Consider the following 68,186-nt stretch of genomic DNA (forward strand, 5'->3'; position numbering starts at 1 on the left):
CCATGAAGAGCAGCAACAGCTTTCAGGGCTGGGCCCTTCCTTGTGGGACAAGGAGCCGAACGTTTGCATTTTAGGCAAGAGGCTCTGCCGCGGCTCTGCGCAATATGATGTTGCTTCTATTGGAAAACATAGATCCCCAGTGCTGTTGTGCCTGTAGATAGGGCGCCAGTGCACCGTGAAGAGCAGCAACAGCTTTGAGGGCTGGGCCCTTCCTTGTGGGAGAAGGAGCCGGACGTTTGCCTTTTCGGCAAGAGGCTCTGCCGCAGTGGAGCGTCATGAGATGTTGCATCTGTGGGAAAGCACAGATCCCCAGTGCTGTTTTGCCTGTAGATAGGGCACCAGGGCACCGTGAAGAGCAGCAACAGCTTTCAGGGCTGGGCCCTTCCTTGTAGGAGAAGGAGCCGGGCGTTTGCCTTTTTGGCAAGAGGCTCTGCCGCGGCCGAGCGCCATGAGATGTTGCGTGTCAGGGAAAGCACATATCCCCAGGGCTGTTGTGCCTGTAGATAGGGCGCCAGGGCACCGTGAAGAGCAGCAACAGCTTTCAGGGCTGGGCCCTTCCTTGTGGGAGAAAGAGTCGGAAGTTTGCCTTTTCGGCAAGAGGCTCATCCGCGGCCGAGCGTCATGAAATATTGCTTCTCTGGGAAAGCACAGATCCCCAGTGATGTTGTGCCTGTAGATAGTGCGCCAGGGCACCGTGAAGAGCAGCAACAGCTTTGAGGGCTGGGCCCTTCCTTGTGGGAGAAGGAGCCGGAAGTTTGCCTTTTTGGCAAGAGGCTCTACTGCGGCCGAGCGCCATGAAATGTTGCGCCTCTGGGAAAGCACAGATCCCCAGTGCTGTTGTGCCTGCATATAGGGTGCCAGGGCACCGTGAAGAGCAACAACAGCTTTCAGGCTGGGCCCTTCCTTGAGGGAGAAGGAGCCGGACGTTTGCCTTTTCGGCAAGAGGCTCTGCCGCGGCCGAGCGTCATGAGATGTTGCGTCTCTGGGAAAGCACAGATCCCCAGTGCTGATGTGCCTGTAGATAGGGTGACAAGGGTAAGTGAAGAGCAGCAAGAGCTTTCAGGGCTGGGTCCTTCCTTGTTGGAGAAGGAGCCGGACGTTTGCCTTTTTGGCAAGAGGCTCTGCCGCAGCCGAGCACCATGAGATGTTGCGTATCAGGGAAAGCACAGATCCCCAGTGCTGTTGTGCCCGTAGATAGGGTGCCAAGGGAAGGTGAAGACCATGAACAGCTTTGAGGGCTGGCCCCATGCTTGTGGGAGAAGGAGCCGGACGTTTGCCTTTTCGGCAAGAGGCTCTGCCGAGCTCGACCGCCACAAGATGATCCGTCTCTGGGAAAGCACAGATGCTCATGCCTGTTCTGCCTGTAGATAGGGTGCCAAGGCACCGTGGAAGACCATCAACAGGTTTCAGGGCTGGCCCTTTCCTTCTGGGAGAAGGAGCCTGACGTTTGCCTTTTCGGCAAGAGGCTCTGCCGAAGTCTAGAGCCGCCAGATATTCCGTGTCTGGGAAAGTATAGATCCGCAGAGCTCTTGTGCTGTAGATAGGGAGGCAAGGGAAGGTGAAGAACATCAATAGCTTTGAGGGCTGGCCCAATGCTTGTTGGAGAACGAGCCGGTCTTTTTCCTTTTAGGCAAGAGTCTCTGCCAAAGTTGAGCTCCACGAGATGTTCCGTCTCAGGGAAAGCACAGATCCGCACAGCTCTTGTGCCTGTAGATAGGGCGCCAAGGGTCGGTGAAGAACAGCAACAGCTTTGAGGGCTGGGCCCTTCCTTGTGGGACAAGTAGCTGGATGTTTGCCTTTTCGGCAAGAGGCTCTGCCGAAGTCTAGAGCCGCCAGATGTTCCGTCTCTGGGAAAGTACAGATCCGCAGAGCTCTTGTGCTGTAGATAGGGAGGCAAGGGAAGGTGAAGAGCAGCAACAGCTTTGAGGGCTGGGCCCTTCCTTGTGGGAGAAGGAGCCGGACGTTTGCCTTTTCGGCAAAAGGCTCTGCCGCGGCCGAGCGCCATGAGATGTTCCGTCACTGGGAAAGCACAGATCGCAAGTGCTCTTGTGCCTGTAGATAGGGCGCCAAGGGTCGGTGAAGAACAGCAACAGCTTTCAGAGCTGGGCCCTTCCTTGTGGGACAAGGAGCTGGAAGTTTGAATTTTCGGCAAGAGGCTGTGCCGCGGCCGAGCGCCATGAGATGTTCCGTCTCTGGGAAAGCACAGATCCCCAGTGCTGTTGTGCCTGTAGATAGGGTGCCAAGGGAAGTTGGAGACCATCAACAGCTTTCAGGGCTGGCCCCATGCTTGTGGGAGAAGGAGCCGGACGTTTGCCTTTTCAGCAAGAGGCTCTGCCGAGCTCGAAGGACACGAGATGCTCCGTCTCTGGGAAAGCACAGATGCTCAGGCCTGTTCTGCCTGTAGATAGGGCGCCAGGGGACCGTGGAAGACCATCAACAGCTTTCAGGGCTGGGCCCTTCCTTGTGGGAGAAGGAGCCGGACGTTTGCCTTTTCGGCAAGAGGCTCTGCTGCGGCCGAGCACCATGAGATGTTGCTTATCTGGGAAAGCACAGATCCCCAGTGCTGTTGTGCCTGTAGATAGGGCGCCAGGGCACTGTGAAGAGCAGCAACAGCTTTCACGGCTGAGCCCTTCCTTGTGGGACAAAGAGCCGGACGTTTAACTTTTCGGCAAGAGGCTCTGCCGCGGCCGAACACCATGAGATGTAGCGTGTCTGGGAAAGCACAGATCCCCAGTGCTGTTGTGCCTGTAGATAGGGCGCCAGGGCACTGTGAAGAGCAGCAACAGCTATAAGGGCTGTGCCCTTCCTTGTGGGAGAAGGAGCCGGACGTTTGCCTTTTTGGTAAGAGGCTCTGTCGCGGCCGAGCGCCATGAGATGTTGCGCCTCTGGGAAAGCACAGATCCCCAGTGCTGTTGAGCCTGTAGATAGGGCGCCAGGGCACCATGAAGAGCAGCAACAGCTGTCAGGGCTGGGCCCTTCCTTGTGGGAGAAGGAGCCGGACGTTTGTCTTTTCGGCAAGAGGCTCTGCCACAGCCGAGCACCATGAGATGTTGCATGTCAGGGAAACCACAGATCCCCAGTGCTGTTGAGCCTGTAGATAGGGTGCCAAGGCACCATGAAGAGCAGCAAATGCTTTCAGGGCTGGGCCCTTCCTTGTGGGAGAAGGAGTCGGATGTTTGCCTTTGTGGGAAGAGGCACTGCCACGGCCGAGCGCCATGAGATGTTGCGCCCCTTGGAAAGCACAGATCCCCAGTGCTGTTGTGCCTGTAGATAGGACACCAGGGCACCATGAAGAGCAGCAACAGCTTTCAGGGCTGGGCCCTTCCCTGTGGGAGAAGGAGCCGGACGTTTGCCTTTTCGGCAAGAGGCTCTGCCGCGACTGAGCGCCAAAAAATATCGCTTCCCTGCGAAAGCACAGATCCCCAGTGCAGTTGTGCCTGAAGATAGGGCACCAGGGCACCGTGAAGAGCAGCAACAGTTTTCAGGGCTGGGCCCTTCCTTGTGGGACAAGGAGCCGGACGTTTGCCTTTTCGGCAAGAGCCTCTGCAACAGCCGAGTGCCATAAGATGTTGCGCCTCTGGGAAAGCACAGATCCCCAGTGCTGTTGTGCCTGTAGATAGGACGCCAGGGCACTGTGAAGAGCAGCAACAGCTTTCAGGGCTGGGCCCTTCCTTGTGGCAGAAGGAGGCGGACGTTTGCCTTTTCGGCAAGAGGCTCTGCCGCGGCCGAGCGCCATGAGATGTTGCGTCTCTGGGAAAGCACAGATCCCCAGTGCTGTTGTGCCTGTAGATAGGGTGACAAGGGTAAGTGAAGAGCAGCAAGAGCTTTCAGGGCTGTGCGCTTCCTTATTGGATAATAAGCAGGACATTTGTCTTTTCGGCAAGAGGCTCTGCCACAGCCGAGCGCCATGAGATGTTGCGTGTCAGGGAAAGCACAGATCCCCAGTGCTGTTATGCCTGAAGATAGGGCGCCAGGGCACCATGAAGAGCAGCAACAGCATTCAGGGCTGGGCCCTTCCTTGTGGGACAAGGAGCCGAACGTTTGCATTTTAGGCAAGAGGCTCTGCCGCGGCTCTGCGCAATATGATGTTGCTTCTATTGGAAAACATAGATCCCCAGTGCTGTTGTGCCTGTAGATAGGGCGCCAGTGCACCGTGAAGAGCAGCAACAGCTTTGAGGGCTGGGCCCTTCCTTGTGGGAGAAGGAGCCGGACGTTTGCCTTTTCGGCAAGAGGCTCTGCCGCAGTGGAGCGTCATGAGATGTTGCATCTGTGGGAAAGCACAGATCCCCAGTGCTGTTTTGCCTGTAGATAGGGCACCAGGGCACCGTGAAGAGCAGCAACAGCTTTCAGGGCTGGGCCCTTCCTTGTAGGAGAAGGAGCCGGGCGTTTGCCTTTTTGGCAAGAGGCTCTGCCGCGGCCGAGCGCCATGAGATGTTGCGTGTCAGGGAAAGCACATATCCCCAGGGCTGTTGTGCCTGTAGATAGGGCGCCAGGGCACCGTGAAGAGCAGCAACAGCTTTCAGGGCTGGGCCCTTCCTTGTGGGAGAAAGAGTCGGAAGTTTGCCTTTTCGGCAAGAGGCTCATCCGCGGCCGAGCGTCATGAAATATTGCTTCTCTGGGAAAGCACAGATCCCCAGTGATGTTGTGCCTGTAGATAGTGCGCCAGGGCACCGTGAAGAGCAGCAACAGCTTTGAGGGCTGGGCCCTTCCTTGTGGGAGAAGGAGCCGGAAGTTTGCCTTTTTGGCAAGAGGCTCTACTGCGGCCGAGCGCCATGAAATGTTGCGCCTCTGGGAAAGCACAGATCCCCAGTGCTGTTGTGCCTGCATATAGGGTGCCAGGGCACCGTGAAGAGCAACAACAGCTTTCAGGGCTGGGCCCTTCCTTGAGGGAGAAGGAGCCGGACGTTTGCCTTTTCGGCAAGAGGCTCTGCCGCGGCCGAGCGTCATGAGATGTTGCGTCTCTGGGAAAGCACAGATCCCCAGTGCTGATGTGCCTGTAGATAGGGTGACAAGGGTAAGTGAAGAGCAGCAAGAGCTTTCAGGGCTGGGTCCTTCCTTGTTGGAGAAGGAGCCGGACGTTTGCCTTTTTGGCAAGAGGCTCTGCCGCAGCCGAGCACCATGAGATGTTGCGTATCAGGGAAAGCACAGATCCCCAGTGCTGTTGTGCCCGTAGATAGGGTGCCAAGGGAAGGTGAAGACCATGAACAGCTTTGAGGGCTGGCCCCATGCTTGTGGGAGAAGGAGCCGGACGTTTGCCTTTTCGGCAAGAGGCTCTGCCGAGCTCGACCGCCACAAGATGATCCGTCTCTGGGAAAGCACAGATGCTCATGCCTGTTCTGCCTGTAGATAGGGTGCCAAGGCACCGTGGAAGACCATCAACAGGTTTCAGGGCTGGCCCTTTCCTTCTGGGAGAAGGAGCCTGACGTTTGCCTTTTCGGCAAGAGGCTCTGCCGAAGTCTAGAGCCGCCAGATATTCCGTGTCTGGGAAAGTATAGATCCGCAGAGCTCTTGTGCTGTAGATAGGGAGGCAAGGGAAGGTGAAGAACATCAATAGCTTTGAGGGCTGGCCCAATGCTTGTTGGAGAACGAGCCGGTCTTTTTCCTTTTAGGCAAGAGTCTCTGCCAAAGTTGAGCTCCACGAGATGTTCCGTCTCAGGGAAAGCACAGATCCGCACAGCTCTTGTGCCTGTAGATAGGGCGCCAAGGGTCGGTGAAGAACAGCAACAGCTTTGAGGGCTGGGCCCTTCCTTGTGGGACAAGTAGCTGGATGTTTGCCTTTTCGGCAAGAGGCTCTGCCGAAGTCTAGAGCCGCCAGATGTTCCGTCTCTGGGAAAGTACAGATCCGCAGAGCTCTTGTGCTGTAGATAGGGAGGCAAGGGAAGGTGAAGAGCAGCAACAGCTTTGAGGGCTGGGCCCTTCCTTGTGGGAGAAGGAGCCGGACGTTTGCCTTTTCGGCAAAAGGCTCTGCCGCGGCCGAGCGGCATGAGATGTTCCGTCACTGGGAAAGCACAGATCGCAAGTGCTCTTGTGCCTGTAGATAGGGCGCCAAGGGTCGGTGAAGAACAGCAACAGCTTTCAGAGCTGGGCCCTTCCTTGTGGGACAAGGAGCTGGAAGTTTGAATTTTCGGCAAGAGGCTGTGCCGCGGCCGAGCGCCATGAGATGTTCCGTCTCTGGGAAAGCACAGATCCCCAGTGCTGTTGTGCCTGTAGATAGGGTGCCAAGGGAAGTTGGAGACCATCAACAGCTTTCAGGGCTGGCCCCATGCTTGTGGGAGAAGGAGCCGGACGTTTGCCTTTTCAGCAAGAGGCTCTGCCGAGCTCGAAGGACACGAGATGCTCCGTCTCTGGGAAAGCACAGATGCTCAGGCCTGTTCTGCCTGTAGATAGGGCGCCAGGGGACCGTGGAAGACCATCAACAGCTTTCAGGGCTGGGCCCTTCCTTGTGGGAGAAGGAGCCGGACGTTTGCCTTTTCGGCAAGAGGCTCTGCTGCGGCCGAGCACCATGAGATGTTGCTTATCTGGGAAAGCACAGATCCCCAGTGCTGTTGTGCCTGTAGATAGGGCGCCAGGGCACTGTGAAGAGCAGCAACAGCTTTCACGGCTGAGCCCTTCCTTGTGGGACAAAGAGCCGGACGTTTAACTTTTCGGCAAGAGGCTCTGCCGCGGCCGAACACCATGAGATGTAGCGTGTCTGGGAAAGCACAGATCCCCAGTGCTGTTGTGCCTGTAGATAGGGCGCCAGGGCACTGTGAAGAGCAGCAACAGCTATAAGGGCTGTGCCCTTCCTTGTGGGAGAAGGAGCCGGACGTTTGCCTTTTTGGTAAGAGGCTCTGTCGCGGCCGAGCGCCATGAGATGTTGCGCCTCTGGGAAAGCACAGATCCCCAGTGCTGTTGAGCCTGTAGATAGGGCGCCAGGGCACCATGAAGAGCAGCAACAGCTGTCAGGGCTGGGCCCTTCCTTGTGGGAGAAGGAGCCGGACGTTTGTCTTTTCGGCAAGAGGCTCTGCCACAGCCGAGCACCATGAGATGTTGCATGTCAGGGAAACCACAGATCCCCAGTGCTGTTGAGCCTGTAGATAGGGTGCCAAGGCACCATGAAGAGCAGCAAATGCTTTCAGGGCTGGGCCCTTCCTTGTGGGAGAAGGAGTCGGATGTTTGCCTTTGTGGGAAGAGGCACTGCCACGGCCGAGCGCCATGAGATGTTGCGCCCCTTGGAAAGCACAGATCCCCAGTGCTGTTGTGCCTGTAGATAGGACACCAGGGCACCATGAAGAGCAGCAACAGCTTTCAGGGCTGGGCCCTTCCCTGTGGGAGAAGGAGCCGGACGTTTGCCTTTTCGGCAAGAGGCTCTGCCGCAACTGAGCGCCAAAAAATATCGCTTCCCTGCGAAAGCACAGATCCCCAGTGCAGTTGTGCCTGAAGATAGGGCACCAGGGCACCGTGAAGAGCAGCAACAGTTTTCAGGGCTGGGCCCTTCCTTGTGGGACAAGGAGCCGGACGTTTGCCTTTTCAGCAAGAGCCTCTGCAACAGCCGAGTGCCATAAGATGTTGCGCCTCTGGGAAAGCACAGATCCCCAGTGCTGTTGTGCCTGTAGATAGGACGCCAGGGCACTGTGAAGAGCAGCAACAGCTTTCAGGGCTGGGCCCTTCCTTGTGGCAGAAGGAGGCGGACGTTTGCCTTTTCGGCAAGAGGCTCTGCCGCGGCCGAGCGCCATGAGATGTTGCGTCTCTGGGAAAGCACAGATCCCCAGTGCTGTTGTGCCTGAAGATATGGCACCAGGGCACCGTGAAGAGCAGCAACAGCTTTCAGGGCTGGGCCCTTCCTTGTGGGACAAGGAGCCGAACGTTTGCATTTTAGGCAAGAGGCTCTGCCGCGGCTCTGCGCAATATGATGTTGCTTCTATTGGAAAACATAGATCCCCAGTGCTGTTGTGCCTGTAGATAGGGCGCCAGTGCACCGTGAAGAGCAGCAACAGCTTTGAGGGCTGGGCCCTTCCTTGTGGGAGAAGGAGCCGGACGTTTGCCTTTTCGGCAAGAGGCTCTGCCGCAGTGGAGCGTCATGAGATGTTGCATCTCTGGGAAAGCACAGATCCCCAGTGCTGTTTTGCCTGTAGATAGGGCACCAGGGCACCGTGAAGAGCAGCAACAGCTTTCAGGGCTGGGCCCTTCCTTGTAGGAGAAGGAGCCGGGCGTTTGCCTTTTTGGCAAGAGGCTCTGCCGCGGCCGAGCGCCATGAGATGTTGCGTGTCAGGGAAAGCACATATCCCCAGGGCTGTTGTGCCTGTAGATAGGGCGCCAGGGCACCGTGAAGAGCAGCAACAGCTTTCAGGGCTGGGCCCTTCCTTGTGGGAGAAAGAGTCGGAAGTTTGCCTTTTCGGCAAGAGGCTCATCCGCGGCCGAGCGTCATGAAATATTGCTTCTCTGGGAAAGCACAGATCCCCAGTGATGTTGTGCCTGTAGATAGTGCGCCAGGGCACCGTGAAGAGCAGCAACAGCTTTGAGGGCTGGGCCCTTCCTTGTGGGAGAAGGAGCCGGAAGTTTGCCTTTTTGGCAAGAGGCTCTGCCGCGGCCGAGCGCCATGAAATGTTGCGCCTCTGGGAAAGCACAGATCCCCAGTGCTGTTGTGCCTGCATATAGGGTGCCAGGGCACCGTGAAGAGCAACAACAGCTTTCAGGGCTGGGCCCTTCCTTGAGGGAGAAGGAGCCGGACGTTTGCCTTTTCGGCAAGAGGCTCTGCCGCGGCCGAGCGTCATGAGATGTTGCGTCTCTGGGAAAGCACAGATCCCCAGTGCTGATGTGCCTGTAGATAGGGTGACAAGGGTAAGTGAAGAGCAGCAAGAGCTTTCAGGGCTGGGTCCTTCCTTGTTGGAGAAGGAGCCGGACGTTTGCCTTTTTGGCAAGAGGCTCTGCCGCAGCCGAGCACCATGAGATGTTGCGTATCAGGGAAAGCACAGATCCCCAGTGCTGTTGTGCCTGTAGATAGGGTGCCAAGGGAAGGTGAAGACCATGAACAGCTTTGAGGGCTGGCCCCATGCTTGTGGGAGAAGGAGCCGGACGTTTGCCTTTTCGGCAAGAGGCTCTGCCGAGCTCGACCGCCACAAGATGATCCGTCTCTGGGAAAGCACAGATGCTCATGCCTGTTCTGCCTGTAGATAGGGTGCCAAGGCACCGTGGAAGACCATCAACAGGTTTCAGGGCTGGCCCTTTCCTTCTGGGAGAAGGAGCCTGACGTTTGCCTTTTCGGCAAGAGGCTCTGCCGAAGTCTAGAGCCGCCAGATATTCCGTGTCTGGGAAAGTACAGATCCGCAGAGCTCTTGTGCTGTAGATAGGGAGGCAAGGGAAGGTGAAGAACATCAATAGCTTTGAGGGCTGGCCCAATGCTTGTTGGAGAACGAGCCGGTCTTTTTCCTTTTAGGCAAGAGTCTCTGCCAAAGTTGAGCTCCACGAGATGTTCCGTCTCAGGGAAAGCACAGATCCGCACAGCTCTTGTGCCTGTAGATAGGGCGCCAAGGGTCGGTGAAGAACAGCAACAGCTTTGAGGGCTGGGCCCTTCCTTGTGGGACAAGTAGCTGGATGTTTGCCTTTTCGGCAAGAGGCTCTGCCGAAGTCTAGAGCCGCCAGATGTTCCGTCTCTGGGAAAGTACAGATCCGCAGAGCTCTTGTGCTGTAGATAGGGAGGCAAGGGAAGGTGAAGAGCAGCAACAGCTTTGAGGGCTGGGCCCTTCCTTGTGGGAGAACGAGCCGGACGTTTGCCTTTTCGGCAAAAGGCTCTGCCGCGGCCGAGCGCCATGAGATGTTCCGTCACTGGGAAAGCACAGATCGCAAGTGCTCTTGTGCCTGTAGATAGGGCGCCAAGGGTCGGTGAAGAACAGCAACAGCTTTCAGAGCTGGGCCCTTCCTTGTGGGACAAGGAGCTGGAAGTTTGAATTTTCGGCAAGAGGCTGTGCCGCGGCCGAGCGCCATGAGATGTTCCGTCTCTGGGAAAGCACAGATCCCCAGTGCTGTTGTGCCTGTAGATAGGGTGCCAAGGGAAGTTGGAGACCATCAACAGCTTTCAGGGCTGGCCCCATGCTTGTGGGAGAAGGAGCCGGACGTTTGCCTTTTCAGCAAGAGGCTCTGCCGAGCTCGAAGGACACGAGATGCTCCGTCTCTGGGAAAGCACAGATGCTCAGGCCTGTTCTGCCTGTAGATAGGGCGCCAGGGGACCGTGGAAGACCATCAACAGCTTTCAGGGCTGGGCCCTTCCTTGTGGGAGAAGGAGCCGGACGTTTGCCTTTTCGGCAAGAGGCTCTGCTGCGGCCGAGCACCATGAGATGTTGCTTATCTGGGAAAGCACAGATCCCCAGTGCTGTTGTGCCTGTAGATAGGGCGCCAGGGCACTGTGAAGAGCAGCAACAGCTTTCACGGCTGAGCCCTTCCTTGTGGGACAAAGAGCCGGACGTTTAACTTTTCGGCAAGAGGCTCTGCCGCGGCCGAACACCATGAGATGTAGCGTGTCTGGGAAAGCACAGATCCCCAGTGCTGTTGTGCCTGAAGATAGGGCACCAGGGCACCGTGAAGAGCAGCAACAGTTTTCAGGGCTGGGCCCTTCCTTGTGGGACAAGGAGCCGGACGTTTGCCTTTTCGGCAAGAGCCTCTGCAACTGCCGAGCTCCATGAGATGTTGCGTGTCAGGGAAAGCACATATCCCCAGGGCTGTTGTGCCTGTAGATAGGGCGCCAGGGCACCGTGAAGAGCAGCAACAGCTTTCAGGGCTGGGCCCTTCCTTGTGGGAGAAAGAGTCGGAAGTTTGCCTTTTCGGCAAGAGGCTCATCCGCGGCCGAGCGTCATGAAATATTGCTTCTCTGGGAAAGCACAGATCCCCAGTGATGTTGTGCCTGTAGATAGTGCGCCAGGGCACCGTGAAGAGCAGCAACAGCTTTGAGGGCTGGGCCCTTCCTTGTGGGAGAAGGAGCCGGAAGTTTGCCTTTTTGGCAAGAGGCTCTGCCGTGGCCGAGCGCCATGAAATGTTGCGCCTCTGGGAAAGCACAGATCCCCAGTGCTGTTGTGCCTGCATATAGGGCGCCAGGGCACCGTGAAGAGCAACAACAGCTTTCAGGGCTGGGCCCTTCCTTGAGGGAGAAGGAGCCGGACGTTTGCCTTTTCGGCAAGAGGCTCTGCCGCGGCCGAGCGTCATGAGATGTTGCGTCTCTGGGAAAGCACAGATCCCCAGTGCTGATGTGCCTGTAGATAGGGTGACAAGGGTAAGTGAAGAGCAGCAAGAGCTTTCAGGGCTGGGTCCTTCCTTGTTGGAGAAGGAGCCGGACGTTTGCCTTTTTGGCAAGAGGCTCTGCCGCAGCCGAGCACCATGAGATGTTGCGTATCAGGGAAAGCACAGATCCCCAGTGCTGTTGTGCCTGTAGATAGGGTGCCAAGGGAAGGTGAAGACCATGAACAGCTTTGAGGGCTGGCCCCATGCTTGTGGGAGAAGGAGCCGGACGTTTGCCTTTTCGGCAAGAGGCTCTGCCGAGCTCGACCGCCACAAGATGATCCGTCTCTGGGAAAGCACAGATGCTCATGCCTGTTCTGCCTGTAGATAGGGTGCCAAGGCACCGTGGAAGACCATCAACAGGTTTCAGGGCTGGCCCTTTCCTTCTGGGAGAAGGAGCCTGACGTTTGCCTTTTCGGCAAGAGGCTCTGCCGAAGTCTAGAGCCGCCAGATATTCCGTGTCTGGGAAAGTACAGATCCGCAGAGCTCTTGTGCTGTAGATAGGGAGGCAAGGGAAGGTGAAGAACATCAATAGCTTTGAGGGCTGGCCCAATGCTTGTTGGAGAACGAGCCGGTCTTTTTCCTTTTAGGCAAGAGTCTCTGCCAAAGTTGAGCTCCACGAGATGTTCCGTCTCAGGGAAAGCACAGATCCGCACAGCTCTTGTGCCTGTAGATAGGGCGCCAAGGGTCGGTGAAGAACAGCAACAGCTTTGAGGGCTGGGCCCTTCCTTGTGGGACAAGTAGCTGGATGTTTGCCTTTTCGGCAAGAGGCTCTGCCGAAGTCTAGAGCCGCCAGATGTTCCGTCTCTGGGAAAGTACAGATCCGCAGAGCTCTTGTGCTGTAGATAGGGAGGCAAGGGAAGGTGAAGAGCAGCAACAGCTTTGAGGGCTGGGCCCTTCCTTGTGGGAGAACGAGCCGGACGTTTGCCTTTTCGGCAAAAGGCTCTGCCGCGGCCGAGCGCCATGAGATGTTCCGTCACTGGGAAAGCACAGATCGCAAGTGCTCTTGTGCCTGTAGATAGGGCGCCAAGGGTCGGTGAAGAACAGCAACAGCTTTCAGAGCTGGGCCCTTCCTTGTGGGACAAGGAGCTGGAAGTTTGAATTTTCGGCAAGAGGCTGTGCCGCGGCCGAGCGCCATGAGATGTTCCGTCTCTGGGAAAGCACAGATCCCCAGTGCTGTTGTGCCTGTAGATAGGGTGCCAAGGGAAGTTGGAGACCATCAACAGCTTTCAGGGCTGGCCCCATGCTTGTGGGAGAAGGAGCCGGACGTTTGCCTTTTCAGCAAGAGGCTCTGCCGAGCTCGAAGGACACGAGATGCTCCGTCTCTGGGAAAGCACAGATGCTCAGGCCTGTTCTGCCTGTAGATAGGGCGCCAGGGGACCGTGGAAGACCATCAACAGCTTTCAGGGCTGGGCCCTTCCTTGTGGGAGAAGGAGCCGGACGTTTGCCTTTTCGGCAAGAGGCTCTGCTGCGGCCGAGCACCATGAGATGTTGCTTATCTGGGAAAGCACAGATCCCCAGTGCTGTTGTGCCTGTAGATAGGGCGCCAGGGCACTGTGAAGAGCAGCAACAGCTTTCACGGCTGAGCCCTTCCTTGTGGGACAAAGAGCCGGACGTTTAACTTTTCGGCAAGAGGCTCTGCCGCGGCCGAACACCATGAGATGTAGCGTGTCTGGGAAAGCACAGATCCCCAGTGCTGTTGTGCCTGAAGATAGGGCACCAGGGCACCGTGAAGAGCAGCAACAGTTTTCAGGGCTGGGCCCTTCCTTGTGGGACAAGGAGCCGGACGTTTGCCTTTTCGGCAAGAGCCTCTGCAACTGCCGAGCTCCATGAGATGTTGCGTGTCAGGGAAAGCACAGATTCCCAGTGCTGTTGTGCCTGTAGATAGGGCGCCAGGTACCGTGAAGAGCAGCAACAGCTTTGAGGGCGGGGCCGTTCCTTGTGGGAGAAGGAGCCGGACGTTTGCCTTTTCGACAAAAGGCTCTGCCGGGGCCGAGCGCCATGAGATATTGCGTCTCTGGGAAAGCACAGATCCCCAGTGCTGTTGTGCCTGTAGATAGGTTGCCAAGGCACCGTGAAGAGCAGCAACAGCTTTGAGGGCTGGGCCCTTCCTCGTGGAGAAGGAGCCGGACATTTGCCTTTTCGGCAAGAGCCTCTGCTGGGGCCGAGCGCCATGAGATATTTCGTCTCTGGGAAAGCACAGATCCCCAGTGCTGTTGTGCCTGTAGATAGGGCGCCAGGGCACCGTGAAGAGCAGCAACAGCTTTGAGGGCGGGGCCCTTCCTTCTGGGAGAAGGAGCCTGACGTTTGTCTTTTCGGGAAGAGGCTATGCCGCGGCCGAGCGCCATGAGATGTTGCGTCTCTGGGAAAGCACAGATCCCCACTGCTGTTGTGCCTGTAGATAGGGCGCCAGGGCACCGGGAAGAGCAGCAACAGCTTTCAGGGCTGGGCCTTACCCTGTGGGAGAAGGAGCCGGGCGTTTGCATTTTCGGCAAGAGTCTCTGCCGCAGCAGAGCGCCATGAGATGTTCCGTCTCGAGCAAAGCACAAATCCCAATAGCTCTTGTGCCTGTAGATAGGTTGCCAGGGCGCCGTGAAGAGCAGCAACAGCTTTGAGGGCGGGGCCGTTCCTTCTGGGAGAAGGGAGCCGGACGTTTGCCTTTTCGGCAAAAGGCTCTGCCGCGGACGAGCGCCATGAGATGTTGCGTGTCAGGGAAAGCACAGATCCCCAGTGCAGTTGTGATTGTAGATAGGGCACCAGGGCACCATGAAGAGCAGCAACAGCTTTCAGGGCTGGGCCTTCCTTGTGGGAGAAGGAGCCGGACGTTTGCCTTTTCGGCAAGAGCCTCTGCCGGGACCGAGCGCCATGAGATGTTGCGCCTCTGGGAAAGCACAGATCCCCAGTGCTGTTGTGCCTGTAGATAGGGCGCCAGGGCACCGTGAAGAGCAGCAACAGCTTTGAGGGCGGGGCCCTTCCTTGTGGGAGAAGGAGCCGGACGTTTGCCTTTTCGGCAAAAGGCTCTGCCGCGGCCGAGCGCCATGAGATGTTGCGCCTCTGGAAAGCACAGATCCCCAGTGCTGTTGTGCCTGTAGATAGGGCGCCAGACCACCGTGAAGAACAGCAACAGCTTTCAGGTCTGGGCCCTTCCCTGTGGGAGAAGGAGCCGGACGTTTGCCTTTTCGGCAAGAGCCTCTGCCGCGGACGAGCGCCATGAGATGTTGCGTCTCTGGGAAAGCACAGATCCCCAGTGCTGTTGTGCCTGTAGATAGGGCGCCAGGGCACCGTGAAGAGCAGCAACAGCTTTGAGGGCTGGGCCCTTCCTTGTGGGAGAAGGAGCCGGACGTTTGCCTTATCGGCAAGAGCCTCTGCCGCGCCTGAGCGCCATAACATATTGCTTCTCTGGGAAACCACAGATCCCCAGTGCTGTTGAGCCTGTAGATAGGTTGCCAAGGCACCGTGAAGAGCAGCAACAGCTTTCAGGGCTGTGCGCTTCCTTATTGGATAATAAGCAGGACATTTGTCTTTTCGGCAAGAGGCTCTGCCACAGCCGAGCGCCATGAGATGTTGCGTGTCAGGGAAAGCACAGATCCCCAGTGCTGTTATGCCTGAAGATAGGGCGCCAGGGCACCATGAAGAGCAGCAACAGCTTTCAGGGCTGGGCCCTTCCTTGTGGGACAAGAAGCCGAACGTTTGCATTTTAGGCAAGAGGCTCTGCCGCGGCTCTGCGCAATATGATGTTGCTTCTATTGGAAAACATAGATCCCCAGTGCTGTTGTGCCTGTAGATAGGGCGCCAGTGCACCGTGAAGAGCAGCAACAGCTTTGAGGGCTGGGCCCTTCCTTGTGGGAGAAGGAGCCGGACGTTTGCCTATTCGGCAAAAGGCTCTGCCGCAGTGGAGCGTCATGAGATGTTGCATCTCTGGGAAAGCACAGATCCCCAGTGCTGTTGTGCCTTTAGATAGGGCACCAGGGCACCGTGAAGAGCAGCAACAGCTTTCAGGGCTGGGCCCTTCCTTGTAGGAGAAGGAGCCGGGCGTTTGCCTTTTTGGCAAGAGGCTCTGCCGCGGCCGAGCGCCATGAGATGTTGCGTGTCAGGGAAAGCACATATCCCCAGGGCTGTTGTGCCTGTAGATAGGGCGCCAGGGCACCGTGAAGAGCAGCAACAGCTTTGAGGGCTGGGCCCTTCCTTGTGGGACAAGGAGCCGGATGTTTGCCTTTTCGGCAAGAGGCTCTGCCGCAGCCGAGCGTCATGAGATGTTGCGTCTCTGGGAAAGCACAGATCCCCAGTGCTGTTGTGCCTGAAGATAGGGCGCCAGGGCACCGTGAAGAGCAGCAACAGCTTTGAGGGCTGTGCCCTTCCCTGTGGTAGAAGGAGCTGGATGTTTGCCTTTCCGGCAAGAGGCTCTGCCACGGCCGAGCGCCATGAGATGTTGCATCTCTGGAAAGCACAGATCCCCAGTGCTGTTGTGCCTGTAGATAGGGCGCCAGGTACCGTGAAGAGCAGCACAGCTTTCAGGGCTGGCCCTTCCTTGTGGGAGAGGAGTCGGAAGTTTGCCTTTGGGGGAAGAGGCTCTGCTGCGGCCGAGCGCCATGAGATGTTGCGCCTATGGGAAAGCACAGATCCCCAGTGCTGTTGTGCCTGTAGATAGGGCGCCAGGGCACCGTGAAGAGCAGCAACAGCTTTCAGGGCTGGGCCCTTCCTTGTGGGAGAAGGAGACGGACATTTGCCTTTTCGGCAAAAGCCTCTGCCACGGCCGAGCGCCATGAGATGTTGCGTCTCTGGGAAAGCACAGATCCCCAGTGCTGTTGTGACTGTAGATAGGGCGCCAGGGCACCGTGAAGAGCAGCAACAGCTTTCAGGGCTGGGCCCTTCCTTGTGGGAGAAGGAGCCGGACGTTTGCCTTCTCGGCAAGAGGCTCTGCCGCGGCCGAGCGCCATGAGATGTTTCGTCTCTGGGAGAGCACAGATCCCCAGTGCTGTTGTGCCTGTAGATAGGGCGCCAAGGGCAGGTGAAGAGCAGCAACAGCTTTGAGGGCTGGGCCCTTCCTTGTGGGAGAAGGAGCCGGACGTTTGCCTTCTCGGCAAGAGGCTTTGCCGCGTCCGAGCGCCATGAGATGTTCCGTGTCGAGCAAAGCACAAATCCCAATTGCTCTTTTGCCTGTAGATAGGCTGCCAGGGCACCGTGAAGAGCAGCAACAGCTTTCAGGTCTGGGCCCTTCCTTGTGGGAGAAAGAGTCGGAAGTTTGCCTTTTCGGCAAGAGGCTCTGCCGCGGCCGAGTGTCATGAAATATTGCTTCTCTGGGAAAGCACAGATCCCCAGTGATGTTGTGCCTGTAGATAGTGCGCCAGGGCACCGTGAAGAGCAGCAATAGCTTTGAGGGCTGGGCCCTACCTTGTGGGAGAAGGAGCCGGGCATTTGCCTTTTCACCAAGAGGCTCTGCCGCGGCCGAGCGCCATGAGATGTTGCGTCTCTGGGAAAGCACAGATCCCCAGTGCTGTTGTGCCTGTAGACAGGGCGCCAGGGCACCGTGAAGAGCAGCAACAGCTTTCAGGGCTGGGCCCTTCCTTGTGGGACAAGGAGCCGGACGTTTGCCTTTTCGGCAAGAGGCTCTGTCGCGGCCGAGCGCCATGACATGTTTCGTCTCTGGGAAAGCACAGATCCCCAGTGCTGTTGTGCCTGTAGACAGGGCGCCAGGGCACCGTGAAGAGCAGCAACAGCTTTCAGGGCTGGGCCCTTCCTTGTGGGACAAGGAGCCGGACGTTTGCCTTTTCGGCAAGAGGCTTTGCCGCGTCCGAGCGCCATGAGATGTTCCGTGTCGAGCAAAGCACAAATCCCAATTGCTCTTTTGCCTGTAGATAGGCTGCCAGGGCACCGTGAAGAGCAGCAACAGCTTTCAGGTCTGGGCCCTTCCTTGTGGGAGAAAGAGTCGGAAGTTTGCCTTTTCGGCAAGAGGCTCTGCCGCGGCAGAGCGCCATATGATGTTGCTTCTCTTGGAAAACATAGATCCCCAGTGCTGTTGTGCCTGGAGATATGGCGCCAGGGCACCGTGAAGAGCAGCAACAGCTATGAGGGCTGGGCCCTTCCTTGTGGGAGAAGGAGCCGGAAGTTTGCCTTTTTGGCAAGAGGCTCTACCGCGGCCGAGCACCATGAAATGTTGCGCCTCTGGAAAAGCACAGATCCCCAGTGCTGTTGTGCCTGTAGATAGGGTGCCACGGCACCGTGAAGAGCGGCAACAGCTTTGAGGGCTGGGCCCTTCCTTGTGGGAGAAGGAGCCGGACGTTTGCCTTTTCGGCAAGAGGCTCTGCCACAGCCAAACGCCATGAAATATTGCTTCTCTGGGAAAGCACAGATCCCCAGTGATGTTGCGCCTGTAGATAGTGCGCCAGGGCACCATGAAGTGCAGCAACAGCTTTCAGGGCTGGGCCCTTCCTTGTGGGAGAAGGAGTCGGATGTTTGCCTTTTCGGCAAGAGGCTCTGCCATGGCCGAGCGCCATGAGATGTTGCATCTCTGGGAAAGCACAGATCCCCAGTGCTGTTGTGCCTGTAGATAGGGTGCCAGGGCACCGTGAAGAGCAGCAACAGCTTTCAGGGCTGGGCCCTTCCTTGTGGGAGAAGGAGACGGACATTTGCCTTTTCGGCAATAGCCTCTGCCGCGGCCGAGCGCCATGAGATGTTGCGTCTCTGGGAAAGCACAGATCCCCAGTGCTGTTGTGCCTGTAGATAGCGCACCAGGGCACCATGAAGAGCAGCAACAGTTTTCAGGGCTGGGCCCTTCCTTGTGGGAGAAGGAGCCGGACGTTTGCCTTTTCGGCAAGAGGCTCTGCCACAGCCGAGCGCCATGAGATGTTGCGCCTCTGGGAAAGCACAGATCCCCAGTGCTGTTGTGCCTGTAGATAGGGCGCCAGGGCACCGTGAAGAGCAGCAACAGCTTTCAGGGCTGGGCCCTTCCTTGTGGCAGAAGGAGCCGGACGTTTGCCTTCTCGGCAAGAGGCTCTGCCGCGGCCGAGCGCCATGAGATGTTGCGTCTCTGGGAAAGCACAGATCCCCAGTGCTGTTGAGCCTGTAGATAGGGTGCCAAGGCACTGTGAAGAGCAGCAACAGCTTTCAGGGCTGGGCCCTTCCTTCTGGGAGAAGGAGCCGGACGTTTGCCTTTTCGGGAAGAAGCTCTGCCACAGCCAAACGCCATGAGATGTTGCGTCTCTGGGAAAGCATAGGTCCCCAGTGCTGTTGTTCCTGTAGATAGGGAGCTGAGGCACCGTGAAGAGCAGCAACAGCTTTGAGGGCTGGGCCCTTCCTTGTGGGAGAAGGAGCCGGACGTTTGCCTTTTCGGCAAGTGGCTCTGCCACAGCCGAGCGCCATGAGATGTTGCGCCTCTGGGAAAGCACAGATCCCCAGTGCTGTTGTGCCTGTAGATAGTGCGCCAGGGCACCGTGAAGAGCAGCAACAGCTTTGAGGGCTGGGCCCTTCCCTGTGGGAGAAGGAGCCGTATGTTTGCATTTTAGGCGAGAGGCTCTGCCGCGGCTCTGCGCAATATGATGTTGCTTCTCTTGGAAAACATAGATCCCCAGTGCTGTTGTGCCTGAAGATAGGGCGCCAGGGCACCGTGAAGAGCAGCAACAGCTTTCAGGGCTGGGCCCTTCCCTGTGGGAGAAGGAGCCGGACGTTTGCCTTTTCGGCAAGAGGCTCTGCCGCTGCAGAGCGCCATAAAATATTACCTCTCTGGGAAAGCACAGATCCCCAGTGCTGTTGTGCCTGTACACAGGGCGCCAGGGCACCGTGAAGAGCAGCAAGAGCTTTCAGGGCTGGGCCCTTCCTTCTGGGAGAAGGAGCCGTACTTTTGCCTTTTCGGCAAGAGGCTCTGCCGCGGACGAGCGCCATGAGATGTTCCGTCACTGGGAAAGCACAGATCCCCAGTGCTTTTGTGCCTGTAGATAGGGCGCCAGGGCACCGTGTAGAGCAGCAACAGCTTTCAGGGCCGGGCCCTTCCTTGTGGGAGAAGGAGCCGGATTTTGCCTTTTCGGCAAGAGGCTCTGCCGCGGCTGAGCGCCATGACATATTCCTTCTCTGGGAAAGCACAGATCCCCAGTGCTGTTGAGCCTGTAGATAGGGTGCCAAGGCACCGTGAAGAGCAACAACAGCTTTCAGGACTGGGCGCTTCCTTGTGGGATAATAAGCAGGACGTTTGTCTTTTCGGCAAGAGGCTCTGCCACAGCCGAGCGACATGAGATGTTGCATGTCAGGGAAAGCACAGATCCCCAGTGCTGTTGTGCCTGTAGATTTGGCACCAGGGCACTGTGAAAAGCAGCAACAGCTTTGAGGGCTGGGCCTTTCCTTGTGGGAGAAGGAGCCGGACATTTGCCTTTTCGGCAAGAGGCTCTACCACAGCCGAGCGCCATGAGATGTTGCGTCTCTGGGAAAGCGCAGATCCCCAGTGCTGTTGTGCCTGTAGATAGGGCACCAGGGCACTGTGAAGAGCAGCAACAGCTTTGAGGGCTGGGCCCTTCCTTGTGGGAGAAGGAGCCGGACGTTTGCCTTCTCGGCAAGAGGCTTTGCCGCGTCCGAGCGCCATGAGATGTTCCGTGTCGAGCAAAGCACAAATCCCAATTGCTCTTTTGCCTGTAGATAGGCTGCCAGGGCACCGTGAAGAGCAGCAACAGCTTTCAGGTCTGGGCCCTTCCTTGTGGGAGAAAGAGTCGGAAGTTTGCCTTTTCGGCAAGAGGCTCTGCCGCGGCCGAGTGTCATGAAATATTGCTTCTCTGGGAAAGCACAGATCCCCAGTGCTGTTGTGCCTGTAGACAGGGCGCCAGGGCACCGTGAAGAGCAGCAACAGCTTTCAGGGCTGGGCCCTTCCTTGTGGGACAAGGAGCCGGACGTTTGCCTTTTCGGCAAGAGGCTCTGTCGCGGCCGAGCGCCATGACATGTTTCGTCTCTGGGAAAGCACAGATCCCCAGTGCTGTTGTGCCTGTAGACAGGGCGCCAGGGCACCGTGAAGAGCAGCAACAGCTTTGAGGGCTGGGCCCTTCCTTGTGGGACAAGGAGCCGGACGTTTGCCTTTTCGGCAAGAGGCTTTGCCGCGTCCGAGCGCCATGAGATGTTCCGTGTCGAGCAAAGCACAAATCCCAATTGCTCTTTTGCCTGTAGATAGGCTGCCAGGGCACCGTGAAGAGCAGCAACAGCTTTCAGGTCTGGGCCCTTCCTTGTGGGAGAAAGAGTCGGAAGTTTGCCTTTTCGGCAAGAGGCTCTGCCGCGGCAGAGCGCCATATGATGTTGCTTCTCTTGGAAAACATAGATCCCCAGTGCTGTTGTGCCTGGAGATATGGCGCCAGGGCACCGTGAAGAGCAGCAACAGCTTTGAGGGCTGGGCCCTTCCTTGTGGGAGAAGGAGCCGGAAGTTTGCCTTTTTGGCAAGAGGCTCTACCGCGGCCGAGCACCATGAAATGTTGCGCCTCTGGAAAAGCACAGATCCCCAGTGCTGTTGTGCCTGTAGATAGGGTGCCACGGCACCGTGAAGAGCGGCAACAGCTTTGAGGGCTGGGCCCTTCCTTGTGGGAGAAGGAGCCGGACGTTTGCCTTTTCGGCAAGAGGCTCTGCCACAGCCAAACGCCATGAAATATTGCTTCTCTGGGAAAGCACAGATCCCCAGTGATGTTGTGCCTGTAGATAGTGCGCCAGGGCACCATGAAGTGCAGCAACAGCTTTCAGGGCTGGGCCCTTCCTTGTGGGAGAAGGAGCCGGACGTTTGCCTTTTCGGCAAGAGGCTCTGCCACAGCCGAGCGCCATGAGATGTTGCGCCTCTGGGAAAGCACAGATCCCCAGTGCTGTTGTGCCTGTAGATAGTGCGCCAGGGCACCGTGAAGAGCAGCAACAGCTTTCAGGGCTGGGCCCTTCCCTGTTGGAGAAGGAGCCGGGCGTTTGCCTTGTCAGCAAGAGGCTCTGCCGCGGACGAGCGCCATGAGATGTTGCATCTCTGGGAAAGCACAGATCCCCAGTGCTGTTGTGCCTGTAGATAGGGCGCCAGGGCACCATGAAGAGCAGCAACAGCTTTCAGGGCTGGGCCCTTCCTTGTGGGAGAAGGAGACGTACATTTGCCTTTTCGGCAAGAGCCTCTGCCGCGGCCGAGCGCCATGAGATGTTGCTTATCTGGGAAAGCACAGATCCCCAGTGCTGTTGTGCCTGTAGATAGCGAACCAGGGCACCATGAAGAGCAGCAGCAGCTTTGAGGGCTGGGCCCTTCCTTGTGGGAGAAGGAGCCGGACGTTTGCCTTTTCGGCAAGAGGCTCTGCCACAGACGAGCGCCATGACATGTTGCGCCTCTGGGAAAGCACAGATCCCCAGTGCTGTTGTGCCTGTAGATAGGGCGCCAGGGCACTGTGAAGAGCAGCAACAGCTTTGAGGGCTGGGCCCTTCCTTGTGGGAGAAGGAGCCGGACGTTTGCCTTTTCGGCAAGAGGCTCTGCCGCGGCCGAGCGCCATGAGATGTTGCGTGTCAGGGAATGCACAGACCCCATTGCTGTTGTGCCTGTAGATAGGGTGCCACGGCACCGTGAAGAGCAGCAACAGCTTTCAGGGCTGGGCCCTTCCTTCTGGGAGAAGGAGCCGGACGTTTGCCTTTTCGGCAAGAGGCTCTGCCACAGCCAAACGCCATGAGATGTTGCGTCTCTGGGAAAGCATAGGTCCCCAGTGCTGTTGTTCCTGTAGATAGGGAGCTGAGGCACCGTGAAGAGCAGCAACAGCTTTGAGGGCTGGGCCCTTCCTTGTGGGAGAAGGAGCCGGACGTTTGCCTTTTCGGCAATAGCCTCTGCCGCGGCCGAGCGCCATGAGATGTTGCGCCTCTGGGAAAGCACAGATCCCCAGTGCTGTTGTGCCTGTAGATAGGGTGCCAGGGCACCGTGAACAGCAGCAAAAGTTTTGAGGGCTGGGCCCTGCCTTGTGGGACAAGGAGCCAGACGTTTGCATTTTCGGCAAGAGGCTCTGCTGCTGCCGAGCGCCATGAGATGTTGCGCCTCTGGGAAAGCACAGATCCCCAGTGCTGTTGTGCCTGTAGATAGGGCACCAGGGCACCGTGAAGAGCAGCAACAGCTTTGAGGGCTGGGCCCTTCCCTGTGGGAGAAGGAGGCGGACGTTTGCCTTTTCGGCAAGAGGCTCTGCCGCGGCCGAGCGCCATGAGATGTTGCGTCTCTGGGAAAGCACAGATCCCCAGTGCTGTTGTGCCTGTAGATAGGGCACCAGGGCACCGTGAAGAGCAGCAACAGCTTTCAGGGCTGGGCCCTTCCCTGTTGGAGAAGGAGCCGGACGTTTGGCTTTTTGGCAAGAGGCTCTGCCGCGGCAGAGCGTCATGAAATATTGCTTCTCTGGGAAAGCACAGATCCCCAGTGATGTTGTGCCTGTAGATAGTGCGCCAGGGCACCGTGAAGAGCAGCAACAGCTTTCAGGGCTGGGCCCTTCCTTGTGGGACAAGGAGCCAGACATTTGCCTTTTCGGCAAGAGGCTCTGTCACGGCCGAGCGCCATGACATGTTTCGTCTCTGGGAGAGCACAGATCCCCAGTGCTGTTGTGCCTGTAGATAGGGCGCCAAGGGCAGGTGAAGAGCAGCAACAGATTTCAGGGCTGGGCCCTTCCTTGTGGGAGAAGGAGCCGGACGTTTGCCTTCTCGGCAAGAGGCTTTGCCGCGTCCGAGCGCCATGAGATGTTCCGTGTCGAGCAAAGCACAAATCCCAATTGCTCTTTTGCCTGTAGATAGGCTGCCAGGGCACCGTGAAGAGCAGCAACAGCTTTCAGGTCTGGGCCCTTCCTTGTGGGAGAAAGAGTCGGAAGTTTGACTTTTCGGCAAGAGGCTCTGCCGCGGCCGAGAGCCATGAGATGTTGCGTCTCTGGGAAAGCACAGATCCCCACTGCTGTTGTGCCTGTAGATAGGGCGCTAAGGGTAGGTGAAGAGCAGCAACAGCTTTCAGGGCTGGGCCCTTCATTGTGGGACAAGGAGCCGGACGTTTGCCTTTTCGGCAAGAGGCTCTGCCACGGCCAAGCACCATGAGATGTTGCGTGTCAGGGAAAGCACAGATCCCCAGTGCTGTTTTGCCTGAAGATAGGGCACCAGGGCACCATGAAGAGCAGCAACAGCTTTCAGGGCTGGGCCCTTCCTTGTGGGAGAAGGAGTCGGACGTTTGCCTTTTCGGCAAGAGGCTCTGCCGCGGCCGAGCGCCATGAGATGTTGCCTCTCTGCGAAAGCACAGATCCCCAGTGCTGTTGTGCCTGTAGATAGGGCGCCAGGGCACCGTGAAGAGCAGCAGCAGCTTTGAGGGCTGGGCCCTTCCCTGTGGGAGAAGGAGCCGGACGTTTGCCTTTTCGGCAAGAGGCTCTGTCGCGGCCGAGCGCCATGACATGTTTCGTCTCTGGGAGAGCACAGATCCCCAGTGCTGTTGTGCCTGTAGATAGGGCGCCAAGGGCAGGTGAAGAGCAGCAACAGATTTCAGGGCTGGGCCCTTCCTTGTGGGAGAAGGAGCCGGAAGTTTGCCTTTTCGGCAAGAGGCTCTGCCGCGGCCGAGCGCCATGAGATGTTGCGTCTCTGGGAAAGCACAGATCCCCACTGCTGTTGTGCCTGTAGATAGGGCGCTAAGGGTAGGTGAAGAGCAGCAACAGCTTTGAGGGCTGGGCCCTTCCCTGTGGGAGAAGGAGCCGGACGTTTGCCTTTTCGGCAAGAGGCTCTGCCACGGCCAAGCACCATGAGATGTTGCGTGTCAGGGAAAGCACAGATCCCCAGAGCTGTTGTGCCTGTAGATAGGGTGCCAAGGCACTGTGAAGAGCAGCAACAGCTTTCAGGGCTGGGCCCTTCCTTGTAGGAGAAGGATCCGGACGTTTGCCTTTTCGGCAAGAGGCTCTGCCGCGGCCGAGCGCCAAAAAATATTGCTTCTCTGCGAAAGCACAGATCCCCAGTGCTGTTGTGCCTGTAGATAGGGTGCCAGAGCACCGTGAAGAGCAGCAACAGCTTTCAGGGCTGGGCCCTTCCTTGTGGGAGAAGGAGCCGGACGTTTGCCTTTTCGGCAAGAGGCTCTGCAACAGCCGAGCGCCATAAGATGTTGCGCCTCTGGGAAAGCACAGATCCCCAGTGCTGTTGTGCCTGTAGATAGGGCGCCAGGGCACTGTGAAGAGCAGCAACAGCTTTCAGGGCTGGGCCCTTCCTTGTGGCAGAAGGAGGCGGATGTTTGCCTTTTCGGCAAGAGGCTCTGCCGCGGCCGAGCGCCATGAGATGTTGCGTCTCTGGGAAAGCACAGATCCCCAGTGCTGTTGTGCCTGTAGATAGGGCGCCAGGGCACCGTGAAGAGCAGCAAAAGTTTTGAGGGCTGGGCCCTGCCTTGTGGGACAAGGAGCCAGACGTTTGCCTTTTCGGCAAGAGGCTCTGCTGCTGCCGAGCGCCATGAGATGTTGCGCCTCTGGGAAAGCACAGATCCCCAGTGCTGTTGTGCCTGTAGATAGGGCACCAGGGCACCGTGAAGAGCAGCAACAGCTTTGAGGGCTGGGCCCTTCCCAGTGGGAGAAGGAGCCGGATGTTTGCCTTTTCGGCAAGAGGCTCTGCCGCGGCCGAGCGCCATGAGATGTTGCGTCTCTGGGAAAGCACAGATCCCCAGTGCTGTTGTGCCTGTAGATAGGGCACCAGGGCACCGTGAAGAGCAGCAACAGCTTTGAGGGCTGGGCCCTTCCTTGTGGGACAAGAAGCCGGACGTTTGCCTTTTCGGCAAGAGGCTCTGCCGCGGCCGAGCGCCAAAAAATATTGCTTCTCTGCGAAAGCACAGATCCCCAGTGCTGTTGTGCCTGTAGATAGGGTGCCAGAGCACCGTGAAGAGCAGCAACAGCTTTCAGGGCTGGGCCCTTCCTTGTGGGAGAAGGAGCCGGACGTTTGCCTTTTCGGCAAGAGGCTCTGCAACAGCCGAGCGCCATAAGATGTTGCGCCTCTGGGAAAGCACAGATCCCCAGTGCTGTTGTGCCTGTAGATAGGGCGCCAGGGCACTGTGAAGAGCAGCAACAGCTTTCAGGGCTGGGCCCTTCCTTGTGGCAGAAGGAGGCGGACGTTTGCCTTTTCGGCAAGAGGCTCTGCCGCGGCCGAGCGCCATGAGATGTTGCGTCTCTGGGAAAGCACAGATCCCCAGTGCTGTTGTGCCTGTAGATAGGGCGCCAGGGCACCGTGAAGAGCAGCAAAAGTTTTGAGGGCTGGGCCCTGCCTTGTGGGACAAGGAGCCAGACGTTTGCCTTTTCGGCAAGAGGCTCTGCTGCTGCCGAGCGCCATGAGATGTTGCGCCTCTGGGAAAGCACAGATCCCCAGTGCTGTTGTGCCTGTAGATAGGGCACCAGGGCACCGTGAAGAGCAGCAACAGCTTTGAGGGCTGGGCCCTTCCCAGTGGGAGAAGGAGCCGGATGTTTGCCTTTTCGGCAAGAGGCTCTGCCGCGGCCGAGCGCCATGAGATGTTGCGTCTCTGGGAAAGCACAGATCCCCAGTGCTGTTGTGCCTGTAGATAGGGCACCAGGGCACCGTGAAGAGCAGCAACAGCTTTGAGGGCTGGGCCCTTCCTTGTGGGACAAGGAGCCGGACGTTTGCCTTTTCGGCAAGAGGCTCTGCCGCGGCCGAGCGCAATGAGATGTTGCGATTCTGCGAAAGCACAGATCCCCAGTGCTGTTGTGCCTGTAGATAGGGTGCAACGGCACCGTGAAGAGCGGCAACAGTTTTGAGGGCTGGGCCCTTCCTTGTGGGAGAAGGAGCCGGACGTTTGCCTTTTCGGCAAGAGGCTCTGCCATAGCCAAACGCCATGAGATGTTGCGTCTCTGGGAAAGCATAGGTCCCCAGTGCTGTTGTTCCTGTAGATAGGGAGCTGAGGCATCGTGAAGAGCAGCAACAGCTTTCAGGGCTGGGCCCTTCCTTGTGGGAGAAGGAGCCGGACGTTTGCCTTTTCGGCAAGAGGCTCTGCCGCGGCCGAGCGCCATGAGATGTTGCGTGTCAGGGAAAGCATAGGTCCCCAGTGCTGTTGTTCCTGTAGATAGGGAGCTGAGGCACCGTGAAGAGCAGCAACAGCTTTGAGGGCTGGGCCCTTCCTTGTGGGAGTATGAGCCGGACGTTTGCCTTTTCGGCAAGAGGCTCTGCCGCGGCCGAGCGCCATGAGATGTTGCGCCTCTGGGAAAGCACAGATCCCCAGTGCTGTTGTGCCTGTAGATAGGGCGCCAGGGCACCGTGAAGAGCAGCAAAAGTTTTGAGGGCTGGGCCCTGCCTTGTGGGACAAGGAGCCAGACGTTTGCATTTTCGGCAAGAGGCTCTGCTGCTGCCGAGCGCCATGAGATGTTGCGCCTCTGGGAAAGCACAGATCCCCAGTGCTGTTGTGCCTGTAGACAGGGCACCAGGGCACCGTGAAGAGCAGCAACAGCTTTGAGGGCTGGGCCCTTCCCTGTGGCAGAAGGAGCCGGACGTTTGCCTTTTCGGCAAGAGGCTCTGCCGCGGCCGAGCGCCATGAGATGTTGCGTCTCTGGGAAAGCACAGATCCCCAGTGCTGTTGTGCCTGTAGATAGGGCACCAGGGCACCGTGAAGAGCAGCAACAGCTTTCAGGGCTGGGCCCTTCCCTGTTGGAGAAGGAACCGGACGTTTGGCTTTTTGGCAAGAGGCTCTGCCGCGGCAGAGCGTCATGAAATATTGCTTCTCTGGGAAAGCACAGATCCCCAGTGATGTTGTGCCTGTAGATAGTGCGCCAGGGCACCGTGAAGAGCAGCAACAGCTTTCAGGGCTGGGCCCTTCCTTGTGGGACAAGGAGCCAGACGTTTGCCTTTTCGGCAAGAGGCTCTGTCGCGGCCGAGCGCCATGACATGTTTCGTCTCTGGTAGAGCACAGATCCCCAGTGCTGTTGTGCCTGTAGATAGGGCGCCAAGGGCAGGTGAAGAGCAGCAACAGCTTTCAGGGCTGGGCCCTTCCTTGTGGGAGAAGGAGCCGGACGTTTGCCTTCTCGGCAAGAGGCTTTGCCGCGTCCGAGCGCCATGAGATGTTCCGTGTCGAGCAAAGCACAAATCCCAATTGCTCTTTTGCCTGTAGATAGGCTGCCAGGGCACCGTGAAGAGCAGCAACAGCTTTCAGGTCTGGGCCCTTCCTTGTGGGAGAAAGAGTCGGAAGTTTGCCTTTTCGGCAAGAGGCTCTGCCGCGGCCGAGTGCCATGAGATGTTGCGTCTCTGGGAAAGCACAGATCCCCACTGCTGTTGTGCCTGTAGATAGGGCGCTAAGGGTAGGTGAAGAGCAGCAACAGCTTTCAGGGCTGGGCCCTTCATTGTGGGACAAGGAGCCGGACGTTTGCCTTTTCGGCAAGAGGCTCTGCCGCGGCCAAGCACCATGAGATGTTGCGTGTCAGGGAAAGCACAGATCCCCAGTGCTGTTTTGCCTGAAGATAGGGCACCAGGGCACCATGAAGAGCAGCAACAGCTTTCAGGGCTGGGCCCTTCCTTGTGGGAGAAGGAGTCGGACGTTTGCCTTTTCGGCAAGAGGCTCTGCCGCGGCCGAGCGCCATGAGATGTTGCCTCTCTGCGAAAGCACAGATCCCCAGTGCTGTTGTGCCTGTAGATAGGGCGCCAGGGCACCGTGAAGAGCAGCAACAGCTTTCAGAGCTGGGCCCTTCCTTGTGGCAGAAGGAGCCGGACGTTTGCCTTTTCGGCAAGAGGCTTTGCCGCGTCCGAGCGCCATGAGATGTTCCGTGTCGAGCAAAGCACAAATCCCAATTGCTCTTTTGCCTGTAGATAGGCTGCCAGGGCACCTTGAAGAGCAGCAGCAGCTTTCAGGGCTGGGCCCTTCCTTGTAGGAGAAGGAGCCGGACGTTTGCCTTTTCGGCAAGAGGCTCTGCTGCGGCCGAGCACCATGAGATGTTGCGTCTCTGGGAAAGCACAGATCCCCAGTGCTGTTGTGCCTGTAGACAGGGCGCCAGGGCACCGTGAAGAGCAGCAACAGCTTTCAGGGCTGGGCCCTTCCTTGTGGGACAAGGAGCCGGACGTTTGCCTTTTCCGCAAGAGGCTCTGTTGCGGCCGAGCGCCATGACATGTTTCGTCTCTGGGAGAGCACAGATCCCCAGTGCTGTTGTGCCTGTAGATAGGGCGCCAAGGGCAGGTGAAGAGCAGCAACAGCTTTGAGGGCTGGGCCCTTCCTTGTGGGAGAAGGAGCCGGACGTTTGCCTTCTCGGCAAGAGGCTTTGCCGCGTCCGAGCGCCATAAGATGTTCCGTGTCGAGCAAAGCACAAATCCCAATTGCTCTTTTGCCTGTAGATAGGCTGCCAGGGCACCGTGAAGAGCAGCAACAGCTTTCAGGTCTGGGCCCTTCCTTGTGGGAGAAAGAGTCGGAAGTTTGCCTTTTCGGCAAGAGGCTCTGCCGCGGCAGAGCGCCATATGATGTTGCTTCTCTTGGAAAACATAGATCCCCAGTGCTGCTGTGCCTGGTGATATGGCGCCAGGGCACCGTGAAGAGCAGCAACAGCTTTGAGGGCTGGGCCCTTCCTTGTGGGAGAAGGAGCCGGACGTTTGCCTTTTCGGCAAGAGGCTCTGCCGCGGCCGAGCGCCATGAGATGTTGCGTGTCAGGGAATGCACAGATCCCCATTGCTGTTGTGCCTGTAGATAGGGTGCCACGGCACCGTGAAGAGCGGCAACAGCTTTCAGGGCTGGGCCCTTCCTTGTGGGAGAAGGAGCCGGACGTTTGCCTTTTCGGCAAGAGGCTCTGCCGCGGCCGAGCGCCATGAGATGTTGCGCCTCTGGGAAAGCACAGATCCCCAGTGCTGTTGTGCCTGTAGATAGGGCGCCAGGGCACCGTGAAGAGCAGCAAAAGTTTTGAGGGCTGGGCCCTGCCTTGTGGGACAAGGAGCCAGACGTTTGCATTTTCGGCAAGAGGCTCTGCTGCTGCTGAGCGCCATGAGATGTTGCGCCTCTGGGAAAGCACAGATCCCCAGTGCTGTTGTGCCTGTAGATAGGGCACCAGGGCACCGTGAAGAGCAGCAACAGCTTTGAGGGCTGGGCCCTTCCCTGTGGGAGAAGGAGGCGGACGTTTGCCTTTTCGGCAAGAGGCTCTGCCGCGGCCGAGCGCCATGAGATGTTGCGTCTCTGGGAAAGCACAGATCCCCAGTGCTGTTGTGCCTGTAGATAGGGCACCAGGGCACCGTGAAGAGCAGCAACAGCTTTCAGGGCTGGGCCCTTCCCTGTTGGAGAAGGAGCCGGACGTTTGGCTTTTTGGCAAGAGGCTCTGCCGTGGCAGAGCGTCATGAAATATTGCTTCTCTGGGAAAGCACAGATCCCCAGTGATGTTGTGCCTGTAGATAGTGCGCCAGGGCACCGTGAAGAGCAGCAACAGCTTTCAGGGCTGGGCCCTTCCTTGTGGGACAAGGAGCCAGACATTTGCCTTTTCGGCAAGAGGCTCTGTCGCGGCCGAGCGCCATGACATTTTTCGTCTCTGGGAGAGCACAGATCCCCAGTGCTGTTGTGCCTGTAGATAGGGCGCTAAGGGTAGGTGAAGAGCAGCAAGAGCTTTCAGGGCTGGGCCCTTCATTGTGGGACAAGGAGCCGGACGTTTGCCTTTTCGGCAAGAGGCTCTGCAGCGGCCAAGCACCATGAGATGTTGCGTGTCAGGGAAAGCACAGATCCCCAGTGCTGTTTTGCCTGAAGATAGGGCACCAGGGCACCATGAAGAGCAGCAACAGCTTTCAGGGCTGGGCCCTTCCTTGTGGCAGAAGGAGCCGGACGTTTGCCTTTTCGGCAAGAGGCTTTGCCGCGTCCGAGCGCCATGAGATGTTCCGTGTCGAGCAAAGCACAAATCCCAATTGCTCTTTTGCCTGTAGATAGGCTGCCAGGGCACCTTGAAGAGCAGCAACAGCTTTCAGGTCTGGGCCCTTCCTTGTGGGAGAAGGAGTCGGAAGTTTGCCTTTTCGGAAAGAGGCTCTGCCGCGGCCGAGCGCCAAAAAATATTGCTTCTCTGCGAAAGCACAGATCCCCAGTGCTGTTGTGCCTGTAGATAGGGTGCCAGAGCACCGTGAAGAGCAGCAACAGCTTTGAGGGCTGGGCCCTTCCTTGTGGGAGAAGGAGCCGGACGTTTGCCTTTTCAGAGAGAGGCTCTGCAACAGCCGAGCGCCATAAGATGTTGCGCCTCTGGGAAAGCACAGATCCCCAGTGCTGTTGTGCCTGTAGATAGGGCGCCAGGGCACTGTGAAGAGCAGCAACAGCATTCAGGGCTGGGCCCTTCCTTGTGGCAGAAGGAGGCGGATGTTTGCCTTTTCGGCAAGAGGCTCTGCCGCAGCCGAGCGCCATGAGATGTTGCGTCTCTGGGAAAGCACAGATCCCCAGTGCTGTTGTGCCTGTAGATAGGGCGCCAGGGCACCGTGAAGAGCAGCAAAAGTTTTGAGGGCTGGGCCCTGCCTTGTGGGACAAGGAGCCAGACGTTTGCCTTTTCGGCAAGAGGCTCTGCTGCTGCCGAGCGCCATGAGATGTTGCGCCTCTGGGAAAGCACAGATCCCCAGTGCTGTTGTGCCTGTAGATACGGCACCAGGGCACCGTGAAGAGCAGCAACAGCTTTGAGGGCTGGGCCCTTCCCTGTGGGAGAAGGAGCCGGATGTTTGCCTTTTCGGCAAGAGGCTCTGCCGCGGCCGAGCGCCATGAGATGTTGCGTCTCTGGGAAAGCACAGATCCCCAGTGCTGTTGTGCCTGTAGATAGGGCACCAGGGCACCGTGAAGAGCAGCAACAGCTTTGAGGGCTGGGCCCTTCCTTGTGGGAAAAGGAGCCGGACGTTTGCCTTTTCGGCAAGAGGCTCTGCCGCGGCCGAGCGCCATGAGATGTTGCGATTCTGCGAAAGCACAGATCCCCAGTGCTGTTGTGCCTGTAGATAGCGTGCCACGGCACCGTGAAGAGCGGCAACAGCTTTGAGGGCTGGGCCCTTCCTTGTGGGAGAAGGAGCCGGACGTTTGCCTTTTCGGCAAGAGGCTCTGCCACAGCCAAACGCCATGAGATGTTGCGTCTCTGGGAAAGCATAGGTCCCCAGTGCTGTTGTTCCTGTAGATAGGGAGCTGAGGCACCGTGAAGAGCAGCAACAGCTTTGAGGGCTGGGCCCTTCCTTGTGGGAGAAGGAGCCGGACGTTTGCCTTTTCGGCAAGAGGCTCTGCCGCGGCCGAGCGCCATGAGATGTTGCGCCTCTGGGAAAGCACAGATCCCCAGTGCTGTTGTGCCTGTAGATAGGGCGCCAGGGCACCGTGAAGAGCAGCAAAAGTTTTGAGGGCTGGGCCCTGCCTTGTGGGACAAGGAGCCAGACGTTTGCATTTTCGGCAAGAGGCTCTGCTGCTGCCGAGCGCCATGAGATGTTGCGCCTCTGGGAAAGCACAGATCCCCAGTGCTGTTGTGCCTGTAGATAGGGCACCAGGGCACCGTGAAGAGCAGCAACAGCTTTGAGGGCTGGGCCCTTCCCTGTGGGAGAAGGAGGCGGACGTTTGCCTTTTCGGCAAGAGGCTCTGCCGCGGCCGAGCGCCATGAGATGTTGCGTCTCTGGGAAAGCACAGATCCCCATTGCTGTTGTGCCTGTAGATAGGGCACCAGGGCACCGTGAAGAGCAGCAACAGCTTTCAGGGCTGGGCCCTTCCCTGTTGGAGAAGGAGCCGGACGTTTGGCTTTTTGGCAAGAGGCTCTTCCGCGGCAGAGCGTCATGAAATATTGCTTCTCTGGGAAAGCACAGATCCCCAGTGATGTTGTGCCTGTAGATAGTGCGCCAGGGCACCGTGAAGAGCAGCAACAGCTTTCAGGGCTGGGCCCTTCCTTGTGGGACAAGGAGCCAGACGTTTGCCTTTTCGGCAAGAGGCTCTGTCGCGGCCGAGCGCCATGACATGTTTCGTCTCTGGGAGAGCACAGATCCCCAGTGCTGTTGTGCCTGTAGATAGGGCGCCAAGGGCAGGTGAAGAGCAGCAACAGATTTCAGGGCTGGGCACTTCCTTGTGGCAGAAGGAGCCGGACGTTTGCCTTTTCGGCAAGATGCTTTGCCGCGTCCGAGCGCCATGAGATGTTCCGTGTCGAGCAAAGCACAAATCCCAATTGCTCTTTTGCCTGTAGATAGGCTGCCAGGGCACCTTGAAGAGCAGCAACAGATTTCAGGGCTGGGCCCTTCCTTGTGGGAGAAGGAGTCGGAAGTTTGCCTTTTCGGAAAGAGGCTCTGCCGCGGCCGAGCGCCATGAGATGTTGCGTCTCTGGGAAAGCACAGATCCCCACTGCTGTTGTGCCTGTAGATAGGGTGCTAAGGGTAGGTGAAGAGCAGCAACAGCTTTGAGGGCTGGGCCCTTCCTTGTGGGACAAGGAGCCGGATGTTTGCCTTTTCAGAGAGAGGCTCTGCTGCGGCCGAGCGCCATGAGATGTTGCGTCTCTGGGAAAGCACAGATCCCCAGAGCTGTTGAGCCTGTAGATAGGGTGCCAAGGCACTGTGAAGAGCAGCAACAGCTTTGAGGGCTGGGCCCTTCCTTCTGGGAGAAGGAGCCGGACGTTTGCCTTTTCGGGAAGAGGCTCTGCCGCGGCCGAGCGCCATGAGATGTTGCGATTCTGCGAAAGCACAGATCCCCAGTGCTGTTGTGCCTGTAGATAGGGTGCCACGGCACCGTGAAGAGCGGCAACAGCTTTGAGGGCTGGGCCCTTCCTTGTGGGAGAAGGAGCCGGACGTTTGCCTTTTCGGCAAGAAGCTCTGCCACAGCCAAACGCCATGAGATGTTGCGTCTCTGGGAAAGCATAGGTTTCCAGTGCTGTTGTGCCTGTAGATAGGGCGCCAGGGCACTGTGAAGAGCAGCAACAGCTTTCAGGGCTGGGCCCTTCCTTGTGGCAGAAGGAGGCGGAAGTTTGCCTTTTCGGCAAGAGGCTCTGCCGCGGCCGAGCGCCATGAGATGTTGCGTCTCTGGGAAAGCACAGATCCCCAGTGCTGTTGTGCCTGTAGACAGGGCGCCAGGGCACCGTGAAGAGCAGCAACAGCTTTGAGGGCTGGGCCCTTCCCTGTGGGAGAAGGAGCCGGATGTTTGCCTTTTCGGCAAGAGGCTCTGCCGCGGCCGAGCGCCATGAGATGTTGCGCCTCTGGGAAAGCACAGATCCCCAGTGCTGTTGTGCCTGTAGATAGGGCACCAGGGCACCGTGAAGAGCAGCAACAGCTTTGAGGGCTGGGCCCTTCCTTGTGGGACAAGGAGCCGGACGTTTGCCTTTTCGGCAAGAGGCTCTGCCGCGGCCCAGCGCCATGAGATGTTGCGTGTCAGGGAATGCACAGATCCCCATTGCTGTTGTGCCTGTAGATAGGGCACCAGGGCACCGTGAAGAGCAGCAACAGCTTTCAGGGCTGGGCCCTTCCTTGTGGGAGAAGGAGCCGGACGTTTGCCTTTTCGGCAAGAGGCTCTGCCACAGCCAAACGCCATGAGATGTTGCGTCTCTGGGAAAGCATAGGTCCCCAGTGCTGTTGTTCCTGTAGATAGGGAGCTGAGGCACCGTGAAGAGCAGCAACAGCTTTGAAGGGCTGGGCCCTTCCTTGTGGGAGAAGGAGCCGGACGTTTGCCTTTTCGGCAAGAGGCTCTGCCGCGGCCGAGCGCCATGAGATGTTGCGTCTCTGGGAAAGCACAGATCCCCAGTGCTGTTGTGCCTGTAGACAGGGCGCCAGGGCACCGTGAAGAGCAGCAACAGCTTTCAGGGCTGGGCCCTTCCTTGTGGGAGAAGGAGCCGGACGTTTGCCTTTTCGGCAAGAGGCTCTGTCGCGGCCGAGCGCCATGACATGTTTCGTCTCTGGGAAAGCACAGATCCCCAGTGCTGTTGTGCCTGTAGACAGGGCGCCAGGGCACCGTGAAGAGCAGCAACAGCTTTCAGGGCTGGGCCCTTCCTTGTGGGACAAGGAGCCGGACGTTTGCCTTTTCGGCAAGAGGCTTTGCCGCGTCCGAGCGCCATGAGATGTTCCGTGTCGAGCAAAGCACAAATCCCAATTGCTCTTTTGCCTGTAGATAGGCTGCCAGGGCACCGTGAAGAGCAGCAACAGCTTTCAGGTCTGGGCCCTTCCTTGTGGGAGAAAGAGTCGGAAGTTTGCCTTTTCGGCAAGAGGCTCTGCCGCGGCAGAGCGCCATATGATGTTGCTTCTCTTGGAAAACATAGATCCCCAGTGCTGTTGTGCCTGGAGATATGACGCCAGGGCACCGTGAAGAGCAGCAACAGCTTTGAGGGCTGGGCCCTTCCTTGTGGGAGAAGGAGCCGGAAGTTTGCCTTTTTGGCAAGAGGCTCTACCGCGGCCGAGCACCATGAAATGTTGCGCCTCTGGAAAAGCACAGATCCCCAGTGCTGTTGTGCCTGTAGATAGGGTGCCACGGCACCGTGAAGAGCGGCAACAGCTTTGAGGGCTGGGCCCTTCCTTGTGGGAGAAGGAGCCGGACGTTTGCCTTTTCGGCAAGAGGCTCTGCCACAGCCAAACGCCATGAAATATTGCTTCTCTGGGAAAGCACAGATCCCCAGTGATGTTGTGCCTGTAGATAGTGCGCCAGGGCACCATGAAGTGCAGCAACAGCTTTCAGGGCTGGGCCCTTCCTTGTGGGAGAAGGAGTCGGATGTTTGCCTTTTCGGCAAGAGGCTCTGCCATGGCCGAGCGCCATGAGATGTTGCATCTCTGGGAAAGCACAGATCCCCAGTGCTGTTGTGCCTGTAGATAGGGTGCCAGGGCACCGTGAAGAGCAGCAACAGCTTTCAGGGCTGGGCCCTTCCTTGTGGGAGAAGGAGACGGACATTTGCCTTTTCGGCAATAGCCTCTGCCGCGGCCGAGCGCCATGAGATGTTGCGTCTCTGGGAAAGCACAGATCCCCAGTGCTGTTGTGCCTGTAGATAGCGCACCAGGGCACCATGAAGAGCAGCAACAGTTTTCAGGGCTGGGCCCTTCCTTGTGGGAGAAGGAGCCGGACGTTTGCCTTTTCGGCAAGAGGCTCTGCCACAGCCGAGCGCCATGAGATGTTGCGCCTCTGGGAAAGTACAGATCCCCAGTGCTGTTGTGCCTGTAGATAGTGCGCCAGGGCACCGTGAAGAGCAGCAACAGCTTTGAGGGCTGGGCCCTTCCTTGTGGCAGAAGGAGCCGGATGTTTGCCTTCTCGGCAAGAGGCTCTGCCGCGGCCGAGCGCCATGAGATGTTGCGTCTCTGGGAAAGCACAGATCCCCAGAGCTGTTGAGCCTGTAGATAGGGTGCCAAGGCACTGTGAAGAGCAGCAACAGCTTTCAGGGCTGGGCCCTTCCTTCTGGGAGAAGGAGCCGGACGTTTGCCTTTTCGGGAAGAAGCTCTGCCACAGCCAAACGCCATGAGATGTTGCGTCTCTGGGAAAGCATAGGTCCCCAGTGCTGTTGTTCCTGTAGATAGGGAGCTGAGGCACCGTGAAGAGCAGCAACAGCTTTGAGGGCTGGGCCCTTCCTTGTGGGAGAAGGAGCCGGACGTTTGCCTTTTCGGCAAGAGGCTCTGCCACAGCCGAGCGCCATGAGATGTTGCGCCTCTGGGAAAGCACAGATCCCCAGTGCTGTTGTGCCTGTAGATAGTGCGCCAGGGCACCGTGAAGAGCAGCAACAGCTTTCAGGGCTGGGCCCTTCCCTGTTGGAGAAGGAGCCGGGCGTTTGCCTTGTCAGCAAGAGGCTCTGCCGCGGACGAGCGCCATGAGATGTTGCATCTCTGGGAAAGCACAGATCCCCAGTGCTGTTGTGCCTGTAGATAGGGCGCCAGGGCACCATGAAGAGCAGCAACAGCTTTCAGGGCTGGGCCCTTCCTTGTGGGAGAAGGAGACGTACATTTGCCTTTTCGGCAAGAGCCTCTGCCGCGGCCGAGCGCCATGAGATGTTGCTTATCTGGGAAAGCACAGATCCCCAGTGCTGTTGTGCCTGTAGATAGCGAACCAGGGCACCATGAAGAGCAGCAGCAGCTTTGAGGGCTGGGCCCTTCCTTGTGGGAGAAGGAGCCGGACGTTTGCCTTTTCGGCAAGAGGCTCTGCCACAGACGAGCGCCATGACATGTTGCGCCTCTGGGAAAGCACAGATCCCCAGTGCTGTTGTGCCTGTAGATAGGGCGCCAGGGCACTGTGAAGAGCAGCAACAGCTTTGAGGGCTGGGCCCTTCCTTGTGGGAGAAGGAGCCGGATGTTTGCCTCTTCGGCAAGAGGCTCTGCCGCGGCCGAGCGCCATGAGATGTTGCGTGTCAGGGAATGCACAGACCCCATTGCTGTTGTGCCTGTAGATAGGGTGCCAGGGCACCGTGAAGAGCAGCAACAGCTTTCAGGGCTGGGCCCTTCCTTGTGGGAGAAGGAGCCGGACGTTTGCCTTTTCGGCAAGAGGCTCTGCCACAGCCAAACGCCATGAGATGTTGCGTCTCTGGGAAAGCATAGGTCCCCAGTGCTGTTGTTCCTGTAGATAGGGAGCTGAGGCACCGTGAAGAGCAGCAACAGCTTTGAGGGCTGGGCCCTTCCTTGTGGGAGAAGGAGCCGGACGTTTGCCTTTTCGGCAAGAGGCTCTGCCGCGGCCGAGCGCCATGAGATGTTGCGCCTCTGGGAAAGCACAGATCCCCAGTGCTGTTGTGCCTGTAGATAGGGTGCCAGGGCACCGTGAAGAGCAGCAAAAGTTTTGAGGGCTGGGCCCTGCCTTGTGGGACAAGGAGCCAGACGTTTGCATTTTCGGCAAGAGGCTCTGCTGCTGCCGAGCGCCATGAGATGTTGCGCCTCTGGGAAAGCACAGATCCCCAGTGCTGTTGTGCCTGTAGATAGGGCACCAGGGCACCGTGAAGAGCAGCAACAGCTTTGAGGGCTGGGCCCTTCCCTGTGGGAGAAGGAGGCGGACGTTTGCCTTTTCGGCAAGAGGCTCTGCCGCGGCCGAGCGCCATGAGATGTTGCTTATCTGGGAAAGCACAGATCCCCAGTGCTGTTGTGCCTGTAGATAGGGCACCAGGGCACCGTGAAGAGCAGCAACAGCTTTCAGGGCTGGGCCCTTCCCTGTTGGAGAAGGAGCCGGACGTTTGGCTTTTTGGCAAGAGGCTCTGCCGCGGCAGAGCGTCATGAAATATTGCTTCTCTGGGAAAGCACAGATCCCCAGTGATGTTGTGCCTGTAGATAGTGCGCCAGGGCACCGTGAAGAGCAGCAACAGCTTTCAGGGCTGGGCCCTTCCTTGTGGGACAAGGAGCCAGACATTTGCCTTTTCGGCTAGAGGCTCTGTCACGGCCGAGCGCCATGACATGTTTCGTCTCTGGGAGAGCACAGATCCCCAGTGCTGTTGTGCCTGTAGATAGGGCGCCAAGGGCAGGTGAAGAGCAGCAACAGATTTCAGGGCTGGGCCCTTCCTTGTGGGAGAAGGAGCCGGACGTTTGCCTTCTCGGCAAGAGGCTTTGCCGCGTCCGAGCGCCATGAGATGTTCCGTGTCGAGCAAAGCACAAATCCCAATTGCTCTTTTGCCTGTAGATAGGCTGCCAGGGCACCGTGAAGAGCAGCAACAGCTTTCAGGTCTGGGCCCTTCCTTGTGCGAGAAAGAGTCGGAAGTTTGACTTTTCGGCAAGAGGCTCTGCCGCGGCCGAGAGCCATGAGATGTTGCGTCTCTGGGAAAGCACAGATCCCCACTGCTGTTGTGCCTGTAGATAGGGCGCTAAGGGTAGGTGAAGAGCAGCAACAGCTTTCAGGGCTGGGCCCTTCATTGTGGGACAAGGAGCCGGACGTTTGCCTTTTCGGCAAGAGGCTCTGCCACGGCCAAGCACCATGAGATGTTGCGTGTCAGGGAAAGCACAGATCCCCAGTGCTGTTTTGCCTGAAGATAGGGCACCAGGGCACCATGAAGAGCAGCAACAGCTTTCAGGGCTGGGCCCTTCCTTGTGGGAGAAGGAGTCGGACGTTTGCCTTTTCGGCAAGAGGCTCTGCCGCAGCCGAGCGCCATGAGATGTTGCCTCTCTGCGAAAGCACAGATCCCCAGTGCTGTTGTGCCTGTAGATAGGGCGCCAGGGCACCGTGAAGAGCAGAAGCAGCTTTGAGGGCTGGGCCCTTCCCTGTGGGAGAAGGAGCCGGACGTTTGCCTTTTCGGCAAGAGGCTCTGTCGCGGCCGAGCGCCATGACATGTTTCGTCTCTGGGAGAGCACAGATCCCCAGTGCTGTTGTGCCTGTAGATAGGGCGCCAAGGACAGGTGAAGAGCAGCAACAGATTTCAGGGCTGGGCCCTTCCTTGTGGGAGAAGGAGCCGGAAGTTTGCCTTTTCGGCAAGAGGCTCTGCCGCGGCCGAGCGCCATGAGATGTTGCGTCTCTGGGAAAGCACAGATCCCCACTGCTGTTGTGCCTGTAGATAGGGCGCTAAGGGTAGGTGAAGAGCAGCAACAGCTTTGAGGGCTGGGCCCTTCCTTGTGGGACAAGGAGCCGGATGTTTGCCTTTTCAGAGAGAGGCTCTGCTGCGGCCGAGCACCATGAGATGTTGCGTGTCAGGGAAAGCACAGATCCCCAGAGCTGTTGTGCCTGTAGACAGGGTGCCAAGGCACTGTGAAGAGCAGCAACAGCTTTCAGGGCTGGGCCCTTCCTTGTAGGAGAAGGAGCCGGACGTTTGCCTTTTCGGCAAGAGGCTCTGCCGCGGCCGAGCGCCAAAAAATATTGCTTCTCTGCGAAAGCACAGATCCCCAGTGCTGTTGTGCCTGTAGATAGGGTGCCAGAGCACCGTGAAGAGCAGCAACAGCTTTGAGGGCTGGGCCCTTCCTTGTGGGAGAAGGAGCCGGACGTTTGCCTTTTCGGCAAGAGGCTCTGCAACAGCCGAGCGCCATAAGATGTTGCGCCTCTGGGAAAGCACAGATCCCCAGTGCTGTTGTGCCTGTAGATAGGGCGCCAGGGCACTGTGAAGAGCAGCAACAGCTTTCAGGGCTGGGCCCTTCCTTGTGGCAGAAGGAGGCGGATGTTTGCCTTTTCGGCAAGAGGCTCTGCCGCGGCCGAGCGCCATGAGATGTTGCGTCTCTGGGAAAGCACAGATCCCCAGTGCTGTTGTGCCTGTAGATAGGGCGCCAGGGCACCGTGAAGAGCAGCAAAAGTTTTGAGGGCTGGGCCCTGCCTTGTGGGACAAGGAGCCAGACGTTTGCCTTTTCGGCAAGAGGCTCTGCTGCTGCCGAGCGCCATGAGATGTTGCGCCTCTGGGAAAGCACAGATCCCCAGTGCTGTTGTGCCTGTAGATAGGGCACCAGGGCACCGTGAAGAGCAGCAACAGCTTTGAGGGCTGGGCCCTTCCAGTGGGAGAAGGAGCCGGATGTTTGCCTTTTCGGCAAGAGGCTCTGCCGCGGCCGAGCGCCATGAGATGTTGCGTCTCTGGGAAAGCACAGATCCCCAGTGCTGTTGTGCCTGTAGATAGGGCACCAGGGCACCGTGAAGAGCAGCAACAGCTTTGAGGGCTGGGCCCTTCCTTGTGGGACAAAAAGCCGGACGTTTGCCTTTTCGGCAAGAGGCTCTGCCGCGGCCGAGCGCAATGAGATGTTGCGATTCTGCGAAAGCACAGATCCCCAGTGCTGTTGTGCCTGTAGATAGGGTGCCACGGCACCGTAAAGAGCGGCAACAGCTTTCAGGGCTGGGCCCTTCCTTGTGGGAGAAGGAGCCGGACGTTTGCCTTTTCGGCAAGAGGCTCTGCCACAGCCAAACGCCATGAGATGTTGCGTCTCTGGGAAAGCATAGGTCCCCAGTGCTGTTGTTCCTGTAGATAGGGAGCTGAGGCACCGTGAAGAGCAGCAACAGCTTTGAGGGCTGGGCCCTTCCTTGTGGGAGAAGGAGCCGGACGTTTGCCTTTTCGGCAAGAGGCTCTGCCGCGGCCGAGCGCCATGAGATGTTGCGCCTCTGGGAAAGCACAGATCCCCAGTGCTGTTGTGCCTGTAGATAGGGCGCCAGGGCACCGTGAAGAGCAGCAAAAGTTTTGAGGGCTGGGCCCTGCCTTGTGGGACAAGGAGCCAGACGTTTGCATTTTCGGCAAGAGGCTCTGCTGCTGCCGAGCGCCATGAGATGTTGCGCCTCTGGGAAAGCACAGATCCCCAGTGCTGTTGTGCCTGTAGACAGGGCACCAGGGCACCGTGAAGAGCAGCAACAGCTTTGAGGGCTGGGCCCTTCCCTGTGGGAGAAGGAGGCGGACGTTTGCCTTTTCGGCAAGAGGCTCTGCCGCGGCCCGAGCGCCATGAGATGTTGCCTCTCTGCGAAAGCACAGATCCCCAGTGATGTTGTGCCTGTAGATAGGGCGCCAGGGCACCGTGAAGAGCAGCAGCAGCTTTGAGGGCTGGGCCCTTCCCTGTGGGAGAAGGAGCCGGACGTTTGCCTTTTCGGCAAGAGGCTCTGTCGCGGCCGAGCGCCATGACATGTTTCGTCTCTGGGAGAGCACAGATCCCCAGTGCTGTTGTGCCTGTAGATAGGGCGCCAAGGGCAGGTGAAGAGCAGCAACAGATTTCAGGGCTGGGCCCTTCCTTGTGGGAGAAGGAGCCGGAAGTTTGCCTTTTCGGAAAGAGGCTCTGCCGCGGCCGAGCGCCATGAGATGTTGCGTCTCTGGGAAAGCACAGATCCCCACTGCTGTTGTGCCTGTAGATAGGGCGCTAAGGGTAGGTGAAGAGCAGCAACAGCTTTGAGGGCTGGGCCCTTCCTTGTGGGACAAGGAGCCGGATGTTTGCCTTTTCAGAGAGAGGCTCTGCTGCGGCCGAGCACCATGAGATGTTGCGTGTCAGGGAAAGCACAGATCCCCAGAGCTGTTGTGCCTGTAGATAGGGTGCCAAGGCACTGTGAAGAGCAGCAACAGCTTTCAGGGCTGGGCCCTTCCTTGTAGGAGAAGGAGCCGGACGTTTGCCTTTTCGGCAAGAGGCTCTGCCGCGGCCGAGCGCCAAAAAATATTGCTTCTCTGCGAAAGCACAGATCCCCAGTGCTGTTGTGCCTGTAGATAGGGTGCCAGAGCACCGTGAAGAGCAGCAACAGCTTTCAGGGCTGGGCCCTTCCTTGTGGGAGAAGGAGCCGGACATTTGCCTTTTCGGCAAGAGGCTCTGCAACAGCCGAGCGCCATAAGATGTTGCGCCTCTGGGAAAGCACAGATCCCCAGTGCTGTTGTGCCTGTAGATAGGGCGCCAGGGCACTGTGAAGAGCAGCAACAGCTTTCAGGGCTGGGCCCTTCCTTGTGGCAGAAGGAGGCGGATGTTTGCCTTTTCGGCAAGAGGCTCTGCCGCGGCCGAGCGCCATGAGATGTTGCGTCTCTGGGAAAGCACAGATCCCCAGTGCTGTTGTGCCTGTAGATAGGGCACCAGGGCACCGTGAAGAGCAGCAACAGCTTTGAGGGCTGGGCCCTTCCCAGTGGGAGAAGGAGCCGGATGTTTGCCTTTTCGGCAAGAGGCTCTGCCGCGGCCGAGCGCCATGAGATGTTGCGTCTCTGGGAAAGCACAGATCCCCAGTGCTGTTGTGCCTGTAGATAGGGCACCAGGGCACCGTGAAGAGCAGCAACAGCTTTGAGGGCTGGGCCCTTCCTTGTGGGACAAGGAGCCGGATGTTTGCCTTTTCGGCAAGAGGCTCTGCCGCGGCCGAGCGCAATGAGATGTTGCGATTCTGCGAAAGCACAGATCCCCAGTGCTGTTGTGCCTGTAGATAGGGTGCCACGGCACCGTGAAGAGCGGCAACAGTTTTGAGGGCTGGGCCCTTCCTTGTGGGAGAAGGAGCCGGACGTTTGCCTTTTCGGCAAGAGGCTCTGCCATAGCCAAACGCCATGAGATGTTGCGTCTCTGGGAAAGCATAGGTCCCCAGTGCTGTTGTTCCTGTAGATAGGGAGCTGAGGCATCGTGAAGAGCAGCAACAGCTTTCAGGGCTGGGCCCTTCCTTGTGGGAGAAGGAGCCGGACGTTTGCCTTTTTGGCAAGAGGCTCTGCCGCGGCCGAGCGCCATGAGATGTTGCGTGTCAGGGAATGCACAGATCCCCATTGCTGTTGTGCCTGTAGATAGGGTGCCACGGCACCGTGAAGAGCGGCAACAGCTTTCAGGGCTGGGCCCTTCCTTGTGGGAGAAGGAGCCGGACGTTTGCCTTTTCGGCAAGAGGCTCTGCCACAGCCAAACGCCATGAGATGTTGCGTCTCTGGGAAAGCATAGGTCCCCAGTGCTGTTGTTCCTGTAGATAGGGAGCTGAGGCACCGTGAAGAGCAGCAACAGCTTTGAGGGCTGGGCCCTTCCTTGTGGGAGTATGAGCCGGACGTTTGCCTTTTCGGCAAGAGGCTCTGCCGCGGCCGAGCGCCATGAGATGTTGCGCCTCTGGGAAAGCACAGATCCCCAGTGCTGTTGTGCCTGTAGATAGGGCGCCAGGGCACCGTGAAGAGCAGCAAAAGTTTTGAGGGCTGGGCCCTGCCTTGTGGGACAAGGAGCCAGACGTTTGCATTTTCGGCAAGAGGCTCTGCTGCTGCCGAGCGCCATGAGATGTTGCGCCTCTGGGAAAGCACAGATCCCCAGTGCTGTTGTGCCTGTAGACAGGGCACCAGGGCACCGTGAAGAGCAGCAACAGCTTTGAGGGCTGGGCCCTTCCCTGTGGGAGAAGGAGGCGGACGTTTGCCTTTTCGGCAAGAGGCTCTGCCGCGGCCGAGCGCCATGAGATGTTGCGTCTCTGGGAAAGCACAGATCCCCAGTGCTGTTGTGCCTGTAGATAGGGCACCAGGGCACCGTGAAGAGCAGCAACAGCTTTGAGGGCTGGGCCCTTCCCTGTTGGAGAAGGAACCGGACGTTTGGCTTTTTGGCAAGAGGCTCTGCCGCGGCAGAGCGTCATGAAATATTGCTTCTCTGGGAAAGCACAGATCCCCAGTGATGTTGTGCCTGTAGATAGTGCGCCAGGGCACCGTGAAGAGCAGCAACAGCTTTCAGGGCTGGGCCCTTCCTTGTGGGACAAGGAGCCAGACGTTTGCCTTTTCGGCAAGAGGCTCTGTCGCGGCCGAGCGCCATGACATGTTTCGTCTCTGGGAGAGCACAGATCCCCAGTGCTGTTGTGCCTGTAGATAGGGCGCCAAGGGCAGGTGAAGAGCAGCAACAGCTTTCAGGGCTGGGCCCTTCCTTGTGGGAGAAGGAGCCGGACGTTTGCCTTCTCGGCAAGAGGCTTTGCCGCGTCCGAGCGCCATGAGATGTTCCGTGTCGAGCAAAGCACAAATCCCAATTGCTCTTTTGCCTGTAGATAGGCTGCCAGGGCACCGTGAAGAGCAGCAACAGCTTTCAGGTCTGGGCCCTTCCTTGTGGGAGAAAGAGTCGGAAGTTTGACTTTTCGGCAAGAGGCTCTGCCGCGGCCGAGTGCCATGAGATGTTGCGTCTCTGGGAAAGCACAGATCCCCACTGCTGTTGTGCCTGTAGATAGGGCGCTAAGGGTAGGTGAAGAGAAGCAACAGCTTTGAGGGCTGGGCCCTTCATTGTGGGACAAGGAGCCGGACGTTTGCCTTTTCGGCAAGAGGCTCTGCCGCGGCCAAGCACCATGAGATGTTGCGTGTCAGGGAAAGCACAGATCCCCAGTGCTGTTTTGCCTGAAGATAGGGCACCAGGGCACCATGAAGAGCAGCAACAGCTATAAGGGCTGGGCCCTTCCTTGTGGGAGAAGGAGTCGGACGTTTGCCTTTTTGGCAAGAGGCTCTGCCGCGGCCGAGCGCCATGAGATGTTGCCTCTCTGCGAAAGCACAGATCCCCAGTGCTGTTGTGCCTGTAGATAGGGCGCCAGGGCACCGTGAAGAGCAGCAACAGCTTTCAGAGCTGGGCACTTCCTTGTGGCAGAAGGAGCCGGACGTTTGCCTTTTCGGCAAGATGCTTTGCCGCGTCCGAGCGCCATGAGATGTTCCGTGTCGAGCAAAGCACAAATCCCAATTGCTCTTTTGCCTGTAGATAGGCTGCCAGGGCACCTTGAAGAGCAGCAACAGCTTTCAGGGCTGGGCCCTTCCTTGTAGGAGAAGGAGCCGGACGTTTGCCTTTTCGGCAAGAGGCTCTGCTGCGGCCGAGCGCCATGAGATGTTGCGTCTCTGGGAAAGCACAGATCCCCAGTGCTGTTGTGCCTGTAGACAGGGCGCCAGGGCACCGTGAAGAGCAGCAACAGCTTTCAGGGCTGGGCCCTTCCTTGTGGGACAAGGAGCCGGACGTTTGCCTTTTCCGCAAGAGGCTCTGTTGCGGCCGAGCGCCATGACATGTTTCGTCTCTGGGAGAGCACAGATCCCCAGTGCTGTTGTGCCTGTAGATAGGGCGCCAAGGGCAGGTGAAGAGCAGCAACAGCTTTGAGGGCTGGGCCCTTCCTTGTGGGAGAAGGAGCCAGACGTTTGCCTTCTCGGCAAGAGGCTTTGCCGCGTCCGAGCGCCATGAGATGTTCCGTGTCGAGCAAAGCACAAATCCCAATTGCTCTTTTGCCTGTAGATAGGCTGCCAGGGCACCGTGAAGAGCAGCAACAGCTTTCAGGTCTGGGCCCTTCCTTGTGGGAGAAAGAGTCGGAAGTTTGCCTTTTCGGCAAGAGGCTCTGCGCGGCAGAGCGCCATATGATGTTGCTTCTCTTGGAAAACATAGATCCCCAGTGCTGCTGTGCCTGGAGATATGGCGCCAGGGCACCGTGAAGAGCAGCAACAGCTTTGAGGGCTGGGCCCTTCCTTGTGGGAGAAGGAGCCGGAAGTTTGCCTTTTTGGCAAGAGGCTCTACCGCGGCCAAGCGCCATGAAATGTTGCGCCTCTGGAAAAGCACAGATCCCCAGTGCTGTTGTGCCTGTAGATAGGGTGCCACGGCACCGTGAAGAGCGGCAACAGCTTTGAGGGCTGGGCCCTTCCTTGTGGGAGAAGGAGCCGGACGTTTGCCTTTTCGGCAAGAGGCTCTGCCACAGCCAAACGCCATGAAATATTGCTTCTCTGGGAAAGCACAGATCCCCAGTGATGTTGTGCCTGTAGATAGTGCGCCAGGGCACCATGAAGTGCAGCAACAGCTTTCAGGGCTGGGCCCTTCCTTGTGGGAGAAGGAGACGGACATTTGCCTTTTCGGCAATAGCCTCTGCCATGGCCGAGCGCCATGAGATGTTGTGTCTCTGGGAAAGCACAGATCCCCAGTGCTGTTGTGCCTGTAGATAGCGCACCAGGGCACCATGAAGAGCAGCAACAGCTTTGAGGGCTGGGCCCTTCCTTGTGGGAGAAAGAGTCGGAAGTTTGCCTTTTCGGCAAGAGGCTCTGCCACAGCCGAGCGCCATGAGATGTTGCGTCTCTGGGAAAGCATAGGTCCCCAGTGCTGTTGTTCCTGTAGATAGGGAGCTGAGGCACCGTGAAGAGCAGCAACAGCTTTCAGGGCTGGGCCCTTCCCTGTTGGAGAAGGAGCCGGGCGTTTGCCTTGTCAGCAAGAGGCTCTGCCGCGGACGAGCGCCATGAGATGTTGCGTCTCTGGGAAAGCACAGATCCCCAGTGCTGTTGTGCCTGTAGATAGGGCGCCAGGGCACCATGAAGAGCAGCAACAGCTTTCAGGGCTGGGCCCTTCCTTGTGGGAGAAGGAGACGTACATTTGCCTTTTCGGCAAGAGCCTCTGCCGCGGCCGAGCGCCATGAGATGTTGCGTCTCTGGGAAAGCACAGATCCCCAGTGCTGTTGTGCCTGTAGATAGCGAACCAGGGCACCATGAAGAGCAGCAGCAGCTTTGAGGGCTGGGCCCTTCCCTGTGGGAGAAGGAGCCGGACGTTTGCCTTTTCGGCAAGAGGCTCTGCCACAGACGAGCGCCATGAGATGTTGCGCCTCTGGGAAAGCACAGATCCCCAGTGCTGTTGTGCCTGTAGATAGGGCGCCAGGGCACTGTGAAGAGCAGCAACAGCTTTGAGGGCTGGGCCCTTCCTTGTGGGAGAAGGAGGCGGACGTTTGCCTTTTCGGCAAGAGGCTCTGCCGCGGCCGAGCGCCATGAGATGTTGCGTGTCAGGGAATGCACAGATCCCCATTGCTGTTGTGCCTGTAGATAGGGTGCCACAGCACCGTGAAGAGCGGCAACAGCTTTCAGGGGTGGGCCCTTCCTTGTGGGAGAAGGAGCCGGACGTTTGCCTTTTCGGCAAGAGGCTCTGCCGCGGCCGAGCGCCATGAGATGTTGCGCCTCTGGGAAAGCACAGATCCCCAGTGCTGTTGTGCCTGTAGATAGGGCGCCAGGGCACCGTGAAGAGCAGCAAAAGTTTTGAGGGCTGGGCCCTGCCTTGTGGGACAAGGAGCCAGACGTTTGCATTTTCGGCAAGAGGCTCTGCTGCTGCCGAGCGCCATGAGATGTTGCGCCTCTGGGAAAGCACAGATCCCCAGTGCTGTTGTGCCTGTAGATAGGGCACCAGGGCACCGTGAAGAGCAGCAACAGCTTTCAGGGCTGGGCCCTTCCCTGTTGGAGAAGGAGCCGGACGTTTGGCTTTTTGGCAAGAGGCTCTGCCGCGGCAGAGCGTCATGAAATATTGCTTCTCTGGGAAAGCACAGATCCCCAGTGATGTTGTGCCTGTAGATAGTGCGCCAGGGCACCGTGAAGAGCAGCAACAGCTTTCAGGGCTGGGCCCTTCCTTGTGGGACAAGGAGCCAGACATTTGCCTTTTCGGCAAGAGGCTCTGTCGCGGCCGAGCGCCATGACATGTTTCGTCTCTGGGAGAGCACAGATCCCCAGTGCTGTTGTGCCTGTAGATAGGGCGCTAAGGGTAGGTGAAGAGCAGCAACAGCTTTCAGGGCTGGGCCCTTCATTGTGGGACAAGCAGCCGGACGTTTGCCTTTTCGGCAAGAGGCTCTGCCGCGGCCAAGCACCATGAGATGTTGCGTGTCAGGGAAAGCACAGATCCCCAGTGCTGTTTTGCCTGAAGATAGGGCACCAGGGCTCCATGAAGAGCAGCAACAGCTTTCAGGGCTGGGCCCTTCCTTGTGGCAGAAGGAGCCGGACGTTTGCCTTTTCGGCAAGAGGCTTTGCCGCGTCCGAGCGCCATGAGATGTTCCGTGTCGAGCAAAGCACAAATCCCAATTGCTCTTTTGCCTGTAGATAGGCTGCCAGGGCACCTTGAAGAGCAGCAACAGCTTTCAGGGCTTGGCCCTTCCTTGTGGGAGAAGGAGTAGGAAGTTTGCCTTTCGGAAAGAGGCTCTGACGCGGCCGAGCGCCAAAAAATATTGCTTCTCTGCGAAAGCACAGATCCCCAGTGCTGTTGTGCCTGTAGATAGGGTGCCAGAGCACCGTGAAGAGCAGCAACAGCTTTGAGGGCTGGGCCCTTCCTTGTGGGAGAAGGAGCCGGACGTTTGCCTTTTCGGCAAGAGGCTCTGCAACAGCCGAGCGCCATAAGATGTTGCGCCTCTGGGAAAGCACAGATCCCCAGTGCTGTTGTGCCTGTAGATAGGGCGCCAGGGCACTGTGAAGAGCAGCAACAGCTTTCAGGGCTGGGCCCTTCCTTGTGGCAGAAGGAGGCGGATGTTTGCCTTTTTGGCAAGAGGCTCTGCCGCAGCCGAGCGCCATGAGATGTTGCGTCTCTGGGAAAGCACAGATCCCCAGTGCTGTTGTGCCTGTAGATAGGGCGCCAGGGCACCGTGAAGAGCAGCAAAAGTTTTGAGGGCTGGGCCCTGCCTTGTGGGACAAGGAGCCAGACGTTTGCCTTTTCGGCAAGAGGCTCTGCTGCTGCCGAGCGCCATGAGATGTTGCGCCTCTGGGAAAGCACAGATCCCCAGTGCTGTTGTGCCTGTAGATAGGGCACCAGGGCACCGTGAAGAGCAGCAACAGCTTTGAGGGCTGGGCCCTTCCCTGTGGGAGAAGGAGCCGGATGTTTGCCTTTTCGGCAAGAGGCTCTGCCGCGGCGAGTGCCATGAGATGTTGCGTCTCTGGGAAAGCACAGATCCCCAGTGCTGTTGTGCCTGTAGATAGGGCACCAGGGCACCGTGAAGAGCAGCAACAGCTTTCAGGGCTGGGCCCTTCCTTGTGGGAAAAGGAGCCGGACGTTTGCCTTTTCGGCAAGAGCTCTGCCGCGGCCGAGCGCAATGAGATGTTGCGATTCTGCGAAAGCACAGATCCCCAGTGCTGTTGTGCCTGTAGATAGGGTGCCACGGCACCGTGAAGAGCGGCAACAGTCTTGAGGGCTGGGCCCTTCCCTGTGGGAGAAGGAGCCGGACGTTTGCCTTTTCGGCAAGAGGCTCTGCCATAGCCAAACGCCATGAGATGTTGCGTCTCTGGGAAAGCATAGGTCCCCAGTGCTGTTGTTCCTGTAGATAGGGAGCTGAGGCATCGTGAAGAGCAGCAACAGCTTTGAGGGCTGGGCCCTTCCTTGTGGGAGAAGGAGCCGGACGTTTGCCTTTTCGGCAAGAGGCTCTGCCGCGGCCGAGCGCCATGAGATGTTGCGTGTCAGGGAATGCACAGATCCCCATTGCTGTTGTGCCTGTAGATAGCGTGCCACGGCACCGTGAAGAGCGGCAACAGCTTTCAGGGCTGGGCCCTTCCTTGTGGATAAGGAGCCGGACGTTTGCCTTTTCGGCAAGAGGCTCTGCCACAGCCAAAACGCCATGAGATGTTGCGTCTCTGGGAAAGCATAGGTCCCCAGTGCTGTTGTTCCTGTAGATAGGGAGCTGAGGCACCGTGAAGAGCAGCAACAGCTTTGAGGGCTGGGCCCTTCCTTGTGGGAGAAGGAGCCGGACGTTTGCCTTTTCGGCAAGAGGCTCTGCCGCGGCCGAGCGCCATGAGATGTTGCGCCTCTGGGAAAGCACAGATCCCCAGTGCTGTTGTGCCTGTAGATAGGGCGCCAGGGCACCGTGAAGAGCAGCAAAAGTTTTGAGGGCTGGGCCCTGCCTTGTGGGACAAGGAGCCAGACGTTTGCATTTTCGGCAAGAGGCTCTGCTGCTGCCGAGCGCCATGAGATGTTGCGCCTCTGGGAAAGCACAGATCCCCAGTGCTGTTGTGCCTGTAGATAGGGCACCAGGGCACCGTGAAGAGCAGCAACAGCTTTGAGGGCTGGGCCCTTCCCTGTGGGAGAAGGAGGCGGACGTTTGCCTTTTCGGCAAGAGGCTCTGCCGCGGCCGAGCGCCATGAGATGTTGCGTCTCTGGGAAAGCACAGATCCCCAGTGCTGTTGTGCCTGTAGATAGGGCACCAGGGCACCGTGAAGAGCAGCAACAGCTTTCAGGGCTGGGCCCTTCCTGTTGGAGAAGGAGCCGGACGTTTGGCTTTTTGGCAAGAGGCTCTGCCGCGGCAGAGCGTCATGAAATATTGCTTCTCTGGGAAAGCACAGATCCCCAGTGATGTTGTGCCTGTAGATAGTGCGCCAGGGCACCGTGAAGAGCAGCAACAGCTTTCAGGGCTGGGCCCTTCCTTGTGGGACAAGGAGCCAGACGTTTGCCTTTTCGGCAAGAGGCTCTGTCGCGGCCGAGCGCCATGACATGTTTCGTCTCTGGGAGAGCACAGATCCCCAGTGCTGTTGTGCCTGTAGATAGGGCGCCAAGGGCAGGTGAAGAGCAGCAACAGCTTTCAGGGCTGGGCACTTCCTTGTGGCAGAAGGAGCCGGACGTTTGCCTTTTCGGCAAGATGCTTTGCCGCGTCCGAGCGCCATGAGATGTTCCGTGTCGAGCAAAGCACAAATCCCAATGCTCTTTTGCCTGTAGATAGGCTGCCAGGGCACCTTGAAGAGCAGCAACAGATTTCAGGGCTGGGCCCTTCCTTGTGGGAGAAGGAGTCGGAAGTTTGCCTTTTCGGAAAGAGGCTCTGCCGCGGCCGAGCGCCATGAGATGTTGCGTCTCTGGGAAAGCACAGATCCCCACTGCTGTTGTGCCTGTAGATAGGGTGCTAAGGGTAGGTGAAGAGCAGCAACAGCTTTGAGGGCTGGGCCCTTCCTTGTGGGACAAGGAGCCGGATGTTTGCCTTTTCAGAGAGAGGCTCTGCTGCGGCCGAGCACCATGAGATGTTGCGTGTCAGGGAAAGCACAGATCCCCAGAGCTGTTGTGCCTGTAGATAGGGTTCCAAGGCACTGTGAAGAGCAGCAACAGCTTTCAGGGCTGGGCCCTTCCTTGTAGGAGAAGGAGCCGGACGTTTGCCTTTTCGGCAAGAGGCTCTGCCGCGGCCGAGCGCCAAAAAATATTGCTTCTCTGCGAAAGCACAGATCCCCAGTGCTGTTGTGCCTGTAGATAGGGCGCCAGGGCACTGTGAAGAGCAGGCAACAGCTTTCAGGGCTGGGCCCTTCCTTGTGGCAGAAGGAGCCGGACGTTTGCCTTGTCGGCAAGAGGCTCTGCCGCGGCCGAGCGCCATGAGATGTTGCGTCTCTGGGAAAGCACAGATCCCCAGAGCTGTTGAGCCTGTAGATAGGGTGCCAAGGCACTGTGAAGAGCAGCAACAGCTTTCAGGGCTGGGCCCTTCCTTCTGGGAGAAGGAGCCGGACGTTTGCCTTTTCGGGAAGAGGCTCTGCCGCGGCCGAGCGCCATGAGATGTTGCGATTCTGCGAAAGCACAGATCCCCAGTGCTGTTGTGCCTGTAGATAGGGTGCCACGGCACCGTGAGGAGCGGCAACAGCTTTGAGGGCTGGGCCCTTCCTTGTGGGAGAAGGAGCCGGACGTTTGCCTTTTCGGCAAGAAGCTCTGCCACAGCCAAACGCCATGAGATGTTGCGTCTCTGGGAAAGCATAGGTCCCCAGTGCTGTTGTGCCTGTAGATAGGGCGCCAGGGCACTGTGAAGAGCAGCAAGAGCTTTCAGGGCTGGGCCCTTCCTTGTGGCAGAAGGAGGCGGAAGTTTGCCTTTTCGGCAAGAGGCTCTGCCGCGGCCGAGCGCCATGAGATGTTGCGTCTCTGGGAAAGCACAGATCCCCAGTGCTGTTGTGCCTGTAGATAGTGCGCCAGGGCACCGTGAAGAGCAGCAACAGCTTTGAGGGCTGGGCCCTTCCCTGTGGGAGAAGGAGCCGGATGTTTGCCTTTTCGGCAAGAGGCTCTGCCGCGGCCCGAGCGCCATGAGATGTTGCGCCTCTGGGAAAGCACAGATCCCCAGTGCTGTTGTGCCTGTAGATAGGGCACCAGGGCACCGTGAAGAGCAGCAACAGCTTTGAGGGCTGGGCCCTTCCTTGTGGGACAAGGAGCCGGACGTTTGCCTTTTCGGCAAGAGGCTCTGCCGCGGCCGAGCGCCATGAGATGTTGCGCCTCTGGGAAAGCACAGATCCCCAGTGCTGTTGTGCCTGTAGATAGGGCACCAGGGCACCGTGAAGAGCAGCAACAGCTTTCAGGGCTGGGCCCTTCCCTGTTGGAGAAGGAGCCGGACGTTTGGCTTTTTGGCAAGAGGCTCTGCCGCGGCAGAGCGTCATGAAATATTGCTTCTCTGGGAAAGCACAGATCCCCAGTGATGTTGTGCCTGTAGATAGTGCGCCAGGGCACCGTGAAGAGCAGCAACAGCTTTCAGGGCTGGGCCCTTCCTTGTGGGACAAGGAGCAGACATTTGCCTTTTCGGCAAGAGGCTCTGTCGCGGCCGAGCGCCATGACATGTTTCGTCTCTGGGAGAGCACAGATCCCCAGTGCTGTTGTGCCTGTAGATAGGGCGCTAAGGGTAGGTGAAGAGCAGCAACAGCTTTCAGGGCTGGGCCCTTCATTGTGGGACAAGCAGCCGGACGTTTGCCTTTTCGGCAAGAGGCTCTGCCGCGGCCAAGCACCATGAGATGTTGCGTGTCAGGGAAAGCACAGATCCCCAGTGCTGTTTTGCCTGAAGATAGGGCACCAGGGCTCCATGAAGAGCAGCAACAGCTTTCAGGGCTGGGCCCTTCCTTGTGGCAGAAGGAGCCGGACGTTTGCCTTTTCGGCAAGAGGCTTTGCCGCGTCCGAGCGCCATGAGATGTTCCGTGTCGAGCAAAGCACAAATCCCAATTGCTCTTTTGCCTGTAGATAGGCTGCCAGGGCACCTTGAAGAGCAGCAACAGCTTTCAGGGCTTGGCCCTTCCTTGTGGGAGAAGGAGTAGGAAGTTTGCCTTTTCGGAAAGAGGCTCTGACGCGGCCGAGCGCCAAAAAATATTGCTTCTCTGCGAAAGCACAGATCCCCAGTGCTGTTGTGCCTGTAGATAGGGTGCCAGAGCACCGTGAAGAGCAGCAACAGCTTTGAGGGCTGGGCCCTTCCTTGTGGGAGAAGGAGCCGGACGTTTGCCTTTTCGGCAAGAGGCTCTGCAACAGCCGAGCGCCATAAGATGTTGCGCCTCTGGGAAAGCACAGATCCCCAGTGCTGTTGTGCCTGTAGATAGGGCGCCAGGGCACTGTGAAGAGCAGCAACAGCTTTCAGGGCTGGGCCCTTCCTTGTGGCAGAAGGAGGCGGATGTTTGCCTTTTTGGCAAGAGGCTTTGCCGCAGCCGAGCGCCATGAGATGTTGCGTCTCTGGGAAAGCACAGATCCCCAGTGCTGTTGTGCCTGTAGATAGGGCGCCAGGGCACCGTGAAGAGCAGCAAAAGTTTTGAGGGCTGGGCCCTGCCTTGTGGGACAAGGAGCCAGACGTTTGCCTTTTCGGCAAGAGGCTCTGCTGCTGCCGAGCGCCATGAGATGTTGCGCCTCTGGGAAAGCACAGATCCCCAGTGCTGTTGTGCCTGTAGATAGGGCACCAGGGCACCGTGAAGAGCAGCAACAGCTTTGAGGGCTGGGCCCTTCCCTGTGGGAGAAGGAGCCGGATGTTTGCCTTTTCGGCAAAGAGGCTCTGCCGCGGCCCGAGTGCCATGAGATGTTGCGTCTCTGGGAAAGCACAGATCCCCAGTGCTGTTGTGCCTGTAGATAGGGCACCAGGGCACCGTGAAGAGCAGCAACAGCTTTCAGGGCTGGGCCCTTCCTTGTGGGAAAAGGAGCCGGACGTTTGCCTTTTCGGCAAGAGGCTCTGCCGCGGCCGAGCGCAATGAGATGTTGCGATTCTGCGAAAGCACAGATCCCCAGTGCTGTTGTGCCTGTAGATAGGGTGCCACGGCACCGTGAAGAGCGGCAACAGTCTTGAGGGCTGGGCCCTTCCCTGTGGAGAAGAGCCGGACGTTTGCCTTTTCGGCAAGAGGCTCTGCCATAGCCAAACGCCATGAGATGTTGCGTCTCTGGGAAAGCATAGGTCCCCAGTGCTGTTGTTCCTGTAGATAGGGAGCTGAGGCATCGTGAAGAGCAGCAACAGCTTTGAGGGCTGGGCCCTTCCTTGTGGGAGAAGGAGCCGGACGTTTGCCTTTTCGGCAAGAGGCTCTGCCGCGGCCGAGCGCCATGAGATGTTGCGTGTCAGGGAATGCACAGATCCCCATTGCTGTTGTGCCTGTAGATAGCGTGCCACGGCACCGTGAAGAGCGGCAACAGCTTTCAGGGCTGGGCCCTTCCTTGTGGGATAAGGAGCCGGACGTTTGCCTTTTCGGCAAGAGGCTCTGCCACAGCCAAACGCCATGAGATGTTGCGTCTCTGGAAAGCATAGGTCCCCAGTGCTGTTGTTCCTGTAGATAGGGAGCTGAGGCACCGTGAAGAGCAGCAACAGCTTTGAGGGCTGGGCCCTTCCTTGTGGGAGAAGGAGCCGGACGTTTGCCTTTTCGGCAAGAGGCTCTGCCTGCGGCCGAGCGCCATGAGATGTTGCGCCTCTGGGAAAGCACAGATCCCCAGTGCTGTTGTGCCTGTAGATAGGGCGCCAGGGCACCGTGAAGAGCAGCAAAAGTTTTGAGGGCTGGGCCCTGCCTTGTGGGACAAGGAGCCAGACGTTTGCATTTTCGGCAAGAGGCTCTGCTGCTGCCGAGCGCCATGAGATGTTGCGCCTCTGGGAAAGCACAGATCCCCAGTGCTGTTGTGCCTGTAGATAGGGCACCAGGGCACCGTGAAGAGCAGCAACAGCTTTGAGGGCTGGGCCCTTCCCTGTGGGAGAAGGAGGCGGACGTTTGCCTTGTCGGCAAGAGGCTCTGCCGCGGCCGAGCGCCATGAGATGTTGCGTCTCTGGGAAAGCACAGATCCCCAGTGCTGTTGTGCCTGTAGATAGGGCACCAGGGCACCGTGAAGAGCAAGCAACAGCTTTCAGGGCTGGGCCCTTCCCTGTTGGAGAAGGAGCCGGACGTTTGGCTTTTTGGCAAGAGGCTCTGCCGCGGCAGAGCGTCATGAAATATTGCTTCTCTGGGAAAGCACAGATCCCCAGTGATGTTGTGCCTGTAGATAGTGCGCCAGGGCACCGTGAAGAGCAGCAACAGCTTTCAGGGCTGGGCCCTTCCTTGTGGGACAAGGAGCCAGACGTTTGCCTTTTCGGCAAGAGGCTCTGTCGCGGCCGAGCGCCATGACATGTTTCGTCTCTGGGAGAGCACAGATCCCCAGTGCTGTTGTGCCTGTAGATAGGGCGCCAAGGGCAGGTGAAGAGCAGCAACAGCTTTCAGGGCTGGGCACTTCCTTGTGGCAGAAGGAGCCGGACGTTTGCCTTTTCGGCAAGATGCTTTGCCGCGTCCGAGCGCCATGAGATGTTCCGTGTCGAGCAAAGCACAAATCCCAATTGCTCTTTTGCCTGTAGATAGGCTGCCAGGGCACCTTGAAGAGCAGCAACAGATTTCAGGGCTGGGCCCTTCCTTGTGGGAGAAGGAGTCGGAAGTTTGCCTTTTCGGAAAGAGGCTCTGCCGCGGCCGAGCGCCATGAGATGTTGCGTCTCTGGGAAAGCAGAGATCCCCACTGCTGTTGTGCCTGTAGATAGGGTGCTAAGGGTAGGTGAAGAGCAGCAACAGCTTTGAGGGCTGGGCCCTTCCTTGTGGGACAAGGAGCCGGATGTTTGCCTTTTCAGAGAGAGGCTCTGCTGCGGCCGAGCACCATGAGATGTTGCGTGTCAGGGAAAGCACAGATCCCCAGAGCTGTTGTGCCTGTAGATAGGGTTCCAAGGCACTGTGAAGAGCAGCAACAGCTTTCAGGGCTGGGCCCTTCCTTGTAGGAGAAGGAGCCGGACGTTTGCCTTTTCGGCAAGAGGCTCTGCCGCGGCCGAGCGCCAAAAAATATTGCTTCTCTGCGAAAGCACAGATCCCCAGTGCTGTTGTGCCTGTAGATAGGGCGCCAGGGCACTGTGAAGAGCAGCAACAGCTTTCAGGGCTGGGCCCTTCCTTGTGGCAGAAGGAGCCGGACGTTTGCCTTGTCGGCAAGAGGCTCTGCCGCGGCCGAGCGCCATGAGATGTTGCGTCTCTGGGAAAGCACAGATCCCCAGAGCTGTTGAGCCTGTAGATAGGGTGCCAAGGCACTGTGAAGAGCAGCAACAGCTTTCAGGGCTGGGCCCTTCCTTCTGGGAGAAGGAGCCGGACGTTTGCCTTTTCGGGAAGAGGCTCTGCCGCGGCCGAGCGCCATGAGATGTTGCGATTCTGCGAAAGCACAGATCCCCAGTGCTGTTGTGCCTGTAGATAGGGTGCCACGGCACCGTGAGGAGCGGCAACAGCTTTGAGGGCTGGGCCCTTCCTTGTGGGAGAAGGAGCCGGACGTTTGCCTTTTCGGCAAGAAGCTCTGCCACAGCCAAACGCCATGAGATGTTGCGTCTCTGGGAAAGCATAGGTCCCCAGTGCTGTTGTGCCTGTAGATAGGGCGCCAGGGCACTGTGAAGAGCAGCAAGAGCTTTCAGGGCTGGGCCCTTCCTTGTGGCAGAAGGAGGCGGAAGTTTGCCTTTTCGGCAAGAGGCTCTGCCGCGGGCCGAGCGCCATGAGATGTTGCGTCTCTGGGAAAGCACAGATCCCCAGTGCTGTTGTGCCTGTAGATAGTGCGCCAGGGCACCGTGAAGAGCAGCAACAGCTTTGAGGGCTGGGCCCTTCCCTGTGGGAGAAGGAGCCGGATGTTTGCCTTTTCGGCAAGAGGCTCTGCCGCGGCCGAGCGCCATGAGATGTTGCGCCTCTGGGAAAGCACAGATCCCCAGTGCTGTTGTGCCTGTAGATAGGGCACCAGGGCACCGTGAAGAGCAGCAACAGCTTTGAGGGCTGGGCCCTTCCTTGTGGGACAAGGAGCCGGACGTTTGCCTTTTCGGCAAGAGGCTCTGCCGCGGCCGAGCGCCATGAGATGTTGCGTGTCAGGGAATGCACAGATCCCCATTGCTGTTGTGCCTGTAGATAGGGCACCAGGGCACCGTGAAGAGCAGCAACAGCTTTCAGGGCTGGGCCCTTCCTTGTGGGAGAAGGAGCCGGACGTTTGCCTTTTCAGCAAGAGGCTCTGCCACAGCCAAACGCCATGAGATGTTGCGTCTCTGGGAAAGCATAGGTCCCCAGTGCTGTTGTGCCTGTAGATAGGGCGCCAGGGCACCGTGAAGAGCAGCAAAAGTTTTGAGGGCTGGGCCCTGCCTTGTGGGACAAGGAGCCAGACGTTTGCATTTTCGGCAAGAGGCTCTGCTGCTGCCGAGCGCCATGAGATGTTGCGCCTCTGGGAAAGCACAGATCCCCAGTGCTGTTGTGCCTGTAGATAGGGCACCAGGGCACCGTGAAGAGCAGCAACAGCTTTGAGGGCTGGGCCCTTCCCTGTGGGAGAAGGAGGCGGACGTTTGCCTTTTCGGCAAGAGGCTCTGCTGCGGCCGAGCGCCATGAGATGTTGCGTCTCTGGGAAAGCACAGATCCCCAGTGCTGTTGTGCCTGTAGATAGGGCACCAGGGCACCGTGAAGAGCAGCAACAGCTTTCAGGGCTGGGCCCTTCCCTGTTGGAGAAGGAGCCGGACGTTTGGCTTTTTGGCAAGAGGCTCTGCCGCGGCAGAGCGTCATGAAATATTGCTGCTCTGGGAAAGCACAGATCCCCAGTGATGTTGTGCCTGTAGATAGTGCGCCAGGGCACCGTGAAGAGCAGCAACAGCTTTCAGGGCTGGGCCCTTCCTTGTGGGACAAGGAGCCAGACGTTTGCCTTTTCGGCAAGAGGCTCTGTCGCGGCCGAGCGCCATGACATGTTTCGTCTCTGGGAGAGCACAGATCCCCAGTGCTGTTGTGCCTGTAGATAGGGCGCCAAGGGCAGGTGAAGAGCAGCAACAGATTTCAGGGCTGGGCACTTCCTTGTGGCAGAAGGAGCCGGACGTTTGCCTTTTCGGCAAGATGCTTTGCCGCGTCCGAGCGCCATGAGATGTTCCGTGTCGAGCAAAGCACAAATCCCAATTGCTCTTTTGCCTGTAGATAGGCTGCCAGGGCACCTTGAAGAGCAGCAACAGATTTCAGGGCTGGGCCCTTCCTTGTGGGAGAAGGAGTCGGAAGTTTGCCTTTTCGGAAAGAGGCTCTGCCGCGGCCGAGCGCCATGAGATGTTGCGTCTCTGGGAAAGCACAGATCCCCACTGCTGTTGTGCCTGTAGATAGGGTGCTAAGGGTAGGTGAAGAGCAGCAACAGCTTTGAGGGCTGGGCCCTTCCTTGTGGGACAAGGAGCCGGATGTTTGCCTTTTCAGAGAGAGGCTCTGCTGCGGCCGAGCACCATGAGATGTTGTGTGTCAGGGAAAGCACAGATCCCCAGAGCTGTTGTGCCTGTAGATAGGGTTCCAAGGCACTGTGAAGAGCAGCAACAGCTTTCAGGGCTGGGCCCTTCCTTGTAGGAGAAGGAGCCGGACGTTTGCCTTTTCGGCAAGAGGCTCTGCCGCGGCCCGAGCGCCAAAAAATATTGCTTCTCTGCGAAAGCACAGATCCCCAGTGCTGTTGTGCCTGTAGATAGGGCGCCAGGGCACTGTGAAGAGCAGCAACAGCTTTCAGGGCTGGGCCCTTCCTTGTGGCAGAAGGAGCCGGACGTTTGCCTTCTCGGCAAGAGGCTCTGCCGCGGCCGAGCGCCATGAGATGTTGCGTCTCTGGGAAAGCACAGATCCCCAGAGCTGTTGAGCCTGTAGATAGGGTGCCAAGGCACTGTGAAGAGCAGCAACAGCTTTCAGGGCTGGGCCCTTCCTTGTGGGAGAAGGAGCCGGACGTTTGCCTTTTCGGCAAGAGGCTCTGCCACAGCCAAACGCCATGAGATGTTGCGTCTCTGGGAAAGCATAGGTCCCCAGTGCTGTTGTTCCTGTAGATAGGGAGCTGAGGCACCGTGAAGAGCAGCAACAGCTTTGAGGGCTGGGCCCTTCCTTGTGGGAGAAGGAGCCGGACGTTTGCCTTTTCGGCAAGAGGCTCTGCCGCGGCCGAGCGCCATGAGATGTTGCGCCTCTGGGAAAGCACAGATCCCCAGTGCTGTTGTGCCTGTAGATAGGGCGCCAGGGCACCGTGAAGAGCAGCAACAGCTTTCAGGGCTGGGCCCTTCCTTGTGGCAGAAGGAGGCGGAAGTTTGCCTTTTCGGCAAGAGGCTCTGCCGCGGCCGAGCGCCATGAGATGTTGCGTCTCTGGGAAAGCACAGATCCCCAGTGCTGTTGTGCCTGTAGATAGGGCACCAGGGCACCGTGAAGAGCAGCAACAGCTTTGAGGGCTGGGCCCTTCCCTGTGGGAGAAGGAGGCGGACGTTTGCCTTTTCGGCAAGATGCTCTGCCGCGGCCGAGCGCCATGAGATGTTGCGTCTCTGGGAAAGCACAGATCCCCAGTGCTGTTGTGCCTGTAGATAGGGCACCAGGGCACCGTGAAGAGCAGCAACAGCTTTGAGGGCTGGGCCCTTCCTTGTGGGAGAAGGAGCCGGACGTTTGCCTTTTCGGCAAGAGGCTCTGCCACAGCCAAACGCCATGAGATGTTGCGTCTCTGGGAAAGCATAGGTCCCCAGTGCTGTTGTTCCTGTAGATAGGGAGCTGAGGCACCGTGAAGAGCAGCAACAGCTTTGAGGGCTGGGCCCTTCCTTGTGGGAGAAGGAGCCGGACGTTTGCCTTTTCGGCAAGAGGCTCTGCCGCGGCCGAGCGCCATGAGATGTTGCGCCTCTGGGAAAGCACAGATCCCCAGTGCTGTTGTGCCTGTAGATAGGGCGCCAGGGCACCGTGAAGAGCAGCAAAAGTTTTGAGGGCTGGGCCCTGCCTTGTGGGACAAGGAGCCAGACGTTTGCATTTTCGGCAAGAGGCTCTGCTGCTGCCGAGCGCCATGAGATGTTGCGCCTCTGGGAAAGCACAGATCCCCAGTGCTGTTGTGCCTGTAGATAGGGCACCAGGGCACCGTGAAGAGCAGCAACAGCTTTGAGGGCTGGGCCCTTCCCTGTGGGAGAAGGAGGCGGACGTTTGCCTTTTCGGCAAGAGGCTCTGCCGCGGCCGAGCGCCATGAGATGTTGCGTCTCTGGGAAAGCACAGATCCCCAGTGCTGTTGTGCCTGTAGATAGGGCACCAGGGCACCGTGAAGAGCAGCAACAGCTTTCAGGGCTGGGCCCTTCCCTGTTGGAGAAGGAGCCGGACGTTTGGCTTTTTGGCAAGAGGCTCTGCCGCGGCAGAGCGTCATGAAATATTGCTTCTCTGGGAAAGCACAGATCCCCAGTGATGTTGTGCCTGTAGATAGTGCGCCAGGGCACCGTGAAGAGCAGCAACAGCTTTCAGGGCTGGGCCCTTCCTTGTGGGACAAGGAGCCAGACGTTTGCCTTTTCGGCAAGAGGCTCTGTCGCGGCCGAGCGCCATGACATGTTTCGTCTCTGGGAGAGCACAGATCCCCAGTGCTGTTGTGCCTGTAGATAGGGCGCCAAGGGCAGGTGAAGAGCAGCAACAGCTTTCAGGGCTGGGCACTTCCTTGTGGCAGAAGGAGCCGGACGTTTGCCTTTTCGGCAAGATGCTTTGCCGCGTCCGAGCGCCATGAGATGTTCCGTGTCGAGCAAAGCACAAATCCCAATTGCTCTTTTGCCTGTAGATAGGCTGCCAGGGCACCTTGAAGAGCAGCAACAGATTTCAGGGCTGGGCCCTTCCTTGTGGGAGAAGGAGTCGGAAGTTTGCCTTTTCGGAAAGAGGCTCTGCCGCGGCCGAGCGCCATGAGATGTTGCGCCTCTGGGAAAGCACAGATCCCCAGTGCTGTTGTGCCTGTAGATAGGGCACCAGGGCACCGTGAAGAGCAGCAACAGCTTTCAGGTCTGGGCCCTTCCTTGTGGGAGAAGGAGCCGGACGTTTGCCTTTTCGGCAAGAGGCTCTGCCACAGCCAAAAGCCATGAGATGTTGCGTCTCTGGGAAAGCATAGGTCCCCAGTGCTGTTGTTCCTGTAGATAGGGAGCTGAGGCACCGTGAAGAGCAGCAACAGCTTTGAGGGCTGGGCCCTTCCTTGTGGGAGAAGGAGCCGGACGTTTGCCTTTTCGGCAAGAGGCTCTGCCGCGGCCGAGCGCCATGAGATGTTGCGCCTCTGGGAAAGCACAGATCCCCAGTGCTGTTGTGCCTGTAGATAGTGCGCCAGGGCACCGTGAAGAGCAGCAACAGCTTTCAGGGCTGGGCCCTTCCTTGTGGGACAAGGAGCCAGACGTTTGCCTTTTCGGCAAGAGGCTCTGTCGCGGCCGAGCGCCATGACATGTTTCGTCTCTGGGAGAGCACAGATCCCCAGTGCTGTTGTGCCTGTAGATAGGGCGCCAAGGGCAGGTGAAGAGCAGCAACAGATTTCAGGGCTGGGCACTTCCTTGTGGCAGAAGGAGCCGGACGTTTGCCTTTTCGGCAAGAGGCTTTGCCGCGTCCGAGCGCCATGAGATGTTCCGTGTCGAGCAAAGCACAAATCCCAATTGCTCTTTTGCCTGTAGATAGGCTGCCAGGGCACCTTGAAGAGCAGCAACAGATTTCAGGGCTGGGCCCTTCCTTGTGGGAGAAGGAGTCGGAAGTTTGCCTTTTCGGAAAGAGGCTCTGCCGCGGCCGAGCGCCATGAGATGTTGCGTCTCTGGGAAAGCACAGATCCCCACTGCTGTTGTGCCTGTAGATAGGGTGCTAAGGGTAGGTGAAGAGCAGCAACAGCTTTGAGGGCTGGGCCCTTCCTTGTGGGACAAGGAGCCGGATGTTTGCCTTTTCAGAGAGAGGCTCTGCTGCGGCCGAGCACCATGAGATGTTGCGTGTCAGGGAAAGCACAGATCCCCAGAGCTGTTGTGCCTGTAGATAGGGTTCCAAGGCACTGTGAAGAGCAGCAACAGCTTTCAGGGCTGGGCCCTTCCTTGTAGGAGAAGGAGCCGGACGTTTGCCTTTTCGGCAAGAGGCTCTGCCGCGGCCGAGCGCCAAAAAATATTGCTTCTCTGCGAAAGCACAGATCCCCAGTGCTGTTGTGCCTGTAGATAGGGCGCCAGGGCACTGTGAAGAGCAGCAACAGCTTTCAGGGCTGGGCCCTTCCTTGTGGCAGAAGGAGCCGGACGTTTGCCTTCTCGGCAAGAGGCTCTGCCGCGGCCGAGCGCCATGAGATGTTGCGTCTCTGGGAAAGCACAGATCCCCAGAGCTGTTGAGCCTGTAGATAGTGCGCCAGGGCACCGTGAAGAGCAGCAACAGCTTTGAGGGCTGGGCCCTTCCCTGTGGGAGAAGGAGCCGGACGTTTGCCTTTTCGGCAAGAGGCTCTGCCGCGGCCGAGCGCCATGAGATGTTGCGCCTCTGGGAAAGCACAGATCCCCAGTGCTGTTGTGCCTGTAGATAGGGCGCCAGGGCACCGTGAAGAGCAGCAAAAGTTTTGAGGGCTGGGCCCTGCCTTGTGGGACAAGGAGCCAGACGTTTGCATTTTCGGCAAGAGGCTCTGCTGCTGCCGAGCGCCATGAGATGTTGCGCCTCTGGGAAAGCACAGATCCCCAGTGCTGTTGTGCCTGTAGATAGGGCACCAGGGCACCGTGAAGAGCAGCAACAGCTTTGAGGGCTGGGCCCTTCCCTGTGGGAGAAGGAGGCGGACGTTTGCCTTTTCGGCAAGAGGCTCTGCTGCGGCCGAGCGCCATGAGATGTTGCGTGTCGAGCAAAGCACAAATCCCAATTGCTCTTTTGCCTGTAGATAGGCTGCCAGAGCACCTTGAAGAGCAGCAACAGATTTCAGGGCTGGGCCCTTCCTTGTGGGAGAAGGAGTCGGAAGTTTGCCTTTTCGGAAAGAGGCTCTGCCGCGGCCGAGCGCCATGAGATGTTGCGTCTCTGGGAAAGCACAGATCCCCACTGCTGTTGTGCCTGTAGATAGGGTGCTAAGGGTAGGTGAAGAGCAGCAACAGCTTTGAGGGCTGGGCCCTTCCTTGTGGGACAAGGAGCCGGATGTTTGCCTTTTCAGAGAGAGGCTCTGCTGCGGCCGAGCACCATGAGATGTTGCGTGTCAGGGAAAGCACAGATCCCCAGAGCTGTTGTGCCTGTAGATAGGGTGCCAAGGCACTGTGAAGAGCAGCAACAGCTTTCAGGGCTGGGCCCTTCCTTGTAGGAGAAGGAGCCGGACGTTTGCCTTTTCGGCAAGAGGCTCTGCCGCGGCCGAGCGCCAAAAAATATTGCTTCTCTGCGAAAGCACAGATCCCCAGTGCTGTTGTGCCTGTAGATAGGGCGCCAGGGCACTGTGAAGAGCAGCAACAGCTTTCAGGGCTGGGCCCTTCCTTGTGGCAGAAGGAGCCGGACGTTTGCCTTCTCGGCAAGAGGCTCTGCCGCGGCCGAGCGCCATGAGATGTTGCGTCTCTGGGAAAGCACAGATCCCCAGAGCTGTTGAGCCTGTAGATAGGGTGCCAAGGCACTGTGAAGAGCAGCAACAGCTTTCAGGGCTGGGCCCTTCCTTGTGGGAGAAGGAGCCGGACGTTTGCCTTTTCGGCAAGAGGCTCTGCCACAGCCAAACGCCATGAGATGTTGCGTCTCTGGGAAAGCATAGGTCCCCAGTGTTGTTGTTCCTGTAGATAGGGAGCTGAGGCACCGTGAAGAGCAGCAACAGCTTTGAGGGCTGGGCCCTTCCTTGTGGGAGAAGGAGCCGGACGTTTGCCTTTTCGGCAAGAGGCTCTGCCGCGGCCGATCGCCATGAGATGTTGCGCCTCTGGGAAAGCACAGATCCCCAGTGCTGTTGTGCCTGTAGATAGGGCGCCAGGGCACCGTGAAGAGCAGCAACAGCTTTCAGGGCTGGGCCCTTCCTTGTGGCAGAAGGAGGCGGAAGTTTGCCTTTTCGGCAAGAGGCTCTGCCGCGGCCGAGCGCCATGAGATGTTGCGTCTCTGGGAAAGCACAGATCCCCAGTGCTGTTGTGCCTGTAGATAGGGCACCAGGGCACCGTGAAGAGCAGCAACAGCTTTGAGGGCTGGGCCCTTCCCTGTGGGAGAAGGAGGCGGACGTTTGCCTTTTCGGCAAGATGCTCTGCCGCGGCCGAGCGCCATGAGATGTTGCGTCTCTGGGAAAGCACAGATCCCCAGTGCTGTTGTGCCTGTAGATAGGGCACCAGGGCACCGTGAAGAGCAGCAACAGCTTTCAGGGCTGGGCCCTTCCTTGTGGGAGAAGGAGCCGGACGTTTGCCTTTTCGGCAAGAGGCTCTGCCACAGCCAAACGCCATGAGATGTTGCGTCTCTGGGAAAGCATAGGTCCCCAGTGCTGTTGTTCCTGTAGATAGGGAGCTGAGGCACCGTGAAGAGCAGCAACAGCTTTGAGGGCTGGGCCCTTCCTTGTGGGAGAAGGAGCCGGACGTTTGCCTTTTCGGCAAGAGGCTCTGCCGCGGCCGAGCGCCATGAGATGTTGCGCCTCTGGGAAAGCACAGATCCCCAGTGCTGTTGTGCCTGTAGATAGGGCGCCAGGGCACCGTGAAGAGCAGCAAAAGTTTTGAGGGCTGGGCCCTGCCTTGTGGGACAAGGAGCCAGACGTTTGCATTTTCGGCAAGAGGCTCTGCTGCTGCCGAGCGCCATGAGATGTTGCGCCTCTGGGAAAGCACAGATCCCCAGTGCTGTTGTGCCTGTAGATAGGGCACCAGGGCACCGTGAAGAGCAGCAACAGCTTTGAGGGCTGGGCCCTTCCCTGTGGGAGAAGGAGGCGGACGTTTGCCTTTTCGGCAAGAGGCTCTGCCGCGGCCGAGCGCCATGAGATGTTGCGTCTCTGGGAAAGCACAGATCCCCAGTGCTGTTGTGCCTGTAGATAGGGCACCAGGGCACCGTGAAGAGCAGCAACAGCTTTCAGGGCTGGGCCCTTCCCTGTTGGAGAAGGAGCCGGACGTTTGGCTTTTTGGCAAGAGGCTCTGCCGCGGCAGAGCGTCATGAAATATTGCTTCTCTGGGAAAGCACAGATCCCCAGTGATGTTGTGCCTGTAGATAGTGCGCCAGGGCACCGTGAAGAGCAGCAACAGCTTTCAGGGCTGGGCCCTTCCTTGTGGGACAAGGAGCCGGACGTTTGCCTTTTCGGCAAGAGGCTCTGTCGCGGCCGAGCGCCATGACATGTTTCGTCTCTGGGAGAGCACAGATCCCCAGTGCTGTTGTGCCTGTAGATAGGGCGCCAGGGCACCGTGAAGAGCAGCAACAGCTTTCAGGGCTGGGCCCTTCCTTGTGGCAGAAGGAGGCGGAAGTTTGCCTTTTCGGCAAGAGGCTCTGCCGCGGCCGAGCGCCATGAGATGTTGCGTCTCTGGGAAAGCACAGATCCCCAGTGCTGTTGTGCCTGTAGATAGGGCACCAGGGCACCGTGAAGAGCAGCAACAGCTTTGAGGGCTGGGCCCTTCCCTGTGGGAGAAGGAGGCGGACGTTTGCCTTTTCGGCAAGATGCTCTGCCGCGGCCGAGCGCCATGAGATGTTGCGTCTCTGGGAAAGCACAGATCCCCAGTGCTGTTGTGCCTGTAGATAGGGCACCAGGGCACCGTGAAGAGCAGCAACAGCTTTCAGGGCTGGGCCCTTCCTTGTGGGAGAAGGAGCCGGACGTTTGCCTTTTCGGCAAGAGGCTCTGCCACAGCCAAACGCCATGAGATGTTGCGTCTCTGGGAAAGCATAGGTCCCCAGTGCTGTTGTTCCTGTAGATAGGGAGCTGAGGCACCGTGAAGAGCAGCAACAGCTTTGAGGGCTGGGCCCTTCCTTGTGGGAGAAGGAGCCGGACGTTTGCCTTTTCGGCAAGAGGCTCTGCCGCGGCCGAGCGCCATGAGATGTTGCGCCTCTGGGAAAGCACAGATCCCCAGTGCTGTTGTGCCTGTAGATAGGGCGCCAGGGCACCGTGAAGAGCAGCAAAAGTTTTGAGGGCTGGGCCCTGCCTTGTGGGACAAGGAGCCAGACGTTTGCATTTTCGGCAAGAGGCTCTGCTGCTGCCGAGCGCCATGAGATGTTGCGCCTCTGGGAAAGCACAGATCCCCAGTGCTGTTGTGCCTGTAGATAGGGCACCAGGGCACCGTGAAGAGCAGCAACAGCTTTGAGGGCTGGGCCCTTCCCTGTGGGAGAAGGAGGCGGACGTTTGCCTTTTCGGCAAGAGGCTCTGCCGCGGCCGAGCGCCATGAGATGTTGCGTCTCTGGGAAAGCACAGATCCCCAGTGCTGTTGTGCCTGTAGATAGGGCACCAGGGCACCGTGAAGAGCAGCAACAGCTTTCAGGGCTGGGCCCTTCCCTGTTGGAGAAGGAGCCGGACGTTTGGCTTTTTGGCAAGAGGCTCTGCCGCGGCAGAGCGTCATGAAATATTGCTTCTCTGGGAAAGCACAGATCCCCAGTGATGTTGTGCCTGTAGATAGTGCGCCAGGGCACCGTGAAGAGCAGCAACAGCTTTCAGGGCTGGGCCCTTCCTTGTGGGACAAGGAGCCGGACGTTTGCCTTTTCGGCAAGAGGCTCTGTCGCGGCCGAGCGCCATGACATGTTTCGTCTCTGGGAGAGCACAGATCCCCAGTGCTGTTGTGCCTGTAGATAGGGCGCCAAGGGCAGGTGAAGAGCAGCAACAGATTTCAGGGCTGGGCACTTCCTTGTGGCAGAAGGAGCCGGACGTTTGCCTTTTCGGCAAGATGCTTTGCCGCGTCCGAGCGCCATGAGATGTTCCGTGTCGAGCAAAGCACAAATCCCAATTGCTCTTTTGCCTGTAGATAGGCTGCCAGGGCACCTTGAAGAGCAGCAACAGATTTCAGGGCTGGGCCCTTCCTTGTGGGAGAAGGAGTCGGAAGTTTGCCTTTTCGGAAAGAGGCTCTGCCGCGGCCGAGCGCCATGAGATGTTGCGCCTCTGGGAAAGCACAGATCCCCAGTGCTGTTGTGCCTGTAGATAGGGCACCAGGGCACCGTGAAGAGCAGCAACAGCTTTCAGGTCTGGGCCCTTCCTTGTGGGAGAAGGAGCCGGACGTTTGCCTTTTCGGCAAGAGGTTCTGCCACAGCCAAAAGCCATGAGATGTTGCGTCTCTGGGAAAGCATAGGTCCCCAGTGCTGTTGTTCCTGTAGATAGGGAGCTGAGGCACCGTGAAGAGCAGCAACAGCTTTGAGGGCTGGGCCCTTCCTTGTGGGAGAAGGAGCCGGACGTTTGCCTTTTCGGCAAGAGGCTCTGCCGCGGCCGAGCGCCATGAGATGTTGCGCCTCTGGGAAAGCACAGATCCCCAGTGCTGTTGTGCCTGTAGATAGTGCGCCAGGGCACCGTGAAGAGCAGCAACAGCTTTCAGGGCTGGGCCCTTCCTTGTGGGACAAGGAGCCAGACGTTTGCCTTTTCGGCAAGAGGCTCTGTCGCGGCCGAGCGCCATGACATGTTTCGTCTCTGGGAGAGCACAGATCCCCAGTGCTGTTGTGCCTGTAGATAGGGCGCCAAGGGCAGGTGAAGAGCAGCAACAGCTTTCAGGGCTGGGCACTTCCTTGTGGCAGAAGGAGCCGGACGTTTGCCTTTTCGGCAAGATGCTTTGCCGCGTCCGAGCGCCATGAGATGTTCCGTGTCGAGCAAAGCACAAATCCCAATTGCTCTTTTGCCTGTAGATAGGCTGCCAGGGCACCTTGAAGAGCAGCAACAGATTTCAGGGCTGGGCCCTTCCTTGTGGGAGAAGGAGTCGGAAGTTTGCCTTTTCGGAAAGAGGCTCTGCCGCGGCCGAGCGCCATGAGATGTTGCGTCTCTGGGAAAGCACAGATCCCCACTGCTGTTGTGCCTGTAGATAGGGTGCTAAGGGTAGGTGAAGAGCAGCAACAGCTTTGAGGGCTGGGCCCTTCCTTGTGGGACAAGGAGCCGGATGTTTGCCTTTTCAGAGAGAGGCTCTGCTGCGGCCGAGCACCATGAGATGTTGCGTGTCAGGGAAAGCACAGATCCCCAGAGCTGTTGTGCCTGTAGATAGGGTTCCAAGGCACTGTGAAGAGCAGCAACAGCTTTCAGGGCTGGGCCCTTCCTTGTAGGAGAAGGAGCCGGACGTTTGCCTTTTCGGCAAGAGGCTCTGCCGCGGCCGAGCGCCAAAAAATATTGCTTCTCTGCGAAAGCACAGATCCCCAGTGCTGTTGTGCCTGTAGATAGGGCGCCAGGGCACTGTGAAGAGCAGCAACAGCTTTCAGGGCTGGGCCCTTCCTTGTGGCAGAAGGAGCCGGACGTTTGCCTTCTCGGCAAGAGGCTCTGCCGCGGCCGAGCGCCATGAGATGTTGCGTCTCTGGGAAAGCACAGATCCCCAGAGCTGTTGAGCCTGTAGATAGGGTGCCAAGGCACTGTGAAGAGCAGCAACAGCTTTCAGGGCTGGGCCCTTCCTTCTGGGAGAAGGAGCCGGACGTTTGCCTTTTCGGCAAGAAGCTCTGCCACAGCCAAACGCCATGAGATGTTGCGTCTCTGGGAAAGCATAGGTCCCCAGTGCTGTTGTGCCTGTAGATAGGGCGCCAGGGCACTGTGAAGAGCAGCAACAGCTTTCAGGGCTGGGCCCTTCCTTGTGGCAGAAGGAGGCGGAAGTTTGCCTTTTCGGCAAGAGGCTCTGCCGCGGCCGAGCGCCATGAGATGTTGCGTCTCTGGGAAAGCACAGATCCCCAGTGCTGTTGTGCCTGTAGATAGTGCGCCAGGGCACCGTGAAGAGCAGCAACAGCTTTGAGGGCTGGGCCCTTCCCTGTGGGAGAAGGAGCCGGACGTTTGCCTTTTCGGCAAGAGGCTCTGCCGCGGCCGAGCGCCATGAGATGTTGCGCCTCTGGGAAAGCACAGATCCCCAGTGCTGTTGTGCCTGTAGATAGGGCGCCAGGGCACCGTGAAGAGCAGCAAAAGTTTTGAGGGCTGGGCCCTGCCTTGTGGGACAAGGAGCCAGACGTTTGCATTTTCGGCAAGAGGCTCTGCTGCTGCCGAGCGCCATGAGATGTTGCGCCTCTGGGAAAGCACAGATCCCCAGTGCTGTTGTGCCTGTAGATAGGGCACCAGGGCACCGTGAAGAGCAGCAACAGCTTTGAGGGCTGGGCCCT

Source organism: Harpia harpyja (genome assembly GCF_026419915.1).
Source record: "Harpia harpyja isolate bHarHar1 chromosome 1 unlocalized genomic scaffold, bHarHar1 primary haplotype SUPER_1_unloc_3, whole genome shotgun sequence".
NCBI classification, from domain to species: Eukaryota; Metazoa; Chordata; class Aves; order Accipitriformes; family Accipitridae; genus Harpia; species Harpia harpyja.